Source organism: Cibotium barometz, chromosome 39 (assembly GCF_041138505.1).
Source record: "Cibotium barometz isolate CiBa-2024 chromosome 39, ASM4113850v1, whole genome shotgun sequence".
Taxonomy (NCBI): Eukaryota; Viridiplantae; Streptophyta; class Polypodiopsida; order Cyatheales; family Cibotiaceae; genus Cibotium; species Cibotium barometz.
Window position 1 is genome coordinate 40,782,727 of NC_141084.1, and position 62,777 is coordinate 40,845,503.

General features: G+C 44.8%; 1 protein-coding gene across 4 annotated transcripts; it reads right to left on the reverse strand.

Moving 5' to 3' along the window:
* Positions 1-16,087: 16,087 nt before the first annotated feature.
* On the reverse strand, positions 16,088-60,590 carry LOC147616093 (protein DETOXIFICATION 46, chloroplastic-like). Of its 4 annotated transcripts, none has more exons than XR_015262679.1 (15): positions 60,391-60,543; positions 59,156-60,238; positions 58,841-58,935; positions 57,624-57,732; positions 57,457-57,512; positions 41,258-41,313; positions 20,214-20,352; positions 19,972-20,106; positions 19,800-19,868; positions 19,581-19,691; positions 19,310-19,438; positions 18,992-19,069; positions 16,913-16,980; positions 16,743-16,805; positions 16,088-16,457 (listed from the first exon to the last, which is right to left on the reverse strand). XR_015262679.1 is itself a non-coding variant. In XM_086778731.1 (15 exons), exons 2-15 carry the CDS (start codon positions 59,913-59,915, stop codon positions 16,359-16,361), a joined length of 1,971 nt encoding a protein of 656 aa, XP_086634857.1. In that variant the 5' UTR covers positions 59,916-60,238; positions 60,391-60,545; the 3' UTR covers positions 16,088-16,358. The 4 variants fall into 4 exon arrangements, 2 of the variants coding, with proteins under 2 accessions (XP_086634857.1, XP_086634856.1); XM_086778731.1 differs by having other exon boundaries at positions 16,913-16,984; positions 60,391-60,545; XR_015262678.1 differs by having other exon boundaries at positions 59,156-60,590.
* Positions 60,591-62,777: the final 2,187 nt, after the last annotated feature.

Genomic DNA, 62,777 nt, shown 5'->3' on the forward strand with positions numbered 1-62,777 from the left:
CATAAAAGTACCTAGAATGAGTTTGAAAAGGAGGAGCACTATAACCCCCGCGATGTTCAGGTTGAGTACTTACTATCAATGCATGGTGGACATGTATCTCGCCAAGTATCCATCAGGAGGTATCTGGTCGTAGAACAATGAAATTTAGAAACTTCAAACTTTATACACTCATATCCATCATTACAATCCCAATCAAAAACATTGTAGATAAGATCATCTCAAAAAGAACACAATCCTCTAAAGGCATAAGGAACCACATTAGTAAATGTGAGACTATTCAAACACTGATCTACCAAAGAGCTTCAATTGTAGTGTTAATGCCTTACCTTTGGTTTTGGGTATGTCCTTCTTAAGAGGTGGGAAGGTTAGCAATTGTCGAGGAATTTGAGCAAGATAAGATGATTTAGGCATTGAAGTGCAAGAATCTATGCTCAAAGGAGACTCATGTAAAGTTGGATTTGTCGTAGATACACAAGTTGATGGTGGAATTGTGTAACAAGGAGAAATTGGGACAACTAATGATTCAATACATGTTTTGGGAAGTCAACACAAGGAGATTTGTAGGTGCTATCACAACCACCTATCCTATCTTGAAGAGGTTGTGTTGATTTCCTTTGCACCCACTGATATGGAAAACCAAGGGTGGCTTTTGGAATCTTATTGATACACTCTTTTACCTCTAGTAAACCATGGCATTTGGGAAGCCAAAGTGCTGTTGCACCCTCATAATAGCCTTGGGATCTTATTGATACACTCTTTTACCTCTAGTAAACCATGGCATTTGGGAAGCCAAAGTGCTGTTGCACCCTCATAATAGCCTTGTGCTTTAAAAACATGCTTTGGGACCCAATGAGTAACAATCTGAGGTTTAGGCTTGGAAAAGATGTGCTTTTTAGGAGGCTTACTAGGCTAGATGGTACAAGTTTGTATGCATCTTTGGGTAGCCAAATTGATAATTCCTTCTTGCCTGGCCTTCTTTGAGCAGTGACTAGAGTAGTTGGAACATGCCAGCCATGGCTCTCACTTGAGGACTCATCGATTATCCACATCATTTGTGTTGGAGCTTCAAGAGCAGATTTTGAAAGTGGGTTGTGTAAGGTAGAAACACCACCCTTTTGACATGATAAAGCTCGTGGAGTAGCAGATCCCAAGATGCAATCAGAATCAATTTGCAATTTGTATTGTCTATTCTTCCAATCTAATGAACAATTGGTAGCACTTAACCATCAACCGAGAACAGCCTCTACCACTGCCTTGGACTTACTTGCCACATAAAAGGGAACTGACATCTGTGATCCTGAATGGACATCATAATGACACATTTTCCCTCTATAGGGTTATCTTCACCTGAGAAGCTTCGTAAGTCAATAGGAATGTGCACAAGTGTTGGTTGTCCCCCAAGGCTATCCATGTGTCAAACGAGAGAACATTATAATCTGCGCACTAGAGTCAATTAAGGCAGAGACAAAGTAGGTAGTCTCATGAAGATGAAGACACACTTGAATATTGAAAGGATCGACATATTGTTCATCAGTAGCCAACTGTAAGGCCAACATAGAAGCCTTGCGACGCTCCTTGGCTTTTGCAACTCTAGCTTTAGCCTCTTCTTGAGCCTGACATTTAAGTAGGTCATGTGCTTCTTTCCATGTGTGTGCAGCATGTATTTGTTGAAGCATGGCTTCAATTAATGGTTCATTGTATTTCTTGAGACGACTTCCATTAATGAAGTTAGGCATTTGCTCACCTTCTAGTGTCTCTAAACGCACTGCACCACTTGGAGTAAGCTTATTAATCACAAACGGTCCTAGGCCACGTTTCTTGAGCTTTCTCTTATGCTTCTTAAGTGTGTACAAGAGCACAAGGTTCCCTTTTTTGAATCGGCCAGTTGTTACATTTCTATCATACCATTGTTTTTGTCTCCTCTTCTCGGCATACATCCCCATTACCGCCAATAAGCGGGTCTCATTAAGCTTTTCCAATTCATCAATGCATTGTGAAAGCTCATGACCAATCCAGTCCAATTGTTTAGCAACTCGTAGAGTAGGTACAAGAAATTCAATGGGAAGAATTGCATCTAGCCCAAAAGCAAGCTCAAATGAGGTTGTGCCCACAGATGTTTTATAGGCTGTCCTATATGCCCAAAGAACTGAGTGCAACTTTTGCTCCCAATCAGTCCTATGTCGCTCAACAATCTTTGTGAGTGCTGTGCAGAGAATCTTGTTAGTACTCTCAGCTTGTCCATTGGTCTGGGGATGATAGGGTGCAGAACGCTTGTGAATTACCATAAATTCTTGAAGCAAAAACTCTATGACCTCATTCACAAAGTGCACACCTTGATCACTAACGATTTCAATAGGTAAGCCATAGCGTGTAAACACGTACTCATACAAGAACTTGGCTGTGGTTCTACCATCATTTTTAACTGTAGCCTTTGTCTCTACCCATTTGGTCAAATAGTCAATTGCGACTATAATATATTCGGCATGCGTGTGACGAGCTGGAGGTTTAATGGGACCGACAAAATCAATACCCCATTTTGCAAAAGCACGCGTGCTTAACATAGGCCGCAATGGCATATTGTCCTTTGTGATGGGAGGTTTGGTCCTTTGACAATCGTCACAATGTTTTACATATTCTTCGGCATCCATTTGTAAGGTTGGCCACCAAAGCCCAGACCACCTAATCAACTTAGCTGTGGTGTTACCCGAAAAGTGTCCACCCCCAACACCTGCATGTGCATGAGTCAAGATTTTCAAGTAGTCAGCTTCACATACACACATGCGTAAGTTGCCATCCTTGCCCCTCTTGTAGAGTTGGCCCTCTATCAGCATATAGTTTGCCGCTTCAACTTCAATAGCATGCTTTCGATATTTAGAAATTTTTTGATCAGTATGACCATGCTGAAGATAGTCCACAATATACTTACTCCAACTTGGTGTAGTTGAAATTTGGAATAATGTGACATTATGAATTGGCTGTTGAATTTAACATGAAGCACAGTTACGAACAAATTTTTCAGCATCCGTATGCATGGTAGGCCACCATTGCCCATCCTGAGATATACGTCGCACAAAGTAGTAGCTGATGCATGGATTCCACCAATACCCGCATGTGCCCATTCCAAGATCTCCTCATATTGGTCAGGGTTAGGTATAAGCCGCAACACTCCATCATTACCCTGACGATATAATCTCCCTGAGATTAACTTGAATGGTCACCATAGATCCACATTAGGACCCGCTAGTTGTATCTGCCCACTTGTCAAAATTTCTAAGATGGATTCAGACCATTTAGGAGCTGTCTCTACAAGGAAAAGTGTTGAATCTAACATATCATCATCCACACCCACAGGAGCTTCGCCAGAGGTGATTCGAGACAAATGATCTGCCCTAAGATGAGTTGTTCCTTTTCGGACTGCCACTTCAAAATCAAACTCAAGAAGGATGACAAACCACCTCACAATCCTTCCAGTTGCACAAGGCTTATTCACCAAATATAGCAATGCTTGATGGTCCACAAAAAATATGAATTTGTTTGCCAAAAGGTAATGGCGAAAATTTTTCACTGCATATATCATGGACAAACCTTCTCTTTCTGTTGTGGTATAATTCTTCTCAGCATTGTTCAACTGTCGACTAGTATATGAGATTGGGAAATCCTTATTATGTTCTCCCGATTGAGCCAAAATACATCCAATTGCAAAGTTTGAAGCATCAATATGGACATGAAAGATTTGGTTCCAATCTGATGCCCGTAAGATGGGTGTAGTCACTAATGCTCGCTTCAACTTTTCAAAGGATTCCCCACACTCATCAATCCAATTAAACTTTACAAGAAGAGCATATAATGGTCTAGCTAGGACCGCGTACATGTAGATGAATCGACGATAATAGCCACAATGTCCCATGAATATTTGTACCCCTTTAGGGTTGATAGGCCGAGGTAATGAGACAATGACATCAATTTTATCCATATCTGTTGAAATCCCATTGCGAGAAACAATATGGCCCAAAATTTTTCCTTGTCTTACCATGAATTTGCACTTGTCAGAATTCAAGCATATACGATAAACTTGACACTTTTGAAACACAAGTCTGAGGTGTTCTATATAATCATCACGCTCTTGTGAGTGAACACATAAATCATCCATGAAGATCTCAAGAAATTGCCTAAGGTACTCCTCGAATACATGACTCATTAACCGCTGAAAGGTTGCTGGTGCATTTGTTAGACCAAATGGCATAACACGATAGGCAAAGATGCCATCTTCAGTAGCAAAGGCGGTCTTGTGTTGATCCTTTGGATCAATTGATACTTGATTGTAACCGGAGAATCCATCCAAGAAACTATATGCCTTTTTCCCTGCAACTCGTTCCAGAACATGATCCGTGATTGGAAGTGGGTAATGATCACGTACAATAGCTGCATTTACCTTCTTGAGGTTTACACATACTCGAAGTTTTCCATTTTTCTTGGGCACCACTACAATAGGGGAGACCCATTCAGTGTGTTCAATCTCATAGATAAATTCTGCCTCTAAGAGCTTGTCTATTTCTTCTTTTATCTTTCGTGCAAAATTCTCATTGTAAGTATAAGGACGTTGCTTGGAAGGCTTTGCATCCTCTCGCAATGGAATTGTATGCTGACATATGCTTGGATCAACTCCTTTGAGGTCTTTATAACTCCAAGCAAAAACATCGCGATACTCCTTTATTGTTTGAATTAATAACTTCTCCTCATCTAAGGACAAGTTTGTGGCAATCCACACATAGCGAGGCTCTTCTCTTGGCTTAGCGATATCAAATTTTTTTGCATCTTCTAGACCATCATATGAAACCCCTGACATGCTTGGCTTTTGTCGCATGGGCTATTGAACAATCTTCCGATCTTGAAGAGTGTACTGTGTGAAGTTGGGGGGAACATTGAGACCTTGTTCTTGTCCACTTGAGTCGTCACTCATTGAAGACCATGCGGTTTTGAGCTCTCCTTTGCAATCTTGCATCAGATTTTTTTGTTCAACCGTTATCTTTGCACTTCCGACATTCTCTTTTGAATCGGTTTTAGACTTGAGTTTTTGTTTTTGTTTCTTCGTTTTTTTGTAATTTTTGCTAACAGTTTTTAGCTTTTCTCCTGGTTGGAATCCATCTGATCATTTTACTTGGTCTTTGATACTATCTTGTGCTTGGACATAGTATAGATATCCATTCTTTCCTGAGAAGTGAGGTGGTGGTCGAGAGAGTTCATTCTTAAACTCCTCCTTTTCTTTTTGTAGTCTCTCACGTCATTCCCTCTCATCTTGTTTACGGATTCTCTTATGGCTCTTACAGCATTTACGTTTAGGTCGGCTTCGAGGGATCTCTACTTGAACCTCCCTTCCTCTCAAGAGTAGGCGTGTCTTTCCTAATTCTTCCTCAGGGATTATTACATTATTATCAAAATCAGAGTCCCATCCATCTTCCTTATCAGCATCATTAGCAGATTCGAGTGTTAAATCCTCCACTGAGACTTCCTCTACATGCAGTGCTATTGTGGATGCATCCCCATAGTACAAAACATCTAGAAGGTCACGTGGTTGTACCATTCATATAGGAATAATGTCATATCCATCTGAGTCACAAAATTGAATTGGCTTGGGTAAAGCACATGTCGATAATGTTACAAGGACATGACTCCATTCTAGTGGATCAATTAAGTGCTCAGGAAAGGGTTGTGGAATGTATGCCTCATCTGATACACTTCGATTACCCTTAAGTCTCTTAGTGTTGAAATCCCTACATGAGGCTCCACACATCCACAGATCTTCTTGCCCATCTGACAATGTAACTCTTGAGCCCTCAGATGAAGCAGAATCAAACTCATCTATTGGAGACCTTGTTACATCACGATATGAGTGATTCTTTAGATTGACCCTTGTGATGACAGAATCATATCGGAGGTACAAATAATTGTATCCCCAATCTTGAATCATTTGAAATTGTCGCATGAATGGTCTACCCAATATCACTTCATATTTTGGATGTTTTCCAAAATCCACTACTGCAAAGGTGTGCCCATATTCAATCCCACATGTGGTGACCAATATGTTCTCAAGCAGCCCAAGGGGATGTTCTAAGCTTCCATCTGCTAGCTGCAAGCGCATCCTGGTACTCCTAATAGCTGGTTTGCCCCACTTTTCCCAAATGGACCTTGTCACAATGCCCACTCCTGCACCACTATCGAGTATTGCAGTTGAAGCTACTTTTCGCACTTCTAATGGGAGGGTAGCATTTCCCTGATCGTCCTCACAAAATTTTCCTACTTTGTTGATAGGAACTGGCATAACATGCTTTGTCTCAGGGTGTATAGTACAATGATGGTGACCCTTTTGTAGCAATACCTGCTCTGACAAACATGTGGCAATATCATTCCACAACTCAGGTCGAAGCTTTATCAAATCGAGCAAAGGTAAGGTACAAGCCACTGGTGCTGACAAAATAGCTTGCACGATACCCATATCCATCTCCTTTGTCAACCTTCTATGCACGGAGGGTATCCTCAAGGTACATACATACATACATGCATGCATACATACATACATACATACATACATATATATATATATATTAGAAAAAGAAGAAAGAAAAAGAAAGAAAGTGAAAGTGAGAGAAAGAGAGAAAAGACGAGAAGAAGAGAAGAAGAGAGAGAGAGAGAGAGAGAGAGAGAGAGAAGATGCACGAAAATCTCCCTTGAGAAGAGAATCAATAAGAGAACATAATCGGGGAGAAGAGCCGCCAACAAAACCAAAGCCGACAAAAGCTCCCAAATCAACCAGGCTCGACGCTAAAATCAAATAAGGTAAAGATGCCCTAGAGGTCACATGCCATGATCGGCATTGTTCAGTAATCCAAAATGTCACCTTGAAGCCACGTGCAAGCTCTATCATGCTTTACTTCATTCCACCATCACCATGCTTTAACAAAACGGGTCAAGGAGTCACCATCAACTTTTTGAAAAGAGACTCAAGAAACTCTTATATCCATTCAGCTATGTCCCAGCAGAGCAAGAAGCCAAATATCGCTTGCAATTTACCAATGTACATGGATACTAAGTGTCCTAAATTTGTCCATTCTCATGGACAACCCAAACTCATTCACACCATCGGGGCCTCGCTACACATTAACACTCAATTTTCTATTATCTCAAACCATGTGTAAGTCGAAGAAAGCAAATAAATAAGTGTCAAATGAGAAAGAAGTGTGTTGGATTTTTCATCAACCTGAGCTTCTACATGGGCCCACCTTTTGCCCAACTCCACTTATAATATACACATGGGCTCTGCATCTTAGTAGTAGACACATCAGTAGGCACTGATACTTCAAGCACTTGCATGGTAGGAACAAGCTTGGCCCATGGTATAACCCATTTCTTGGACCTTCCTCAAATCAGTAGTAGGTACCTTTTGAAGCCTCTTCTTTAGCCCCACCACCCATCGATCCACATTGCCATCTACAGTGTTCGCTAACACCAAATCTCTTAAGCCACAGAGGTGGCCATGCTCCATCATAGCCATAGGCAAAGTTTTCTATCATGCCTCAGTAATCTAATAATCTTGACTCTATAAGAAAAGGGATGTCAAGAAAATTTCAAGGACAATAGAAAAGAGAGTCAAAAAAAGTAGTTGAGTTGGAGAAAATCTTCAAGTTGGAGGAATACACATATAGGGGCACACCTTCCGCCCATTGTCCATGCATGTCACCGATATATTTCACTACATACATTACATTTTTTTTTGGCATATCTTGCATCTCACGACACATAAAAACACACACCTACAACTAACCTTGTCAATGCCAACCCTTTCGCGGTGGTACATCTCTAGATGAGGGGACAATGGCTTGGCCCATGGTATAGACCCTCAACCTCACAAGTACCTCCAAACAGCTTCAATGCATTTTCAACTTCAATTCAACACAAACACTACCTCACCCTGGTTGGCGTATTTACCACAAAGAAGCCTAATGTCTAGGTATCATTGCTGTAAGCATGAGGTGAGAATGAAAATCATGAGAGCTGTCATTGCCATGGTTGCAGAGCAAAGGGTTGGTCTTTACCTCAGATGGATATAACGAATGTGTTCCTTCAAGGTGATTTGCAAAGACGTTTACATGATGTAGCACCTAGTTATGAGAGTGATGCACATTTAGATTTTGTGTCCAAGTTACACAAAGCCTTGTATGGATTAAAGCATGCACCCAGAGCATGGTCTTGTCTACTCTTATGTATGTGTGTTTCATCCTCTCTCCCGCACTCTTCTCATATTTTGAGATACACTTGTCCCTAATGGTACAACAAAGGATACATGTCTCGATTGTTGTAATAACTGCATAGTTGTGGTTGTTAAGTTGCTTGGTGGTTGTGGTTAGCTTAGATAATTCCAGCTTAGGATCAATACCAACAAATGTTTGAAATGTTGTGGTGTTTGACATGGTTTAACCACTTCCTGAGAGGGAGAAAATCTTGAGGTTCTTAGTCTTGGTCCCGCTCCCTCACTAGATCTTTGCCTAAAGATAGGACAATTTAGTGCCCTTTTCATGAAGTTTATGGCATTGTTTATTGAGCCAGTTGGTGACTCTCGGGCTCGGAGGACTGTGGTGGCAACTCTTGTTTCCATGTATCCCATTGTTCCTATGCTCATGTTTGTGTTTAGTTGGCTCATTTTGTCACAAAACTCCTTGCTAGAGGTGGATCCCCAAAGGAGTTTTGCCTTCTTAACAAGAGAGCACTTTTGGTCATCTGATAGGATGGAAGGCTAGATGGGTTTGATTAATGTGGTTTGATGCAGTATAGTTGTAGCTTCACTACCGACAGCAACCCAGCTCTACCTCTATCCGACTTCCCCTCTAGCTGGTGGGACGAGAAATACAAGGATTTCCCTATTACTCACAACCTCGTCCACCATCCTTCTGCTCTCCAATATTCTGCCAGCAGTGGTGAACCCCTGTCCCTCCCCTCTTGCCGAGAGCATGTCAGGGAAGTAAACCTCAGCAACTCTGATGACCCTCGACCCATTTTTCTAGCATCCTAGCTATGGGATCACCCGTCTCTCCATGAGCAAGCAATCTCATTCTCACTCTTACCAAGATGTGTTTGCATGGTCCTACAAAGCTTTGGAAGGCATCCCTGTAGATGTCGGAGTTCATACTATTCAACTCCAAGAAGGCGCACGACCCACCATCCGTGGCTATGCCTACAAATTGAATCCTAAATACGCTGAAGGTGTCAAAATTGAATTAGACAAGATGGAAGCCGCTTGCATCATTTCTCTAGTGGAGCACTCAGCTTGGCTATCCCCCATGGTCATCTCTCCTAAGAAGAAAACCAACAAAATCAGAGTCTGTGTAGATTTTTGGGCCCTCAACAAAGTCACCATCAAGGACGGCTTTCCTACTCCCTTCATCGATAGAGTCCTTGAGGATGTCACCCCACACACTCTACAATTTTATGGATGTTTTCAATGGCTACAACCAAGTATCCATCCACCCTGACGATATGGCCAAGATAGCTTCTGTGACTCCCTAGGGCACATACATGTACTACAAGATGCCTTTCGGACTCTACAGCGCCACGGCTACTTTCCAACGCATTGTCACCACTATCTTCAAAGAATATCTTCTAAGTTTCCTCCGAGTGTTCATGGATGACTTCTCTAACTTCAATGGCACACAAGTCTCTTCTCGCAATTGAACATCTCATGCAATTGGCAAAAATGCTAACACTCTTGGCTACGCCTCAACCCCAAAAGTGCCACTTTCTTGTCATGCTGCTTGGTCATGTCATCTCTGCATAAGTTCTTGCTCCTAACCTGATAACAAGATTGTGGCTATTCTCCATCTTTCACCTCCTATCAATCCAAAGGGTTCCTTAAGCTTGTGGGTCACACCGGCTATCATAGGCGCTTCATCCACATGTATGCTGACATAGCCCTTCCTCTCACCAAGCTCACTAGCCCCTCCACTCCCTTTATTTATCACCCTCAGTCTCCCATGCCTTTTCTTATCTCAGGCACCGTCTCATGGAAGCCCCCATTCTAGTATCTCCAGATTGGTCCCTCATCTTTCATGTTCACACAAATGCGAGCCTCACCACTATGGAGGCAGTTCTTACTCAACCGGACAAGGTGCACAATTTGGATCAGCCCATCTGACTTTAATCGACCAAGGCATTAGCGCACTCTCCATCTGCTCGCCACCATCATCAAGCTCTGCTTCCTCCTCTAGCAGCTATTTCTCCACCTTCGGACCATTGATGAACCCCTCCTCTGTGCCTATCTTCATCAATTCCCTAGCCTCTTCATCGGCTACATGACCCTTGATAGTCTTGCCCATGTTAGCACATTCATCCCCAGATTCTGCTCTTTTATGGTGCCCTTTTGGTCCATTTTGCATGGCCCTTGCTTGTGGGCTGGCCACCCCTTATTCTAGTATTTTTCTAATATTTTTCTAGGATTTTTCCCAGCTTTTCTGGCATTTTTCAACCGACCTGTCCAGTAGCTCCAGTCAGCCAGCTTACCTCTACTATAAATAGTGGGTGCTGGCCTCTCACTTTTTCATCTTGCCTTGTCTATCTTTTGCTCCCTCACTTATGAGACTACTTCTATCTCTTGCTTGGGACTATATTGCTTCAGTATATTCAGCATAGTTGCTCCATATCTCTCTCTCTCTTGCACTCTCTATTCAGCACACTCTAGTGCTCTTTTGCTTCCGCACTGTGCACTCTTTCATGGTATCAGAGCTCCCGATTTAGCAACATCCTTGCTACCCCAGATTTAGCATTGTTTTCAGCACGTCCTTCTCTGCGGCTTCCTTTGCTACGTTTTCTGGATTGAACCTGGTCACTTTGCCTCTGCGTTTTCTTCTCTCAGATCTACAGCTTTCTTTGCTGCATTTTTTGGACTGAACCTGCTGGTTGCTGCACCCTTCAGTTTGGCTTCATCAACACAACCTTTAGGTACTGTTTGTCCAATTTTCTTCTATTCCACGTGGAGTTTGGGACATAGGCGGCCTGTTTTCTTCAGGACAGCAGCTTCCTTTGCTGCGTTTCTCCTCTCTCGTGGGTTTGCTCCTTTGCAGAGGGGGTCTTTGGTGTTGCAGGCTTTGGTGGCACTCTTGGTACCTGTGGAGGACACTTCTTCTTCAGAGATTGTGCGTTTTTTTCTTGAGGAGAGCCCAAGTTACTGTCCTTGTTGATGCCTTTCCCTCTTGCACCCTCTTACAACATATTCCCAGGCCCTGTGTGCCTGCCTTTTCTCTCTTTATCAAATCCGCATTTTTTGCTTCCCTCTTCTAGTGACCTCAAGGTTGGAGGTACATTCAATAGAAGCTTCTGTGTTTTTTTTGCTACATGAGGATTCTCGAGTGCTGTCCAGCCTCTTAGGGCTGCGTTTCAGCGTTTTCTGGTTTGGAAAGTTTCCTCTTAGGGCTGCGTTTCAGCGTTTTCTGGTTTGGAAAGTTTTTATGAGGGTTGGTCCTATTGATTGGATCAATGATGACAACTTCAGATTTGGCTCACATACCACTCTCTTGTTATTTCCTTGATGAGGCAGACAAGTTGGATGGTGGTAACTTTCAGTCATGAAAGTTGCAAGTTACGTCTATTCTCAAGGAGTATGGTTTGATGGAGTTTCTCTCGTACAAGAATCGGTGCTTGCCAGACCTTGCCTCTGCGGAGGATGTGTGTCGGTGGAGGAAGACTAACGGACAGATCTAAGGCTTTCTCCTCCTGAATTGTCTGGATTCGGTTCTTTGACACTTCATCTATGCTCCTGATGATGCTTCTAATTTCTATGTGGCAGTTGCTTTGTGACCTATATGGTGATGCCAATGATCAGCACAAATGCTTTCTACTTCTGGGTGCACTACAGCCAGTGATCTTATGGATACTTCTTTTGGAGATGTTCCTGCAATGAAGGATAGTGGGCTAGTTTTGCTCACTGCATCTGAGGAGTTTGTTTCTCCTATTGCCCTGCCTTCTGTTTCTGTGCATACTTCTCCTTGCCAGGATGATAACTCTGGTAATGTTTTTGAGGAAGATAGTGGGCTATCTTTGCTCATAGCTTCTGAGGGGATTTTTCTCCTATTGCTTCGCCTCCGATTCTTTTCTTCGACACCCAATGACCAGGATGTATTGCTGGTCCCTTTGCCTTCTATGGAGGAGCCTGCTTCTACGCTGTGTTATGCTATTGAGGAGGCTACTACTACTTCAGTTACCACTACTGTGAATGTTCCTATTTCCCTTACTCTATGGTCAAGTGTGTCCGTGACCGTGCCTGGGACACAATGATACTTCCAGGGATTGAAGGATTGGGATTTGGATTTGGTTGGGCCTGTAGAGTCTCGACATCAGTTTTCAGAGGGGGCAGTTGAGTTCTTACTCTGTCAATGCCGGCCTTCGAGGAGGGTGCTATTATACAGCATTTGGCTACTCTTGGTACAGAGTTGGAGCAGATGGACTCTATTTCTTTTAAGGGTATTATCTTCTTGGAGCTACAGGCTTCTAGGGATTCTTATGACACTGTGTTTATATTTGGGTTTGGCACCGATATTTGGAGCAGCACGACGCAACCTATAGAAGAGCAGTGTACCTTGCAGCTTGTTCTGTTGCTATTGTAGCTAAGTTGATGTGGAGATTGCTTGTGGAGCTTTCCTGGTACCTATTGTTGCTGCTTTCTTTTGTCTTTGACAGAGGACGACTTTTTCGGCTTCTCGGAGTATGTTCAGCATCTGGTGCTGAGAGAGGGTGTTAGCACATTCATCCCCAGATTTTGCTCTTTTATGGTGCCCATTTGGTCCCTTTTGCATGGCCCTTGTTTGTGGGCTGGCCACTCCTTTTTCTAGTATTTTTCTAGGATTTTTCCCAGCTTTTCTGGCATTTTCCAATCGGCCTATCCCCAGTAACTCCAGTTGGCTAGCTTACCTCTACTATAAATGGTGGGTGTTGGCCTCTCACTTTTTTATCTTGCCTTGTTTATCTTTTACTCCCTCACTTATGAGACTACTTTTGTCTCTTGTTTGGGACTATATTGCTTCAGTATATTCAGCATAGTTGCTCCATATCTCTCTCTCTCTTGCACTCTCTATTCAACACACTCTAGTGCTCTTTTGCTTCCTCTATGTGCACTCTTTCAACTCACACCTTAAACTTTCCCTGTGTTCCTCAACACCAACACTAGTCTTGCTCAAGGAGGGTGTAGAGGTACAGCCCCACAACCACTTCTACACCCTCTACACCTGCTGCTTCGTCAGCACCCTCTGCCCGTCACTAGCGTCCCAAGGTGGTTCACGACACCCCTCAATGGCTTGCCCAACTCCCTACATGCGAGCGTCCTTTTCCTCTCATTGAGACCTCCTCCATGCCTTCGCTCCATCCCACCGTTCCTCCAAACCTCTCCTATGCTACAGCTCGTTCGCCTTTATGACTGCGCCACCCGTTGCCCCAGTACCTGTTGTAACCTCTCTGCCTTCGCCTTGCCATCCCTCTTCATCAACACCCCGCCCTTGGTCCACTGACCTGAGCCTCCTAATCCAAACAGCAGGTTCCCAAGAGCTAAGACGACTATCGAATTTAGTGCGGCTATTATCAACCTGGATCAAGGTTTTCTGAGGCTCACTCAAGCATACAATGGCAGCGTTCAGGCTCTCCACGACCTTCGTGAAAGTCTTCACCTCGCTCTTCTCGCCATCGACACCCCCGCGACCCTATCATCTCTGATCTCTGCTCAAAGATAGCCTCCATGAAAACTCAACATCACGACACGGCTGCTAGCATTGCCACCATCTCTGAGCTCCGCTCTCACATCACTACTTTAAAGATGCGACTTCAAGTCGTCGAGGCCACGGTTACCTAGGAAAGAACTGAAGCCGATCAACCTCGCCAATGGAACACTAGCTTAGCTGCACTCCTCATGCCTCTACATCCCCCTTCTTCAGCACCTTCTACCTTCTCTGCACCTACACCATCGTCTGCCAGTCATCACTCCACTCCTCTCCCTTGAATTCTCATCATCCGTTGTTTTATCCCAGTTGTACATACCCGCTTTCAAGTTTTCTATAGTTCAGTTTTCTTTTGTCGTTCACATATCAACATGTTTTGTGTCTGATTGCTCTCACTGAGAACTATGAGTTCTCTAGTGGTGGGCTACCTATAGCAGGCACCTTTGCCGCGGGAACAGCTCTAGATGACATGGCAAAAGTGGAGGTGACTCAGCCCGTGACTTGGACTTAGTGGATAGCTGGCCATGATGTTGACCTAGACTTGCAAATAGTCGACCATTGATAGCAACGCGCTTGGACTACCTATCTGACGGACTTCTACATGCGTCGAGCAAACATATATCATATCACATCACTTCATATCGGCATCATTGTACTGCAGTTGAGCACTTAGCTTACTAGCCACACCACTGTAGCTTTGGTTTTGGCTACCCTTGGTTTTCGCTTGGCCATCGGTCCAAGTGTTGTGGTACACAGACATTGAGCCCTCTAGTACTCCTTGGGATTATATAGTGATTGATCAATGGTTGGTTACCTTCATGTGTTGTGATACACTTACGTGTTGATGATTCTTTCCTGTTAGTAGGTCTTTCGATTATGTTTGTTCTTCAATCGTATTTGTTCAAGTGTGTCTCTGTTCCTGTACCCACTTGCTTGAGATAACCACTCACCTACTCTATGCACTTGTGTAGCCCTAGTCCAAGGCTAGACTCTCCTTCACATATTGTCACTAGAGAGAGGTCCATTAGAGTAGTGAACAACCTCTCAGACCGGCTAGTGGAATGGCTCCTCATCCATCGCCGTGTCCTCACTCCGTTGTCGCACCAAAATGCTACTTTGTGAATGGGATAAAGAAAAGGATCTCCACTTACATAGAGGCAAATCCAGATCCGTCTTTGCGATGGTTCTTTCGCAAAAGATGGAGGAGGAACTAGTAAAAGAAAAAAACTTACAAGCAAATTTATTTACGCAAGCATCCACATAACATGCATAAATCCAATAGCACACAGGCAAGCAAAAGTAAAGAAGAGAAGAGCTCATAAGTATTCTATTGCAAGGAAATAAATGTATGACTTGTAAAAAATGATTTATATCCAAGTGACAAGTTTTTACACAAGCATCCATCCAACATGGATGAATCCAATAGCACATAAGCAAGAGTAAAAAAGAGTAACGATCATATCATAAGTATTTTAATGCAAGAAAATGATTATGCATTGCTTATTGTAAAATATGACTTGTATACAAGTGACAAGTTTCCATATTAAGCTAATCAAACTTTAAAATGAACCAATCACACTAAGCAAATATGTACATGAAATCCTTAGACTTTTAGTATTTGATATTCAACACAAAAGATATGGCCACTTTATATAATCCGACACCGTCTTTACAAACGACAAGTTGGTTGGACGGGTGAAACTATGTTAACTTGCGAATTGGTTGGCAAAAGCCTATACATTTTTCTACTTCATATGGCTTAGCAAATTGCATAAAGGTTTGGACCCAACCTAAATTAAGATTAAAAACAAATGATTAAAACATACAAACACATATTCCATTTTATAAGTTTACTTCTCCAAATAGAAGACTTCTATTAAATAAAAGGAGACTTCTATTAAGTAAGACTAGAGTTTACAGAATAAAGGTCGGAAGCCAAAAATTAAAAATAAATAAAACCTTATCTCAAAATGTGAAGTGATAATTGCATATCAATTTGCCTTGCGTAGTTGACAAGTCGTTCGCCTTGACATTACTTATTGGCTATCCATTATTACATAAGATGCTTAATCTTATTCAACTTTAGTACTTTTCATAGCAATATCAAAATATCTTTTACGTTTTATAAGGAGAGCTTTAGTGTGTGCACACGAGCTTCAGAACATCTAACACTAAAAGATCAAAGTTGGGGTGTACTTAGCTCAAACTCCTACCACTAAAAAGATCGTTCTTGTTTAGATCAGAGCTAAGTACAAAACTCCTACCACTAAAAAGATCATTCTTGTTTAGATCAGCTGCAGGTGTAAAGACCATTTCCACATCGGGTTAAGCTGTCCACGTTTAAGGATCTAACAATGGAAACCATTGATCAACCTTGATAACATAGTCGAAACACTGATGCAATTATGAACCTTACAAGCACACGACTTAGGTATGGCTGTGCGTGGCATCATTTATAAATACAAGGCTGTTTGTGGCCTTCATGAGTGGCATGGTTTTCCTAAACCATGAAAACCATCCCAATCAAATAAGAATTTGCACATTTGTCGTGCACATAAGAAGAATATATATTTGCAAATCGAATCAAAATTTGCACCGAGCTGAGGCACATCAATCAAATTTTGCTTGCAAGGACCTCTTTTTGGTTTCTGGCTCTCTTAATACGCTCTTCGCAGACTTCAGACGAGCATACGAGGCAAGGAAGCGTGCCTGCAAACAAACCAATTTCACGGAGTAGACCTGATCACATTCTTTGTTTTTCCATTCTTTAATTAGCCCGTTTAGGGACCCTAGATTATACACAATCAAAATTCTTCAAGGGAGAGAGGGAGTAAGCGTATAGCTTTAGGGGATTGAGGGGATTGTACATGCAGGGATAGTGGTTAAGGTCCTAATTACAAACATGCAGGCCTTGAGTTCAAATCCCAGTTTGGGCAAATAAGCTTTTTAAAGAATATATATATATATATATAGAAAGAAAGAGAGTATACATACTGATTGAAAGCAAGCAAGAGTCCACCAAAAACCTTGAAGTCCAAAACCCAACTTTTTTAATGCCTGCATTAAATGTACATGCATGTGTGATCGACTAATGTATTGTAAGATCAACAGAAGATAATAAGCATTGAAATAACCTTTGTGTTCAAGATGGGAAGCCAACTTACTATCAGCAAAGCTGAACCACCAATGAAGCAAGACATCATACTCAAACTGAGAAACTTCAGGTCCCGACCTGCCTGCACAGTTAAATATTTTGACCCCATTTTTAGCATGCTAATTGTATTACAAAGATTATATCACAAAATTTAAGCAAAATTGAACCACATACAGCCAACTGAGTACTATCATGAGTTGTAAACAAGTGTTCAAAATCTGATTCATGTAACATCATCCCACACATTTCGAAAAGAAGACACAAGAACAGGTAGACACACATTGATTCCAACTGCAACAAAGGCTGAACTATTAGGAGACAATACCAGTGACTTTAAGTAGCCCTTATGAGATGAGGGCCCTATATCCTTATTTCCTAATAAGGAAGATGTAATTCACTCCCCTTCCTCACAGACTAAAAGCGCATGGTGGGCATATGTAGATGTTTGTTCCATAACATCATCTCTGTGCTAAAAAAACGATAGACGAAGTGACTTATTTCCAACCCAAGAGGAATAGATTCCTATCTTATCCCAGCCCATGAAGTGGTTCTCATTTCACCAGGCATGCTATGGTGAAAGTACAAACTACTTAAACCATGTAACTTGTAAGACAGCCAAAAAGTAGAGTACCGTGACATTCATGCCGTTCCCCTATGGCTTGTAAGCCCCCTTTCTTGGCCAAACTCAAGCTAATTGGTCGGGCATAACAATTGGAATCTGCAGCAAACTTATAAGACTAGATTTAATAAGCAAAAAGGGGGGCACTGTTCTACTGATGGACTTTCGGCTGCATGCTCTTCAACAAAGGTCTGTTATAATATTGCCCTATTCCACACACAAAGATGGGTAGATTCTATTATCGTTATGGTCCTAGGTCGACCTCCTTTTCTTCTGCAAAATTTGTAGCACTTCCTTGATAAAAGTGGCAGTGGCAATGGTCCTCCCCTCTTCCGAAAGAAATTTATGGACATCAACACATCCCTCAAGGGCATGAGGGAAGCATCCATGAATAGTAGCAAAAGCTGGGCATTCTAAAAATTGTGCTGCTCAATCTCCCACACCTTGCATGTCCTCTAGGCATCAGATCTACTGCCCCGTCTCACATCTCAAATGATAACACTTAATTGGATGGTAGCTACTGTGCAAATTGCAGTAGTGGGGTCTCTACAACCTCTTCCTGCAAAAAAGGGGAGTTTATGTGATGTGTTTAAGTGTTGTGCTGGTACCTTGATCCATTTTGTCTGTCCCATACGGTCAGACGCTACATAGATACACAGGTCTTTGGAGGGATTAGTGAGGAGTGGGGCATCCCATCTAGAAAACAACCGTTTGTTATTGTCATCAATCCCAAGTTCAAGAGCTTGATTTTTCTCCTCTGCAACTTTAGGCAACCTTGCTGAGGGGATATTGGAGCTTGACGAGGCATGAAACCAACCTTTGCTTTGTGTGTGTGGGAGAGAGAGAGAGAGAGGGTTTTACTGATGTGTGTGTGTGTGTGTGTGAGAGAGAGAGAAAGAAAGAAAGAAAGAAAGATTTTATTAACGTCTTCCAAAAGACCGAACTCGGCCTATGAGACAAATCGGAGTACCTGTATGGGGTATCCTCTGTCATCCCAACAAAATGAAAAAGTACTGAATAAAAAGCTGAATCTGGGTGTGCAGGGGATGGAGCTCTATTACTAGGAGAATGCAAAGCTATATGCATGGAGTATACAATCATGATATGCAACCTAGCTAGCTCCATCCTGTACCATACTGGGGGTATAAAATGGTATACATCAGTGAAGGGGGTGTCCACAGCTCCCTGAAGAACATGCCTGGGATTTGTCAGGCTACAACAACTAGATGCAGAACTTGTCTCACACTTTACATGAAAAGGCGCAACAGACTCTATTTGAGACTCACTCACCTTTCTTACTGCGGCAGGAACTGCTATCATTTACCACTCAGAACACGAATTATTCTAAAATCTTTAATCAGACTGAGAGAAGAATATCAGGCATGGCCTTAACTTCCTTCTAGCATTATAGATTCTTAATTTCTAACAGAAAAAGTTAAGGGCAAAGGAGAGATGAAAAAGAAACTTTACCAGCAGTGTCCCTTCAAGGGAGAGCAAAGGTGGTGTAATCACAAGAGCGCAAAGGAAAGGCACAGTGACTGCTCGCATCTGAAAGCAACAAATAAATCCCTAGTTAAATGCCAGATCCAAAAAGAGTCAACTTGCCACTGAAAGACATGCATCTAACACATTTGAAAGACTACTACATAATAATCTTTTCATAAACAAACTCTAGAATTCATGGGTCAGAAGTTTGCAAGGATACCCACACATGCCTCCTAGGTTCAATACCCTCTTGGTCCTCCAAACAAAGAAAAAAGATACCCAAAGTGGTAGCATCTTGCATACCTGACTGATCACAGCTATGTCGCTGGTGAAAACTTGAGGAAAGACCCAAGGGAAGCAGATGGCAAAGCACCCAAGGGAAACTCCACACAAAGCACCAATCAAGAGAAGTGATCGCAGTAGCATTTGTGCCTAAGATCACAGCACGACAACAGAATGATATGTTATTCCAATCGCAAACAACATTGTATGTATAGAAGGTAAGAGCAGTGTAATACACGAGACATCATCAATTGTTCAGCTTCTATTTGCACACAATGCTACCATATCACACCTTTTTCAAATTTGGATTCGGCCCTTGAATCAGGGCTGGCATAAATGATTGAGCAGTTTGACATAATGGTTCCCCGGATACAGTACACGTGGAATATATTCCTATCATTACCTGCAAAACACCTGATTCAGTCTGAAGTTTGGAAAAGGTGGAAATGCTTTCAAACCGATACAATTTGGACTAGAAGTGCAAATGAATGAAAAGAGCAGTAAAATTTACCTGATGGGCACCTAGAGTCACAGCTCCCAAGGACGTAGATAGGAATGTAATAAATGCATAAAACGATACCTGAATAGTCAGATCATTACCCACTCTGTCATGATTTGAAAATATTATTGGAATGATTTGATATAGGCAATGAAACTAGCAAGCGGATGACAAAAAAGCATACCTTTGAAAGCATTGTCAGGAGGACTGGAGCAGCTATCTCAATCATATGCATTATCTCCTTGGCTGATGGAACACTTACAGCAAGGCTGTAGCCTTTTCTATCAAGTGATCTTAGCATCATATAGACACCTATATACTGCAGTTCACACAGCAGACAATCTTCAGGGTTAGGAAAACAGCCTTCCAAGATCTGTAAGAGCATAAAATGCCAATAAACCCTGCTGCAAAGATGAAGTTGGATACCTGAGAAGCCATGGTTGCCCATGCAGCACCAGCAATACCATGCCCCAAACAAGTGCAAAGCACAACGTCACCAAATAAATTTACAAAACTTGCCACAGCCAGAACCTTCAATGGGCTCCATGAGTCCTGCATGCCAAGGCTGCAAAGCACAGCTGGCAATCAGCTTAGGAAAGAACCTTGGAGTAGGGTGTGAATAAATGAGGCACCACGATGACATGAAGAATGACATAATAATAGTAAGGGGAGGATGCTGGATGAGAGACTAAAGACACATTGAAAGTCTAGATATATGGTCGGCAACTTGCAAGCAAGTGTTCATGGGATTTCAAACAAAGATTGGGAGAGGGAAACAGGAACCTGAGGAACAGGTTCCGGAAAAATGCATAAAAGTACTGCATAAATGAAGGAGATAGCACAGGCGAAAGCATAATCAGTAAACATATGAGAGAGTGCGAAAGAGATTGAGAGAGTTGGACAAGATCACCTTTTATAACAGCAGTGAAGCTTTACAATAGCAATGGCCAGCAACTGAATGTTGAACTATGTGCAAAGGAAGTGGATGAATGAGTGAATAATGGGGGAACTCCTTATATAGTGCAAGAGAGAACTCGCCGATTGCCTCTAGGGCTGGCCTCTAGGGCTGGCCGACTGGCCCTGGACAAATAAATAGGTGAAAATCCAGTAAAACCCAGATAAATAGTAAAGCCCCAAAACACTGAGATGCACAATTCTAACAATAAATGCATAAATTTGAGACTTTGAATTGACCCATAAGGTTGTAGACACTGATTTTATTGTGTCACAAATCTGCCACGTTGACCAACATCTGTGTTGAGAATCAATGTGCTAAGGGTGCAACATTTGTGTAGCGAGGGGGAGCATGAACCTTAGAGCCCCGTCCTGCGTGAGACTAACAAAGTCCACAGCATGAGTGGAGCGCTATAAAAACCCTCCCCACGTATTGTAAAAAAGTTTTCCTGGTATTTTGCTTGATACTGCAGCCGAGTTCGACACTAGAGTTGCAGATGAGAGCATTGGAGATTCGATTGATGGAAGACCGTGCGGCAGCATCCAGTGTTGCTTCACAAGAAGATGCCAGCATGCGACGCGGGGAGCACGAAAGATTTCTTGCAACTTTAGACGCAAGAGCGACACCAACTTCTTCCTCAAGTCATCCTCCTGAGACTGGCAAGGTGTGAACATGCTGAGGAGCATTCGAAAGAAAGCTGATGGGATGGAGTGATGGTTGGGGCCCCTTTGCATTGTCAAATTCTGTTTTGTGGGGCTGATGGGTTGGTGGGTCTTACTGCTGGTAGCACTTTTCCAAAAGTAACATGGATGGCAATGCTATGCTACTGATTTGGAGATGAGATAGTGTAGGTAATAAGCCTTGCACATGATGTATGGACCTTGTAAGAAATGGGTGCAACTTGATGAGCAGGAAGACTTCATCTCCCACTGCCACCATGTCCTTAGTGATTAAGTGGTTCTTGCTGAGCAGGCACAGGATCCTACGCCAAACTTGCTGAGCAGGGCAGTGGGCATATACCAAGCATATTCCACCCACATCGACAGATTCTCTGACCTCTCGACAGATCATATACAGATCTGCTTAAAGGTGTCAAGACCAAAAGACAGCGGATCCGAATGACTCCATGAGCTTTGGAGGCATTCAAGAATCTCAAGGTGGATTTGTCAGAAGCTCCTTGTCTATCTCTTGCCTTGTTGAGCGAGCCGTTACAAGCAATCGCCGAGTCCCCTACTTGTCCAATCTCCACTTTCAAGTGATGTGATGAGACTCCGATATGGCTGAGTACAATCCTGATGGCATGTAACATGTGTTACATGCCATCAAAAGCTCCTTGTCCATCACTTGCCTTGTTGAGCGAGCCGTTACAAGCAATCGCTGAGTCCCCTACGTGTCCAATCTCCACTTTCAAGTGATGTGATGAGACTCCGATATGGCTGATTACAATCCTGATGGCATGTAACATGTGTTGGCAGGCTTCTGAATAAAACCATCCTGTGTGATCCTTATACAATGATCCCAGTAGACATGCATCTTCGTGGAAAGCTGCAGTGGATCTATCCATGTACGGGAGTCTCCAGTGTCACGAGGTCGGCACGGATAAGTCGGTTAATGTCCTGTGGATGAGGGGTAGTAGAGGAGCATCCAAACTGTAGTAGAAAAGGGGCACGCGATCCATATGAAGCCTGTATGAGAGGAACCACTGTGTAACCCTAACATACCCTAACAGGACCCGTCTCACTTAGTCACTTCGACAACTCCAAGGCTAGACCGAGGAGCCTATATCTGTCCAAGGTCTGTATGTGTTATATGTAAATCAGTGCATCAACTACCAAGGAAGCTACTCCAAACTCTGCAAGAAAAATGGGGTGGGGCAAGAAGGGCTTACTCCAAATCATCCAAGAAAACATCATGAGCTGCAATCTCTCTATCCTCTAATCATCCTCCCCAAGGCCTCTCAAAAGAAGGCCCGATACATCACAGCATGTGTCACAAGCGTGTCAAAGAGTCATCCCTTAGTGCTAGGGTCATGAAAGTGAGCCTAAATGCACTGCCACTCCGAATGAGCCAAAGTTGCATAACCCCTTGTCACGAGCCTGGGCTGCTGGGCACATAGTGAAGTTGGGACCAGAAAAAGTGACTCCCAAGTGTACATAGGATGGGACAATGTTTACATGATCCAATGCGCTGTCTTAAGACCACCGACACATGCCAGTAGGATTGCAATTAGGCAAGTCTGAGTTTCTTCATACCATCTGAAGACTGGAGATGGGAAGAGTAGAGGCTATTGTATGGGATGATAGGATATGTAGATTCTGCTCAGGTCGAGACAAAGGAGAACTATATCTGCAGGTGCTTGGTGTATTATGAGATATAGGGGAGATTCCACCCTCTTTCAAGGAGGGGTTTGGCCCACTAAGATAGATCATGGATTTCCCCAATCAGTGTTGCTTCGTAAACATAAAGAGTTACTCTTTATAGAGGGCAGGGCTCAGACCGTAGATACTTCACACCCACCTATTACCGACTTCTTAGGCCTCGCTACGTAAAAACATAAAGAGTTACTCTTTATAGAGGGCAGGGCTGAGACCGTGGATACTTCACACTCGCCTATTACCCACTTCTTACTTGTGACACATCCAGCAATGGCATCGTGTGCCACCAGTTACAGATGACTCACCCAGACAGACCACACAATCCACTCGTGCCCGCAATACTTGCACTTGAGTCTTGCATTGGTATGTAACCTTGCTTGCAGATTTCAAAATGTTCACATGCTCCCATTCCAAGCCTTTTGGTCTTCTCAAAGAACATTCAAAAAGGCCCAATTTTTACGCTTCAGCAATGAGCATTTTACAAAATTCAAATTACATAATACAACCATGTACAACAGTTTTTAAAAAGCTCCACTGTTTAGATATAGACCTTAGGGCCTGTTGGCGTTGGATTTCGTCGCCTTCCTCTCCTACGCTGCCACGTAGCAGCCATTATCCCACATGGTGGGTTCCGGTCTTCACCACCCTTCTATAAGGGGCATTCCTCCCCATGGTCTCCCTCATCCCCTACTTACAGTGGATAACTGGGATTTGGGGGTGGGGAGACCCTTAGACCAAGCTAGGCCTTCCGTCCATCCTCTTCCGCACTGTTGGTGATGCTTTTGGGCAGCTCTCCGCGTTTCTAATATGGTATCAAAGCATGTTCAGCTTTTGGGCTTCTGTTCGGCTTCGCTCCTGCTCGGCATCGTTTGGGCGTCTCATTATGGGGGGTGTTGGCGTTGGATTTCGTTGCCTTCCTCTCCTACGCTAGCCATTATCCCACATGGTGGGTTCTGGTCTTCACGGCCCTTCTTTAAGGGCATTCCGCCCCGTGGTCTCCCTCATCCCCCACTTATAGTGCATAACCGGGATTTGGGGGTGGGGAGACCCTTCGACCAGGCTGGCCTTCTGTCCATCCTCTTCCGCACTGCTGGTAGTGCTCCTGGGCAGCTCTCCGCGTTTTTGATAGGGCCTAGGCCTAGGTACTAGGTGGCCCTATACTCAGGCTTCTAAGTTCAGAACTTCAGCCTGCTGCCTAGTACAGGGCCAGCCATACTAGATGATAGGCTGCCATCACACGTACTGCATAGTACAATCATTCTACTATGTACGAAAATGTACATACAGCCTACAGCCTATAGGTAACACTGAACAGTCACCAGTGTGCAGCGGGCCAGCAGGCCCAGCGGTACAGTCATACAGTACAGTACCGAATCTTATGGAACAGGGTACAAATGGCAATGCGGTGTGTTTACCTGGAAGAGGCAAGGCAAGTGCGCTGGTGGTGGCAGTGGCAGTGGCGGTGGCTGGGTGCTTGGAACGAGGCACAAAACAACAAAAGGGCAAAAATGCCACGCGTAAAGAAAATCCCCCAAAAAATTTTGAAAAAAATAGGGCTACGCATGAAACCCACATTTCATACGCGTTTGTACCCAATGTTTGCAAACGTGTGCTTCATCAATCAAGCACGTTTGATTGGAACGATGCGAGTCGGAGTCCAGATCTCACAGATATGCCCCTCCACAACAGTGGACAGAAAGCATATATGAGATTATAGATGCAGCTCCAACATAGTATCTCTATGGGCCTTTGTATTATAGACACATGGCTACCTTGAACTCACTAATCACATGATCATTTCTTTGTATAGGTAGTGCGATACGCCTACGACCCATACTGTGCTGGCCGACCTGTTTTGCAGGGTTTTGGGAAGCTTGTGACATTAGTTAGTTCAGCCAATTGTTCACAAAGTTCTTGCCAACAATCTGTTTTGTGACTTCCAACCACCCACTTAAGGGCCCCCACCTTGCAGTGTATGTTCTTGTATTGCGAGACTATGATAGACAATGAAGCTTTGACCAATAATGGTCCTGCAGGTGCCTCCGGATTGAGCATTGGTCAAGTACTAAGCTTACTGGAAGCTTATGATAGACGATGATGCTTTGACCAATAATGGTCCTGCAAGTGCACTGATCTCTCTGTATTGAGCATTGGTCAAGTACTAAGCTTAATGGAGGCTATAATTGTGCTCACCGGTTGCCAGGTTAACTGTAAGGTCTTGCTACTGACAAAAGGCCTGCAGTGCCATCAAGTGTCTCTGTAACCCCTCTGTTGAATCTGACATAAGCACTACGTTGTCTGCATAAAGCAGAATGAGTACCAATGTATCACAAAGCGTGGAGCAGACCGGTCCGTAGATGAAGTCAGAGACCTCATCTATGTAGAGGCCAAAGAATGTTGGAGAGAATGGGCATCCCTATGATCCTAGTGATCACCTCCGCCATACCTTATTACCGACTCATGTAATGCCATGAGTCCCCATCATATAGTTCCAATCATTCTCGTATGATTGCTGAGGCAAACCTTTCCAAGCGTTGGAAACATATTCTCGTATGATATTTCCCTTTCATACTTTTCCCTTAAAAGCATTGTTGGGGATTTCATTTTTTTCCCTTAAAAGCATTGTTGGGGATTTCACCCAAATCTTTGTGTTTTTGCAACTCATTTATGTAACTCATTGGTGTTTACGTAAGTCCTTTATGTTCTCTAGTCCCCTAGAAATTGGAGTGATTTCTATGCATGAAGGCACCAAGGGTAGGCCGCGAAATGGTGTCCCCTCATAGGCTGAAGCAAACTTTTTCATACAAGGCGAACTTCCAAAGGCGTCTAAAAAGACATGCTTGGAGTACGGTATCAAAGGCCTTGCGGAAGTCCACAAAGCAGCAATAGACTTTCCGCCCCCTCGATCTCCTTATTGATTGAGCAGGGTTTACAGGTTCGGTTTAACCCTAATGGATGTTATGTAGAAGACTTCAAAGATAAGTGCAAGTTGGTTGCAAAAGGCAACAGAGTAGGCAGAATGTTTACATTGAATGTAAATATGCCTAAAGTGAGTGCTACAATGTTTGCAAATGGTTCAGGAGTTGTTGCAAATACATACATTTGGCACAAGAGAATTGGACATTCTCTTGTTGATGGAGCTTGGGATTCCCGCAATGAGTACACCTGGTGTGAAGAAGGCTATGAAAGCCATGAATGCAAAGTTATGAAGATCTGGAAGAGTCAAAATCATGTGCAGAGGTTGACTTATGATGGTTATGTGGCACATCACTATGCATAGATGACAAAAGTTGTGGTAGGTTGTAGAACCCACATGTTTTGATGAGGTGATTGGAAATGTGTGTTGGGAGAAAGCTATGAATGAGGAGATGGATGCATTGTATGGAAATGAGACTTGGGAGATTTGGTGCCATTTCCTGAAGGCAAGAAAGCTATTGGCTGTAAGTGGGTGTATAAGGTGAAACATAATAGTGATGGGAAAATATGATCTAGGGTAGAGTAGGTCCTCCGAAGACCTACCTGTCCCCTAGCTCTGTGCCCATGTCTCTCTGCAAAGGTGCTGACCTCTCTCTGCAACCCCTCGCCCCCCTCTGCGCCAGACCCCTCTGGCTCCCCTCCCGCCAGCAACCCCCTCTTTGCCAACCCCCCTCTACGCCAGCCCCCATCCCCCCCTCCCGCCAACAACCCCCTCTGCGCTAGCCCTCCCTCCCGCCCTCTCTCCTGCCAGCCCCCCTGCCCTCTCCCTCTCTCTCTCCACTCACCTCCATAGCGTACCCCCCTCCCCCCCCCCCCCCCCTTCACTATATTCACACCCTATAAGGGTTTCTGTTTACCTTCCAGTTCCAGTTTCATTTTCTAGGTGCCAGTAGTATCATCTTTATTTTTCATTTTCTGGTTTTTTATCCAGACATTGTATCAGATCCACCATGATGTAACTTTTTGGTCTCATAGGTCATTATGGCCTTTTGAAGACGTTAATATAACATTTCATTTCTCCCCCCGCTGCCCACCTCTCTCTCTCTCTCTCTCTCTCTCTCTCTCTCAGCCCAATCCAGGTTATGTTCGCCACCCTTCCCTCAACCACCCTTCTCTCTCTCTCTCTCTCTCTCTCTCTCTCTCTCTCTCTCAGCCCAATCCAGGTTATGGTCGCCACCCTTCCCTCAACCACCCTTCTCTCTCTCTCTCTCTCTCTCTCTCTCTCTCAGCCCAATCCAGGTTATGGTCGCCACCCTTCCCTCAACCACCCTTGCTCAGGCCTCCAAGGCAGCAACATAAGTGTTAGGGTTCTATCTCTCCGAGGTACATCGACATGGCCAAGGGTGCAAGCAAAGAGCAGATAGTCAAAATGGAGGATAAGCTGAACATCAATATCAAAGAAAACAAGAAGACGGCGGACTCCGCCATCAACAACATCATCAACCGACTTTCCAAAGTCGAGAAGGAGATCCAAAGTCGAGAAGGAGATGGAAGCTTTACAAAAAGAGAAGGAAGCTTCGAAAAGGGAGAAGGAGAGGGAGAAAGAGAAGGAAGGAGGGAAGAAAGAGAAAGAAGCATGGAAAGAGGAGAAAGAGGGATGGAAGAAGGAACAGGACACTATGAAGGAGGAAGTCGACATCCTCAAAGCGGAGGTGATCTCTCTACGGGACCAACCACCAAAGAAGGGCTCCAGATCGTCAACACCACCATTAAGGAGGAGCGGATGCGACATGCTCGTAGACTCAATGTGAGAGTCACGGGGATTCCCGAGGTAGCCGGCTCTACCCCCGGGGGAGATGGGCGGACACTATGCACACGACTTGGATACTCACATGAGGGACCCCCCCCCCCTCTCTTTGAAAGCTTGGAGGGCCGGGAAAGACATGACAAAGAAGAGAGCTCTCATTATACAGTTACGGATGTGGAGGCACGCACCATCTTCATGAGGAAGAGGGTCATACTACGAGGCTTAGAGGGAGCTCCTATTTTCTTGGATGATGATCTCACGAGGATGCAGCTAGAACATAGGAGAGCTTGCATGCCACGAGTCTTACACGCGAGGAGAGAAGGCAAGAAGGCCTTCTATCGAGATGGTTGGGTCATCATTGATGGGGGCCGGCCCATGGTTTAGCGGTTTGGGGCCTATGGGACACAGACCAAGCCACTGACAGAGATACACATGGCAGTATGGAACTGTAATGGTTCACTATGGGTGCAACCTGGTGTGAGGTGAAAAAAAGAAAGAAAGGCCACTGCCTCTATAGCCCTTCACCTCCCAAACTTGGAATACAACACACGAACGGAGGCACCACCAGACACCGACTGGAACACTTTCCACAATTCACCACCCAACCCACGCCAGACAGACAGCATAAAACAGGGGCACCATAGACCAAGATAAACACCCAACAATATATTTCCAGTCAACACTTCATACAAGCTTCTCTCGACACAAAAGCCTTACTCACACAACTTACAAACACTGACTCAGGCCTGGATTTACTGCCAAGGGAATTACACCATGGCCACACCACCTCTGGGATTCAACCTTGCGTCTAATGACCAAGCCATCCAGCCACGAACACACGAACCATCAACACTCTGACCCTGTCACTACCGAGGATACACCACATCCCCAATCACCACAAACCTCTCACCTGCCTGCTGTGCCAATCACACCAGAAAGAACCCGTCCACTTCTCTTCAGAAGGCGCCCCACCAGCTAACCCTCAACTCTCCGCAGCCCATCACTTCTGTGTGTGTCGCCAGCAACAGCTACCCAAACATCTCTCTCTCTCTCCTCTGTCTCTGTGCTGATCCTCTGTCACCTGCAGCTTATCTGCAGTGCCACTTCAAACCCTTCCTCTGCAATGCTACCGGCCCCACCAGCTCAGCAGCAATACCTGTCCTTCTCTTCTCTTCACTCGGCACCCCTCTGCTTTCTTCCGGCTTCACCTAGCGGCCCACACCTGCAGCAGCGCTATCTGCTCTTCATCCGAGAAGCGCCCAGCTCCTAAGGCGGCCACCCTCTCTAGCGCTTCCACTTGTCTTCGTCTGACTTCAGCACCCTTCCTCTTGCGCTGGCAGCCAGCAGGCCACCCACTTCAAGGCAGCCTCCCTGTGGTCTCTCACCACGTCACATCACCTCAAGAGTCACCAGCAGCTACTCTCAACGTCGGCTCTGTCCTCGCTACCCACACCAGCCATCAGCTTTTGACGCCCGCCAGCTTTTCACCAGCTTCAATTACAACCCACACGAACCCCTGGCGGACCCTTTGCGCCTGCAGCTACGCTTGTCTTGCCTGACGCCAGCACCCGTCTTCTCCTTTCGCCAGCAGCTACCTTTGACGCCCGTCACAGCTGCGCCCTCTGCTTCTCTATCGCCAGCCCGTCGCCAAGTCGAACAGCAGCTTCACCAACGTTGGCGGGCCCCTTGCGCTTCCACGCCGCGTTCACCACCACAAGGCAGTCTCCTCAGCATATGTTTGTGACTGCGCCCGAGAACCAAAACCAACACAAGGCGACGGCATCTTTTCTATCTCCCCGGCCGACTCCCATGCTTCGCCAGCTTCACCAACCTTCTGGACTCCTTCGCTGGCAGCTACTTGGCAATCAAACAAGCAACCATGTGGCCTTTCACATTGGCGGCCACGTGGATCATTATTTATTATTTTTTGTAAGGCCTAGAAAATGGCCATATCACTCTTTCGCTTTCCATTTCACACCAAATGCCCAAGGCAACACTAATCCTTTCTTTCCTAATTGCCCATGTCTCCACATACTCTTCAAATACAGCTTCGAGTGCCCATGGATACTTGGACACGCGTACACATATCAAGGTGGCCGAACAGCTAATATCATCTCCAGTGGACCTCTCACCGGACAGGCCTGCAACAAGCTCAAAACCAAACCGTCCACCCCGTACACCTGCCAACGCATTCAAAAGCCAAGTCTTCACACCTGCCATGCACACGTATATACACAGGCCCAAAATACCTCTCAGAAAAACGCCTGACATACTTTGCCAACCCCCCCATCTGCTAGAGCATTCATGCTCAGCAGCAAAAAGACAAATCCGCCAGGATCAAAAGGAAACATATGTAACTGACCATCCCATTCCCCAACATCCATGAAACACAATGGCTGTATCACTGCATACCAAACATCAACCATATAGGCCACCAAATCATCCACGTCCACTTCACCCACAACAAACCTCCTCGTCTTCAAAACCTGTGGAATTGCAGCATGCATCCCATTCATCAACACCTGTGAAGGCCAGGTTCCAACATTTTGACCTTTATCCACAGAAAAATCCACATCCTTTCCAACAACAGTGTCCACAAGCACTTCCAGCTCTTGTAATTCAGGCATCTCTTCACAACCATACAGCTCAACTGGTTCAGAATCCTTGTCATCCATGCACTTTGCCTTCAGCATTTCAGCAACCCGCAAAGAAGCCTTAGTTACACTCTCGACCATATCAGCATCCATCTCCATCTCTGGCTCCTGCTCATCAAGGCTAGCAACTTCCCATATATCATCCTCAAGCACAATACTTACATCACAACGCTCTTCATCAGCCAAAACTACATGCATACCTTCTTGAGTGTTGCCAACCCCCCTGGTATCATCGTCCAAAGACTCCCCAGCACTTAATGCATCAAATGGAAAAACATCCGTACCATTCATTGCAGGTACCATATCACCATCAAGCTGTCCAAGAAAATCCAAGATAATAGGATCTTCCTCCATGCTCTCCACATCCGCATCACAAACCATCTTCACTTCATCACAAGTCTCTACCCCATCCTCCTCCCTTGCAGAATCTGGCAAAGAATCTTCCTCAAAGCATTCTGTATCCAGCTCCTCTTCCTTCTTATCATCAGCCAATCCCAAGGCATCATCCTCTTTGCTTCCATGTGCATGCATGTCATCCAGATCCGAACGCAAATGATCTTCCATAGAGCCTTCCAAATCATTGTCATGTACAGCTATGACGTCCAAATAAGAATCCACTGGCAACTCCTCATCTGCAAAAGTCTCAAATCTTGACCTAGATTCCTCATCTTGCTTCTCATCCACCTTCACCTGCTTTAAAGACTTTGGAAAAAAATCAGACGGCACATAGAACATCCCCCTTTGCACCTGTATAGGCCTTTGAGACTCCTGTCTAATCAAACTTTGCATAGGACTCTTATCCACCTCAACCAAATTTACATGCATATCCCTTACAGACACAACACCTTCATACGGATAAATACCCATCTCCATCTGCTTCAAAACCTTGCCTTCCTTTTCCCTAGCAACCCTAACTGCATCATCAAATGACTTGGGATTCTTTTAAATGAGGTAGCAAACCATCAATAAACAAACTCTTCTTCAGAAACATACGAGGAACTTCCTGCTTCAATGCCATACACCACTTACCCCACAAACATGTAAATACCTTCACAAAATCATCCAGTGATTGCCCATGAACCTGCTTCAAGATGCTCAGCTCCTGCCAAAGCACACTAGAATCCTCCGCTTGCTGAAAGCGCTCCAAAAGGCCTTCTTTCAACCTGTCTAAGGTCAAAACACCATGTAGCTCACCTGCCGCCTCCTGTGCTTCAAAACCCTTAAACCAGCTTCGGGCATCTCCCTTCAAGAAAATCTTTATCAGCTTCAGAACCTGCTCTTCATCTGTCACATGGTTACTAATGCATGCCAACTCCATCTGCTCCAGGAGGACATGCCAAAGGAGGAGGAGACAGAAGCCTCGCCATACACTTGTCTGTCAGAGGAGATTATGCATTATTCTACACTAGGGGAGGTATTTCTTACGGGTGACTTCAATGCCCACACACAGAGCAGACAGTGTGAGGTGTATGACTATGATGACATGGAGATCCTCCACCTTGTGGATCCAAAGGAGATAGGGGCTAGTCAGGCATCAAAGGACACTGGACCAGACAGAGGACATTATGGGGACCACTTACTAGAGTTGGGAGCCAGCCTGCCAGGTATCAGGTGAAATTCTAAGAAGTGTTTTGAGTCTGTGTACATATGGAACGCGTGGTGTGTGAATAAGCTTTGCCCTGAATGCCCTGACAAATGTACAGACCGGGTGGTTTTGCAGTGAGCTGGTATACGTGTGTTTTTTTTTGGGAGCACATGCTGGAGATTTGGGAGTTTTATTTGCAAATGTGTGGTGTGCGGGTGGTTACCAAATGCAGGGCACCGACTCATTCGAAGGGAGGCCGGCTTTGGAACATGGGGTAATGATCGTATTTGGTGAGAAGTATGATGCTGATTATTCTGAGCTTGTGGGCAGCTCTCGTTTTGGAAAGTTGTGGAGGCGGCGTGATGACCTGAAGCATAAGGAAGGAAGAGCCATTGTAGTGTGTGGCCATTATTATTGAGCTTTTAAAATAAATAAAATATACTATACAATGTGGCCAATTTGAATAGGGTCCACGTGGAAGGTTTTGTAGCTGCCAGCGGGTTCCCTCTAGAAACTGGCGAGAAGATAAAGGTGGCGCCTTGCTGGAGTCGGCCGGGAGATAAAAAGAAGGCCCCCTCGGATCGTAGTTGGTGCTAGCGGGTATTGTTGCTGTAGAGAGACTGCCTTGAAGAGGCGCTGCAGCAGACGGGCGTGAAGAGTGGAGTGGTCGCTCTCTGGTGGTCGCCTCGACAGTGATTGTGCAGAGGCGAAGGAGCTGGCGAAGCTGCGTGTGTGAAGCACCGGGTGCTGAGGCGAGGAACAGAGAAGGTGGCGGCCGCCTTGTACAAGGGCTGGGGGATTCTGCAGACAGAGTCGGCTGGAGTGGCCCCCGTGTGATAAGGGTCGAGGGCTCTCGGTGGAGTACGCAGGCGCAAGGACAAAGCTGCAACGGCGGCTGGGAGAGGCCAGAGGTTCGAAAAGGCTGGAGCGCAGCCGGAGGTGAAGGTGCTTTTCGTTTTTGCGTGGCTAGGCGCAGCTATATACTGCCTGGCGAGTAAATTTTGCAGAGGCTGGTGCCACTAGGAGGAGAGCCGGCGAGCAGGTGGTTTTGACGTAGTTGGTGCTGGCGGTAGTTGGGGTTGACTGCAACTGCTGGTGACGAGATGAGGAGGAGCCCTGGGTAAGGTTGCTTGGGTAGCTGTGGCTGCTGAAGACAGTCGAAAGAGAGGCCGCCTCGTAGGAGTGGATCGCCGGGCGGGTACTGTTGCAGTAGAGCAGAACAGAGGCAAGGAGAGGTGGCAAAGGATAAGGCCGCTGGGGTGATTCTACAGAGGGCCAGACGAGAGGCTGGACGTCGGGCTGGTAAGGAAAAGCTGGATGCGCAAGGTTCATGAATTTTTAGCTGGCTGTGGCTGCAAGGACTGTGGTGCCAACATGTGAAGGTGCTGGAGCAGAGGAGGAAAGGATGGCTGTGGGTATGAGTGTGAGTTAAATTTTGGATGGCAACCTGTGTGGGCTCTTGTCTATGTGTTTAATGTGAAGGAGTGATTTTGTGGGTGGTTTGGGAAGGGTGCAGTGTGAAGAAAGAGTGCTGTGTTGGGGATTGTGGTGCCCCATTGTCTATGGTTTCGGCTGCAGAGGAGAGGATACGTTGAGCCGCCGAGCTCCGGCCTCGATGACCTGGCCATTCCCATAGGTTGAGAGTGAGTTGAGTGTAGTGAGACGTGTGTGATATCGTCTCTGGTGCCCCCATAGTGTTGTTGTATTCCAAAGTTGCGAGGTGGAAGGCTATAGAGGCCTGGTGTTTGTTTCTTTTTTTCACCTCACATCTTTTTGGTGCCCCCACACTGAGGAGGACCAAGCTTTTGCCTTTGAGGGTGTTGATTAGCAGGGAGTAGTTGTACTTGAAGCCACCTCCAGAGGGTGTATGCCCCATAGGAGCACGACTCGTCAGCTACTTTTTCTTGCAGTGTTGTGTTGGTTTTCGGGATGTTGATGTATCCTGAGTTTTATGGGCATAAAGATGAGGATGTGGGAGATTTTCTTGAGAGGTTCGAGGTTGCGTGCATTAGCAACCTTGTTGATAATGAAGAGCAGGTGTTGAAGCTTTTGAGGATCTTTTTGAAGAGTGATGCTAGAGATTGGCTCAAAGGTTTTGAAGCAAAGGAAGCTAAGGCTGTACCACCTAGTGTTTTGACATTAGACAGGTTGACAGAGGCTCTTTTGGAGCGGTTCCAGCGAGTTGAAGACTCGAGTGTGCTATGGCAGGAACTCAATGATTTGCGACAGGGACAAGGACAAGACGTGGATGATTTTTTGCATGTGTTCACAAGGTTGTGGGATCGATGGTGCTTTTCTTTACGAAGTGAGGTTCCCCCGATGTTTGTGAAGAAAGGATTGTTTGTAAGTGGTTTACTTCCTGTGTTGAAGCTCAAGGTCGAAGGGAAGAAACCCAAAACGTTTGAGGATGCTGTGCAGATTGCAAGGGACAAGGAGTGGAAGATGAACAAGATGGCAGCGCTCGGTATGCATTCAGAGGGTGTACATGAGGATCTCTTTAATGCTGGAAAGGATGCCAAATCTTTTTTGCTGGAAGGAATGCCTTCAAGGTTAAAGCAGGTGAATAAATGTATGCTTGATAAGCCGTCAAGGTTCTTTTCGTGGTTGAAAGGGTGTTCGAATGAGGATTCCATACAGGTTAAAAAGCCAAAGCAAAAGGAGTGCTTGACAGGTCTTGAAGAGAAGCCATTGTTCTTGGAAAGCGGGGTTGTTGAAGATGTTATTATGCCGAATGAAGAGATGGAGGTGCGCCAGTTTGTGTAGAGGAAGAGATGTCCTTGCAATCGAATGTCGATGCTGTTGTGGAAAGTGATTTGGAATGCTCTCTTAGTGACGACTTGATTGTAGCTGTGGATGTTGAACATATGTGTGGTGACACACCCATGTGGGAGGGTAAGCAAGTTCTTTTGGTTGATGGAAAAGATGTTTTTCCGAATGATATTTGTTTTGATGATTCTTCTATACAAACCATTGCCAAGGAGGACAGGGTAGAGAGCTTTTCACTTGAGGATGATGATGTGAATGCTTATATATGTGGACAAGATATGGACCATGAGCTGATTGTTTTGAAGAATGAAGAGGAGCAGGTCATTGTGGACTTCTTGGATGAGCATGTTTATGATTGTAAGGATGTGATTGATGTTGTGGATGTTTCCTTGTCTGATGAGCCAAGTGATATGGATCTTATGCATGAAGATGAAACCTGGATGAGCATAGACAAGAATGTTATGGATGATTGCTTTGATGTGACTTTGGACAGGAAAGATGATGCTCCCTTGTATGCTTTGGTTAGAGGATGGTGTTCACAAGTGGTCTTGAATTTGATGATGAGTGTTGCCATACAACAGGTTAGACAGATGAGTCTATGCATTGTGGGCTATCACTTATGTGATGCTTTGAAGCAGGAATCGACCAAAGTTTTGGATAAAGAGGACAGGATGTGTGATGAGGATGTTACAAAGGGGTTTTTAGCTGCTATGGGTGAGAATGGTGTGGTGATAAAGGAGAAGCTTTCAATGAAAAAGATGGATATATGATCAAAACAGGTACTCTTGGATGTTAAGGTTGAATGGTGGTCCATGCATTTTGGACATGGTTTGCATGCAGATGTTGAGGGTGCTTATCTTCTCAAGTGGTGGCAGTGTATTGATCAGTCCTTGTTCTTTCAAGAGCCTTTATGCTGGCATGGTGAATTTAAAAGGATGGTCTTTGACCCAAGTGGGTGGATGTGGTATGCTATGATGTTAAGTTGGGTGATACAACTTTGGCCGTTTGATCTAGGAATATGAATGCAAGTTCTTGTTTTCTGCTGAGCATGAATGCTCCAGCAGGCTGGGGGGTTGGCAAAGTATGTCAGGTGAAAATCTAAGAAGTGTTTTGAGTCTGTGTACATATGGAACGCGTGGTGTGTGAATAAGCTTTGTCTTGAATGCCCTGGCAAATGTACAGACCGGGTGGTTTTGCAGTGAGCTGGTATACGTGTGTTTTTTTTTGGGAGCACATGCTGGAGATTTGGGAGTTTTATTTGCAAATGTGTGGTGTGCGGGTGGTTACCAAATGCAGGGCACCGACTCATTCGGAAGGGAGGCCGGCTTTGGAACATGGGGTAATGATCATATTTGGTGAGAAGTATGATGCTGATGATTTTGAGCTTGTGGGCAGCTCTGGTTTTGGAAAGTTGTGGAGGCGGCGTGATGACCTGAAGCATAAGGAAGGAAGAGCCATTGTAGTGTGTGGCCATTATTATTGAGCTTTTAAAATAAATAAAATATACTATACAATGTGGCCAATTTGAATAGGGTCCACGTGGAAGGTTTTGTAGCTGCCAGCGGGTTCCCTCTAGAAACTGGCGAGAAGATAAAGGTGGCGCCTTGCTGGAGTCGGCCGGGAGATAAAAAGAAGGCCGCCTCGGATCGTAGTTGGTGCTGGTGGGTATTGTTGCTGCAGAGAGACTGCCTTGAAGAGGCGCTGCAGCAGACGGGCGTGAAGAGTGGAGTGGTCGCTCTCTGGTGGTCGCCTCGACAGTGATTGTGCAGAGGCGAAGGAGCTGGCGAAGCTGCGTGTGTGAAGCACCGGGTGCTGAGGCGAGGAACAGAGAAGGTGGCGGCCGCCTTGTACGAGGGCTGGGGGATTCTGCAGACAGAGTCGGCTGGAGTGGCCCCCGTGTGATAAGGGTCGAGGGCTCTCGGTGGAGTACGCAGGCGCAAGGACAAAGCTGCAGCGGCGGCTGGGAGAGGCCAGAGGTTCGAAAAGGCTGGAGCGCAGCCGGAGGTGAAGGTGCTTTTCGTTTTTGCGTGGCTAGGCGCAGCTATATACTGCCTGGCGAGTAAATTTTGCAGAGGCTGGTGCCACTAGGAGGAGAGCCGGCGAGCAGGTGGTTTTGACGTAGTTGGTGCTGGCGGTAGTTGGGGTTGACTGCAACTGCTGGTGACGAGATGAGAAGGAGCCCTGGGTAAGGTTGCTTGGGTAGCTGTGGCTGCTGAAGACAGTCGAAAGAGAGGCCGCCTCGTAGGAGTGGATCGCCGGGCGGGTACTGTTGCAGCAGAGCAGAACAGAGGCGAGGAGAGGTGGCAAAGGATAAGGCCGCTGGGGTGATTCTACAGAGGGCCAGACGAGAGGCTGGACGTCGGGCTGGTAAGGAAAAGCTGGATGCGCAAGGTTCATGAATTTTTAGCTGGCTGTGGCTGCAAGGACTGTGGTGCCAACATGTGAAGGTGCTGCAGCAGAGGAAAGGATGGCTGTGGGTACGAGTGTGAGTTAAATTTTGGATGGCAACCTGTGTGGGCTCTTGTCTATGTGTTTAATGTGAAGGAGTGATTTTGTGGGTGGTTTGGGAAGGGTGAAGTGTGAGGAAAGAGTGTGCTGTGTTGGGGATTGTGGTGGCCCATTGTCTATGGTTTCGGCTGCAGAGGAGAGGATACGTTGAGCCGCCGAGCTCCAGCCTCGATGACCTGGCCATTCCCATAGGTTGAGAGTGAGTTGAGTGTAGTGAGACGTGTGTGATATCGTCTCTGGTGCCCCCATAGTGTTGTTGTATTCCAAAGTTGCGAGGTGGAAGGCTATAGAGGCCTAGTGTTTGTTTCTTTTTTTCACCTCACACCAAGCATCGTCTCGTTATTTATAACGGGATGCTACAGTGGCCGGGATCAGGAGAGCTGACATGCTTCCCACATGGAGGTCATACACGGACCGGAGGCACGGTGGTAGACTACATTATGGGGTCTTTGGAGGCATCACAGCTTGTCACTTCATTCTCCATCCCACCTCGTCCTATTGGGACAGATCATACATACTTGGCATTTTCACTAGCCGGATCACCAGTATCACCAGCCCCCCACATACCGACGCCACACACTACCATCTTCTTCACACATGACATGGCAGACATATACACTGGCAGAGTAGAGGATAGGCTCCTACTCATGGATCCCCTGGCACCTATGTATACCATTACAGCCCAACTGGCATCACTCCTACACACGGCTGCATTACAGAGCTTCCCACATCGTGTCCACTCAGGAGAGCCTGCGAGATCTGGGACTATGCCCCAGAACACATGGTATGATGACGAGTGCAGAGCCCTATACTCACGGCTCCGCATACAGAGAGCCTTGGGAGCCATCACAGAGCAGGAGTCGAGGAGAGAGATGAGGAGACTTATTCATCGCAAAAGGCGGGCCTTCGCAGAGATACAGGAGCTAGAGATCTTCCATTTCTTCATGAGTAGAGATAGCCCTATCTCATGGCGGCACTTCAGAGAGCCCTGGACACCGACACCCATTGCAGACCCACAGACATGGCACACATATGCAGAGGGCCTATACCATGCCCCACAGCAGCCACCTATACCTCACAGGAGCCTCGACCTACCACAACTAGCTTCTTTACCCACTCGATGGTAAAGGAAGTTATCCGCCGCCTACCGCATGGACGGGCCGCCGACCATATGGGCCTACAGGGTGAGCATCTCATATATGCAGTAGATTCTTTGGCTCCTTTTCTTGCACACCTGTTTAACAGGGCACTAGCAGAGGGTTTGCCTGTGGAGTGGACGATGCACACCATTGTGCCGATCCACAAAACAGGGGATATGCTCGATCCGAGCAACTACAGGACGGTTATGGTTGGCCACGTGTTGGCCAAACTCTATGGTGCAGTGTTGGAGCAAGAGCTTAGCTTATATGCTAAGCGAGCAGGTTTACGCTCATCAGGGCAAGCAGGCTTCAGGAGAGCTTTCCTTACCTCCGCAAGGCATTTGACACGGTACCACAGGAGAGGCTCTTTCAACGCCTGCAGTTTCTTGGCATACCAGCAGATATGACATGGGGCATCTATGCATTATCTGAGCAGGTTTTTGGGCGAGTTAGATGCCCAGGAGGTATGTCCGAGACTATTGCTAGCACCACTGGTGTGAAGCAAGGATGCCCACTTTCCCCCACGCTATTTGGGTTATACATTGATGAGGTGGCTGACTTTTTTACACGGGGAGGCGGAGATGGAGTTGATCTAGCAGGTACCTCAGTACATATTGTGCTTTATGCTGATGATATTGTATTAGTGTCTGAGTTTTCAGGAGGTCTACAGCAACATCTACATGCACTCGATGATTTCTGCACACATAGGGGTCTTACTGTGAACCTTGGGAAAACCAAGGTTATGGTCTTTCATACATCGAGACAGGGCAGGAGTCAGCTGACATTCACTCTCGCAGGACGCCAGGTGGAGGTGGTGACATCATACGTGTACCTAGGGGTTACCTTCTCTGCAGCAGCCACGCGCTTCGCCATGGGTTCAGCAGCTAGAGCTAGATTGACACGGGGATATGCAGCATTGGCTATGCTAGAGAGACAATGCCACCAAGCGCATTTTCAAGAGCCCCGGACGAAGGGGTAGCTATTTGACACATTAGTCACACCGGCACTGATGTATGGAGCAGCGGTATGGGCGCCAGGCCTTGCTACCCATTGGTGGACACAAATAGAGAGACCACACGCCCTCATGATGGCACGCATGATACGCAGCAAACCGTCAGTATCTCATGACATTATCCGAGCAGAGTTTGTTGCGCCTCCTATGATGGTAGAGGCCATATTCCAGACACTATATGCCTGCTAGACAGATTTAGAGAGATGCCACAGGACAGATTGTCATACAAAGCTTTTGAGGCATCTAGACAACTGGCTGAGGCAGGAGACAGAGGATCATGGTATGCACAGGTCACACATTGGTTCTCACAGCATGGCCTAGACATGGATCACCTACCACCAGTATGACAGGGATGCACCACATATCCGTCTCTCTCATAGTGAGAGGAACAGAGTATTGAGACAGGACCTATGGCAGCTCTATACACGAGAGACATGGATATCACCTACACAGCCTCTTCCACCGAAGATGCTGTACTACAGAGATCACTTCATGAGTATCACTGATGATGGATTTATAGAGAGGCCTAGATACATGGAGGGCTTTTTACCACACGGCTCCCAAGTAGCTATTGGTCAGCTTAGAGTCTCATCACATCGATTGGAGATCGAGACTCGCAGAGCAGCACGGATCCCCCGAGAGGAGAGGGTATGCAGATTGTGCAGAGAGGAGGTGGAGAGTGAGGAGCATTATGTATGCAGATGCAGCACATATACAGCCATGAGAGAGAGAGATCCCATTTTATTCACAGAGCCACATTCCCTACGCCAGCTCCTTGAGGCAGCAGATCAGCGCATTCTGGGGAGATTCATTCTAGACATACAGCGTCACAGAGAGACATCATTACAGGCTCAGACAGCTCCAGAGGGGGGACGACAAACACAGATTACTACATTTTTTCAGAGATCCACCCCACTCCCAGCCCCTACACAGCAGGGAATTACTCTCCAGAGAGCAGAGACACTCAGAGCCCACAGGAGACAGAGGACACCTGGCTTTCGGACACCACGCCTATACCAGAGAGAGATGACAGAGATCAGAGATCAGTTTCACAAAGAGGGTGCGGAGCGACTGGCTCGCTTCAGAGCAGACCCAGGCATGTTCTTCAGGGAGCTGTGGACACCCCCTTCATTGATGTATATCATTTTAAACCCCCAGTATGGTACAGGATGGAGCTAGCTAGGTTGCATATCATGATTGTATACTCCATGCATATAGCTTTGCATTCTCCTAGTAGTAGAGCTCCATCCCCTCCCCCACTCATTGTACTTATTGCACACCCAGATTCAACTTTTTAGTTCAGTACTTTTTCATTTTGTTGGGATGACAGAGGATACCCCACACAGGTACACTGATTTGTCTCATAGGCCGAGTTTGGTCTTTTGGAAGACGTTAATAAAATCTTTCTTTCTTTCTTTCTTTCTTTCTGCAAAGGTGCTGACCTCATACTCCAACACTGTTCCGTAAAGTTGGGCCAATGTGCGGCTAATCATGATCGCGTCGTAGTCATTTGGATCTAATGGGTCGCCATTGTAGGGGTGGCCTCCCATTCATAAGTCATCCCCCCAAGTAAAAAAGAATTGCATGAAGGTTTCTCAAGAAAAAAAATCTCAAATGTAGGCATAACCTTGACTGTTTTTAAAGTTCTAAGAAACATCATCCTAAAGTTGTTACAAGTTCATCCTTCACATGCCTTGCCGTATGTACGAAAAAGAATCCTATTTTTATAGCACGGCACAGAGGGAAAATTTACCTTGCACTTTGTGCAACCATGCCAACTAAAACTGCAGGCCATGCAAGACCCCTAATCTGCAGAAAGAAACAGAAGTAGTATCCACAGGTGCATGAATAATTATCTTAAAACCAAACTGTAACGGACTGAATTGAAACTTAAGATGTTATGATTACAGAGTGCACGTAATTGTACAGTACAGAATAGTTGATTGTTAATGAACTCTTGGCTTATACTCTTGCTATTTTTTTTTTCCATTTTTTAACATAAAAGCATAGTTAAAATAATTACACGAAATAGGGTTATCTTTTGAGAATTTGAGCAAAAATTCACTTAAAGAATCCAAGACATGACTCTATTTGAGTACATCAATTCATGCTTATGGTCTCTGTCATCGAAAATTTTAGAATTAAAGCAGGCAAGGAATCCAATAGAGGCATGCGGGCAAACCTAGAGGTTTAGCCTAAATCAAATAAAGAGTTAGAGAGGAGGTTGAGTCTTCTCAAACCTTTAAATCTTAATCAGAACCCAGTCCATACAAGAGCACTAGATATAGTGTTAGAACTAGAACAAGTGAGGAGGCATGTGGGTAAACCTAGAGGTTAAGCCTAAATCAAATAAAGAGTTAGAGAGGAGATTGAGTCTTCTCAAACCTCTAAATCTTAATCAGAATCCAGTCCATAAAAGAGTGCTAGATATAGCGTTAGAACTAGAACAGGCAACATACATCAGAACATCCAGGTTTCACGTCCATCTAAAGGGCAAGCATCTAACCTATATCTTGGACTGTTTTTTCTTGGCTTTAATTTCACTTACATAAAGAAGCTGAGTTCTTGGACTTTTAACATGTTACTCTCCAAGAACTCTTCCTCATGCATCACCTTCCCATCAATAAAAAATGAGAAACTTTATCCCTTCCTTGTCAATCAGTTGGTTGGAATTCTGAACTTCTGGAGGATTGGATCATAACGACCAACCACCCGTTTCATGTCATGCTCTTCCCTCAGAGCCTCCACTAATCTCCCTGCTACAAGAGGAGAGGGCGTCTCTTCCACTTTTCCTATCTCATACTTGCCTTCCATCCCCGCCACCTCATCAACAATCAGATGAGTATCGAGCTGTCCCTCTTCATGCTCCCCAGACATGCCCTCCATACTGGACACTACATTTGCAATTAGGGGGGTATCAAGCTGCCCCTCCCCCTGAACCTCAGCCTTGACTGTGATCTACCCCACTTTGCTCACTCTTTTCCATATCTTCCCCTTATAATGGCTCTCCACAGAATCGTGATCCACTTGGAGCTCCCGACATCTGTGATTCCACCACCTCCTCTCCTTGGCTTTCCAATCGTGTACTTCTATCTTCTGCTTTCCCAACACAAACTCTTGCATAATGTTCGATCCTTTTGCAATGAAAACAGGCATTTGAAAAGAAGAGAACGTCCCCAATTGTTGCCGGAAGCATCTGTCCCACGTTCAAATCCACATATGTTGGCACTGTGCATTCCACCCACCATAACACACAAACCTTAATATTCTGCCCCATATTTAGCTCTTGTTGCTTTGGCACAAACAACACCCTACCCATAGCAGAGCCAATGTGCCACGTGCATCCCGAACTTGATACCACGTGGCACGTGGGCATATCAGTACAACAGTTGCAAGACTTAAGAGTGGTAAACTAGCCCCTTGTGAGCCCTCATCCAGAACGAGTCTGCCAAGGATCCATTGTAGAGCGTCATGGTCAAGTGTACAAGTCCCATACATGATCATGGTCACGTGTGCATGTCCCACACAAGAAGTCAGTGTGTGTCCCGCACATCTTTGTAACCCTCTGGAATGATGTAGAGGTGTACCGGGCATTTATTAGGCTTCCAGCTGGATGCACACGCACCAATCTAGGTTCAGGATAGCTTTGAAGAGCCTTGGGCATGGGCAGCCATGTGGGGCTTGCCCAAGAGCCAGCAAGGGCCAGCCAAGGGCTTAATGCCCAATCGGGCAACCCTAGGGCCATGCATATACTCGTAGTCGGCCAGCATAGAGGCTTGTCCATCCAGTCGTGGGAATAAACATACAGGCCAACCAGCATTTATGGGAGTTTTGGAATTATATTTGTCCAAGGGACCTGGCCGACTGCAGCATATGGAGAAGTATATATTCAGCCCTTCAATCCAGTCATAAATCATCTCATATTTCTGCAAAAGTGCCAAGGGTTCATGTCACCAGCCTGGACATTTCCACGTGTGAAAGAGGTCTGGTGAACTCAAAGACGTCTAAATATTTGGAAAGTACAAGCTTTGGGAATGGGGGATTATAATACAAAGGACCATACTCCCTAAATTTTGGGAGACTTGCTATTTTTGGCTCGACTTTGATGGAAATTATGTTCGCGTCATTACATCTGGAATCGAGCAAATACCAAGAGTTGCCAAAGTACCTATGGACTACTAGTTGGGATATTTTTAGAGGTAAAGATTATGGGAGAACCCATCTCTTAGATTGGGACATGTGGCAAGAAAGTGAATCAAAGTGAGACAAGTGGCCTTACACTTGTCAGAAAGTGGATCAAAGTGAGACAAGTGGCCTCACACTTGTCTCTTCAACTATTGTGTGGCTCTCCACTTGTCATTATAGCCTTCTCTTTGCATTTTAGCTCATGGGAGGCCCAAATCTATAAATTGGAGCCCTCTCTCTTCATTAAAAGAGGCTCTCTTACTCAACACTAGCCTCTACCACCGTTACAGGTTGCCCTAATGATGGCATGATGAGATATACCATGGACATTATTGTACCACTTTGGTCTCATAGGCCCATTGGGTCTTTAGTAGACACTTAATATATCTTTCTTTCTTTCTCTCTCTCTCTCAGGCTGCCCATGAAGTATACCGGCTATTGGGGACTGTTTTGGAGGCTTCCATCATGAAGAAATACTGAAGGCAAGGGTATTTAATCATTTATTATGATTTCTAGCCATTGTACTTGTTGCACCAGCCCTTGTACTTGTTGTAACTGATGTTCTAGCCATTGTACTGATTGTACCAGGCCTTGTACTTGCTGTACCAAGCCTTGTACTTGGTGTACATGCTATACCAACCTTTATAGCCATTGTTCTGGCTGTACCAGCCCTTGTACTTGCTGTACCAGCCACTGTACCTGCTGTGCCATCCACTATTCTGGCTATACCAGCCACTGTACCTGCTATACCGGCTGAATGGAGAGCTAAACCTGTTGTAACCAGCACTATTGCATACATACCCATGGTTTTTGGGGAAGAATCAGTACCCACACGGAGGTATATGGATTATATTATTGACTCAACATTTCTACAGCCTGTGATCCGGCTTGGTTGCCTCGTGTTGGGCTGTGTTATGGCATTTGTATATGGATAATCCAACATCTCCTGTGGGGAGAGTAAGGGCCGCAAAGCTTGTACATGATATTATTCTCCTTGGGTAGTAAAATACTCCAAGGGAGGGGGGGCATTCCGGCCTCTATGCGGTGTCACATGTGAAAGCTCCATTTTCAGCATTGATGGATATGTGTTAAGGCTGCGGCCATGTTTAAATGTTTTAATATGCATTGATGGTATCAACAAGTGTGTCAAAGGCCCCAGTCCCCCGGGCACCGCAAGTTACAGTTCAAGGGCCTATTGGACAGCCAGTAGGAGCCAAGGGCAAGGTGGAAGGTGAAGATCAAGGGCCATCTTCAGGCTGAGAGTTACCTCAGCCAAGTGAAGGTCTCCAGGGTCAGTTCCGTCCGGCTTATTTAAGTATAATCCTCATCTGTAAGCTTCCACATGTTACAGTGGTGTCAGAGCTTTGCCTTTTGGTGAAGAGATTCAGCCAAGAAAAATCGCTTGTGTATTTGGCTTAGAGACACCGGAAGCAATCCCCATTCCAGTGTGACTCCTATCCCTTGAAGGATAGGTTAACGCAACCGGACCAGTCTCCCACACACATAGTGGATGGATTGTTTGCGGTATGGAAGAACCTTGACCATTCCCACTGTGGCAACCTCCAACAATGAGAGAACACCAAATCTAGGAAGAGGCTGTCACTTCTACAACGGCATGAGGGAGCACTGCTCTTAGTGGGGACCATCTGACAATGATGTTCTGGAGTTTCATGCAACTCATGAAGCAACAGGGAGATCAATTGCTTGAGTAGAAAACTATGATCCAAGCCTTGGAGAAGCGATAACCTCTTCTTCCCCCATTCCTACCTCCCCACTCTCTAGTTTCTCCCTCTACTAACTCCAATGAGGGGTTAACGCAGCAAGCATGTTCTCCACTCAAGTTGCAAATGCGAGAGATGGAGATTCGGACAAAGGCAGACGGTGAAGCAACAACTCCTGCTGCTGAGCAAGAAGACCAAAGACAACATGTGGAACACGAACGATTCCTTGTAGCTCTGGATTAAAGGGTGGTACTAGCAACTCATCTTCATGAGAAGGTAAACTTCAATAAGTATAACAGTAACACTCGATCCCACCACTTTGTATTATTGGACTCATCTCCTTACTGTGATCCAGCCCCTAAAACATAGGAAACATTTCCTATATGGGTGCGAATTTGAGGTTTGCACTGATTAGGAGGCATTGTGCTGGCTTCAAATGATGCCACGTGCGTAATGGAGTGACCGACAATAGAGCTAGGACCACATCTTCCAAAAGTTCGATGGCATAGCCAAGTACCTTATAAGCAAGGCCAATGCATGTCTTGAAACAATATCACCAGCAACCAGTCGGCTGTCTTTTTTCCTGGTCGACCAGCATAGGTGGGTGGTATAAATACCACCCATGGTCCCCCACTCCTAATTTGTACCGGATCTTGTATATAGCAGAGTTTATACAGCTTCTCACTCTCTCTCTCTCTCCGACTTTTGTTCTCTACAACAATTGTCTCATATTTTCGATGTGCATTCCAACAAAACTCGACGTTGGAGAAGATAGAGAGGTAATTCCCTAGGCCCAGACGTGTTCAATTATGTGCAACATTATCCGATTTGTCAAAAGGTGAAAGCATCGTGGGAAGAAAGTAGGTTTGTTACAGCCATTACTAATGCCCAAAGGACCATTCCATGATACATCTATGGGTTTTGTGACGAATTTGCGGCCTAGTCTGGATAACCGTAACATGCAATGTGTGACACAAGATAGCAACCAATAGGCAAAGTCGAACAACCCAGAGGACACGTGGCATGGCAATGGCAATGATGACATGGCAATCTCGAGTACAAGTGGCCAACAGTAGTACTACAAGCCGACTAGGAGCATTGATGCATATATATATATATATATATATATATATGTATATATATATATATGTATGTATATATATATGTATGTATATATGTATGTATGTATATATGTATATATGTATATATATATATATATGTATATATGTATATATATATATATATGTATATATGTATATATATATATATATGTATATATGTATATATATATATATATATATATATATATACGAGGGTAGCCAAATCGTCATATTCATCCACTTTCCTCAACATTGTACTTCACACAACGTTTCTCTGTAGGCGAAGTGCTAGCCAAGAGTGAACAATTGACCACAGGGATCCAAAATTCACTGGAGACATTTGGAGGGTCTTGTTCTCTAGTTTGGGGACGAAGTTACAGTTCAATACTACCTTGCATCCCCAAACAGACGGCCAAAGCAAAAGCATGAACAAGACTACGATCACAATACTGTGGTGTTATTGTCAGGACCATCAAACTTTTTGGGAGGAGTTCTTGCCTTTGGTGAAGCATGCCATCAATCATACAATCTAAGCACCAAGAAGACTCCCTTTGAAGTGGTATAAGGTCGTCCGGTTATTAACCCGATGACCTGAGCTCTTGAAACTTCCACATGGAACTATGGTGCAATCCAGGTGGTTCAAGATTTAGACCAAATATTGCAGCTAGTTCGGAAAGAAATACAGAAGGCGCAAACAAAGCAAGTCCACGAGGCTGACAAACATCCTTGGGACAGTACCTTCACGGAAGGAGATTGGGTTTATTTGAAGATCATGAAGCAAAGACTCAAACAATTCAAGAAAGTAGCCATCTAGGGAGTAATGCGCAGCATTTTTGGTGATTTTTCCAGCATTTATTGCTGACTTTTCACAAGTCGTGGGACGTTGGTGCTGGTCGCTTGTTTATCTACGGGCCGACTGCTGTTGGGAAGTAGTATAAATAGTGGAGGCCATAATCCCATTCAATCATCTCATTATTCACCAAGAGCTCAAGCAAATCAAGGGCTAGACAAGCCAAGGGAGTTGCTACGCAAAGGGGTGGAGAACTGAAGGTCAAGGGCAGGGATTTCCCAGCCAAGAAAGGTCAAGAATTCTTATTTTCTTTTCAGATGTACATCATTCTAATAAAGCAAATACACCATCCGTGGTGGGGGCCCTACGGACGGTAATTGGGACCCAATACTGTGTCCTCTCCATCTCTCCCTCTCTCTCTCTATTTTTTGCACATCTCCTTTCAGTTTGTGCGTTAATTTCCGTCGCGAAAAGAGTGCTGAATTCTGAGTATCAAAGTTACCGATTCTTCTCCGAAGCTTCCGCATATTACAGTGGTATCAGAGCCTACTTCAAGTACAAAGATTCAGCAAAGAAACCAAAATATTTTCTCGCTCGTGTGGTTGGTTTTTAGACGCCGGTGGACTACCCCTTTCGTAGTGACTCCTGTCCCTCAAAGGACGGTTGGTTTTTAGCCTCTGGAAGCCTCCGGAAGTCTCCCACACAGATAGTGGATGGTCAGATTGCGTTCCGGAAAGGAATTGCATTTTCCTGCTATGGCGAGCTTCGACGACGAGAGAGACCAAGAACCATGGGACCAGAGTGTACCAGTCAGCCCAGCTAGGGCACCAGGCTTGAGTGTCACAGACATGTTCCAACAGATGATGCGAGCAATCGCAAAACAGACAGCCAAGTTGGATGAGCAGAAGGCACAGATCTTGGCTCTGGAGGAGCGTACCCGCTCTCCAGCATCGCGTTTTCCATCTCCTTCTCCCTCTCCTTCCGTATCCCAGATACCAGATCCTCAACACCACAGGGACCCTCTCGCGGGGTCACAGCCGCAGCCAAGCTCTTTGCTCGAGTTGCAGATGCGTGCATTGGAGATCCGACAACGAGAAGACGAAGCCATGCGACGCGTGGAACACAAGCGTTACCTCAGAGCCTTGGACGCCAGATTGACACCGACGGCGCCCTCGAATCATTTTCCCGAGAAAATGAACTTCAGTAAGTATGATGGTAAACTTGATCCCACAACTCTTTATTCATGGTTACATCAATTTGAAGCTTACTTTGCTGCAGTTAGGAAAACAGATACTGACAGACAGATCTTAGCCGGTTGGTACTTGGAAGGTGAGGCCATTCCTTGGTGGACTCAGTGGGCTCATGCCCACACCAGAGCAGGTATGGCAGCTTATGTGTGGGACGAGTTTGTCCGCGACCTTAAGCAGCGGTTTCTACCGCCCCACTACCTTGAGCGACTCGAAGACGAGTTCAAGGGAGCGCGTCAGAACCTACAACCAGTCCTTTAGTTTGCCAATAGAATTTCGACTTTATGTCTTCAATTAGGCTTATCTGATACGGACAAGAAAGGGCAGTTTTTGTATGGCCTGGACACACAAATCCAATGGAAGGTGCGTATGTTTAGGCCAGCCACCTTTGAAGACACACTCTCGCTTGCGCAGAGTGTAGAAATGAAACACAATGGTGGCAAGCCCAAGACTTTCCAGCCGGCTTCTCCCAGGGCTACCGCCTCGGGGGGCAAAAGCCAGAACCAGACGGGGTCTTCCCCAGGAAAGAGCCCGGGAGCCTCTGACTCCAAGAACTCGAACAATGCGTCTAAGCTTACTCCAGACTAGAAAGCGGAGGCAAGCAAGACAGGTGGCAAGTTAAGTGCTGAGGAACTTTCTCAGTACAAGGAGGGTAGATGTTTCTTTTGTCATACAAAAGGACATACTTCTCGGGATTGTCCTAAGAAGCCTCCAAAGCCCGCCGCCGCTGCCTCCACAGCTTCCGTGGTGAGCTCAGCTCCCACACAGACCCCAGCAGCTACCCCTAGTTCTTCAAACCCCGGTTCTTCAGTTGGAGCAATTATTAGCCGGGAGCTCGAAGATAAGCAGAAGGGCGCCCATGACCAGGAGTATGAGCGCAACGAATTGCTCAAGTCCTTTGGCTACATAGGTGGCCAGAAAGTCATTGTCTTGTTTGACAGCGGCAGCACGGAGGATGTGGTCACAGAACAGGCAACTAGGCGTGCCCGTTTCGAGCTGACTTCAGTGGATAAACACGTTGAGGGTTTTAGCACAGGTATGACAACGAGCGTCAAGTATGAAGCTCTAGGTGCTAAGTTAGTGATTCAGGGCATAGAGTTTGTGCGTGACTTTATGGTTGCCCCTCTTGTAGGAGCAAACATAATTTTAGGTATTCAGTGGTTTCACAAGTTTCTTCCTGATGTCAATTGGGACAAGCACACGTTCCAGATCAATCGAAAGGTGTCACACGCCCCGGTGACCATTAAGTGTGAGCCAAGAATTCGGAACTTTCCGCTCATAAGTCACTTGTTGTTGCAGGCTAAGCGAGCAGTCAAGAAAGGCGCACAGTGTGCGATGATTTACATCCAGACAGCCCAGACGGTTGCCAATGCTTCCGAGAAGTAATCGGTTCTCCATGAAAAGTTCCAGAAGATTTTTCTTCGGGACAGCCTCCCTCCCCAGCTCCCCCCATCTAGACCGGAGGACCACAGGATTGACCTCCTCCCAGGCTCGGAACCCCCGAGCAAGTTTCCGTATCGCCTTTCTAAGGCAATGGAATCGGAGTTGGACCGCCAACTCCAAGAATTGTTGCAATCTGCCTTCATCCGCCCCAGCGTGTCGCCATTTGCAGCACCGATCTTATTTGTCAAGAAAAAAGATGGGTCTTCCCATTTGTGTGTCGATTATCATGCACTCAACAAGCTGACTATCAAGAGCAGATTCCCGATGCCTCGAATTGACTACATCCTCGAGAGGCTGAATGGAGCAAAGGTGTTCTCAAAACTGGATTTAAAGAGTGGGTACCACCAGGTACGGATTGTGGAGGGGGACATCCCCAAGATAGCCTTCCGTACGGAACGAGCCCACTATGAATTCGTGGTCATGCCATTTGGCTTGACGAACGCCCCAACTACATTTAACCGCATGATGATGCGTGTTTTCCGGGATTTGATTGAAAAGTGTGTGTTCATATTTTTGGACGACATACTGGTATTTTCAGCTACGGTTTGAAGGTGCTTAACAGTTAGGGTTAGGGTTTGGAGGTACTGCAAAACAGAAAACGTGGGAAGCAGAGAGAGAGTGAACACGACTCTAGTATTCAGTATGATAAAGTGAAGTACAATAGCCACATAATGAAGTGACCTAAAAGATGTGTTCACATGTCCGGCCATAAAATGTGCCAGGTGGACCAAATCACTTATAAACTATTATAAGTGAAACTAAGCTAAACTGGAGGAAAAAACCTCCACTAACTGAAGTAAAAAGTGCCCCAGTAATGTATTGATGATCACTAGCACTCCTCTGGGTGCATACACAACATAAAACCCAACGAACCCCCCTGGAGTGATATGTGATCATTGTACATCATCCACCAAAAGGAAACAAATTCAAAGCAGTTCGGAATGCTTCGAATTTCGGACGTGGTAATGCCTTGGTGAAGATGTCTGCCACATTCTGATCTGTAGGACAGTAGATCAGACTGATATCACCTGCCTGGAGTCTCTCCCGAACAAAATGATAGTGAATCTCAATGTGTTTCGTGCGAGCATGAAACACAGGATTCCTGGCCACAGCAATGGCACTCTGACTATCAGTATAGATAGGTGTAGGCTCCTCCACTGAAATATCCATATCAGTCATGAGACGACGCAGCCAGACACACTCAACAGTAGTAGTGTAGGTTGCTCTGTACTCTGCCTCACAAGACGAAGTGGCCACTGTGGTCTGTTTCTTGCTTAGCCAAGAAATACATGAAGAGCCAAGAAAGAAACAATTTCCACTAGTGGAATGTCTGGTATCAAAATCACCAGCCCAATCTAAATCGCTGTAAGCATATAACTGCATGTCACCCCCCTCAGGATAAAGCAATCCAAGAGACAAGATACCCTGCAAATACCGGAATACACGCTTCACAGCTTGCCAATGTGACAATCGCGGGCTGTGCATGAATCTACTCATCTGAGATACGGCATACTGAATATCTGGCCGTGTAGTACACAAGTAAATAAGGCACCCAACAGCCTGAGCATATGTAAGGCATCAAAAGGAATACTGTCATCTTGTAGTGACAGTTTCATCCCAGCCTCCATAGGAGTGCTAATAGACTTGAAATCCTGAAATTTAAACTTCTCCAGAAGTTTAGCAACATATTGAGATTGCAACAACCCAATGCCTCTGTTATCCTGCACAAACTGTATGCCCAAATAGTAGTGTACGAGACTCAAATCAGACGTGTGTCAAATGTCTGTTGCAGTCTCTCTTTAAAAGCTGCAATTTTGTCATCATTTAATAAAAGATCATCTACATAAAGACTGATGACCAGCAGATCTTTCTCATCTTTCTGTACATACAAAGTGGCTTCTGATGGACTGTTCACAAATCCTTGAGTGAGTAGGAAAGCATCTATCTTTGCATACCAAGCTCATGGAGCTTGTTTCAAACCATACAAGGCCTTTTTCAGCCTGCATACTTTCCCTTCATGACCATGTTCTACAAAACCTATGGGATGATGTACATAAACTTCCTCCTCGAGGTCCCCACGATGTGCAGCCAATGCAATGACACACCTAAGTGTCGACATACGGGATGTAGGAGCAAATGTCTCCTCATAATCAATGCCCTTCTTCTGTGCATAGCCCTTTGCAACTAGACGGGCTTTGTACCTGTCAATGGATCCATCTGCATGTCTTTTCAACTTATAGACCCACTTAGTACCAATGGCTTTCTTGCCTTTGGGCAGATCAACCAAATCCCATGTTTGATTCCTTTTAATAGAACCAAGCTCATCTTGCATGGCTTTATTCCAATGCACATTGTCTCGTGCATCCACAAATGAATCAGGCTCATCATCATCCTGTAAACTGGCTACCATAACCATATTCAAATCCATGATGTGTGCATGCTCATTGGTCCTTGTCTCCCTACGAGTATGACCAGCAAGAGGACCCTCTAGATGGCTGTCCTGTAATGTCCTCAAATACCATCTAGGTACGTGTCTGACCTGTGGTGCCTGCTGCCCCATATTTGGCTCAACTTCTGGCTCAATTTGCTGCTGAATTTCTGCACCACCTTCATGATTGGCTGGCTATCCTGTACCCTCATGAGTTGGATCACCAACTGTGGAATGAAACTCCATAGGTAGTAGACCTGCAAACACATCATTTTCAACCTGATTTGCATCATAACCAGCCATGGATATTTCTGATTTTTCATCAAAAATGACATCCCGACTAGTGACTATCTTCTTGGATAGTGGGTCATATAACCGGTAGCCCTTGCTCTCACGGCTATACCCAACAAAAATGCATTTTGTGGCTTTATCATCCAACTTCCTCCTCAACTCTTTGGGTATGTGTGCATATGCAAGACACCCAAAAGTACGAAAATGTAATACCGAAGGCTTGCGGCCATGCCAAGCCTCAAAAGGAGTAATGGAAACCAATGCCTTTGTGGGACATCGATTCAAAATATGACAAGCACACATGACAGCTTCCACCCAAAAGATATGTGGTAGCTTCTTTGCCTTTAGCGTACATCTGGCCATCTCCATGAGTGACCGATTCTTCCTTTCTGCAACCCCATTCTGCTGTGGAGTATAAGGAGTAGTATACTGATGTTTGATACCTCTACTCTCAAGAAAGGAATTCAACATGTGTGACATATATTCCCCCCCTCGATCAGAACGGAGAGTCTTAACCTTGCATCCTGACTCTGTTTCAGCAAGTGCTGCAAAGGCCAAAAATGCATCATATACCTGTGATTTCTGTGTCAACGGATAGACCCAGCATATACGAGAGAAGTCATCAATAAATGTAACAAAATAGAAGCAACCTCCTAAAGACTTCGTCTGCATGGGACCACAAAGATCACTGTGTATAAGCTGCAATTTTGCAGTTGCTCGTAGAGCCTGATAACTACCGACTATGTGTCATGAAGTCATTCAGGGCAGCTCTTCTCCATGATGCCCATGACGCCATTACAAGTGGTCATAGGGGCATGAATTCAACTCTGGAGAAATTAGAACGGCAATACTATTGGCCAAAGATGAGGCGTGATGTGTTTACATATGTACAACGCTATGATATTTGTCAAAAGGTGAAAGCTCCTCGTGAAAAGAAGATAGGGTTGTTACAGCCCTTGCCAATTCCTGAGGGTCCTTTCCAAGACATTTCCATGGACTTTGTCACGAATCTGCCTCCCAATTCGAGTAAGCGTAATACGTAGTGCTTAACTATTGTTGATAGGTTTAGCAAATTTGTTATGCTTATTCCTTGCAAGGCCAATGTGAGCCACCGAGAATGTTGCCCAGTTGTTCATTCGGCATTGGTACCCGATTGGCGGGATTCCTAGAACCATAGTGTCAGACCGAGATGCCAAGTTTACCAGTCTTTTTTGGAGGGCATTGTTTGATAATTTTGGTACTAAGTTTAATTTTTCCAGTGCATTCCACCCACAGACGGATGGCCAGATAAAGATATATAACCAGTTGGCCTTTGATGTGCTGAAGTGTATGTCCACGATCAGCAAGGTAAGTGGGAATCGTATTTGCCTTTAGTTCAAGCTGTTTTGAATGATTCTTTTTCTTCAACTATTTGCAGGACTCCATATGAGGCAACATTTCGAAGACCTTTCCAGTCATTGTTAACCAAGACTTCGTCTTCAGTACCGGAGGCGAACAGAGTGACGGAGTCTTACCAGGAGATCTTAGAGTCAGTAAAAGACAGATTGGCTAAAGCACAAAAAGCCTACACTCGACAGGCCAATAAAGACCGAAGGGATATGAAGTTTTCAGAAGGAGATTGGGTTTATCTTCGGATAATGAAGCAAAGATTGAAGCAGGTGGGCAAGCGATGCCCAAAATTGTCTTTCAGGAGCTTCGGACCTTTTCCCATTCGAAAAAAGATTAATGAGGTGTCTATGCAGTTAAAGCTACCTCCGAGTTGGACTATGCACGATGTATTTCATGTTAGTTGGTTAAAGCCATATGCAGGTCCACCCCCTTCAAAGGTCAAAGACGAAGCGGAACCAGACATTGTGGATGAAGCAAAAGTTATGGTTCCAAAGCAGGTCCTTCTGCACCGTTTCAAGCATGGCTCCGACCGAAGACTACGACAGTTCCTCACGAAGTTTCAGGACCGAGGAACTCATGAAGCGGTATGGCTCAACAGAGAATTTTTCGAAGACTATCCGGCATCCATCTCAGTCGTCCAAGGTCAGGTGTGTCCTGCACATGAGTCCAAGGTCAGGTGTGCACTGTCCTGCACATGAAACAGTGCCAGTCCGCGCTGTGAGTCTCCCTCTAGAATAATGTCAGTGATTCTGTGTATCTGGTATGGTACCGGATGCCAGATCACTGAGTAGTTAGTGTTTAGAACAAGAGGCCAGCCCATAGGGCTACCCCGGATCTTAGTGTGGGCATGGGAATGGTGTAGAACCACCCCCATGAGGGCCAGGAAGGCCCAGGCTGAACCCACCAGCCATGGAGGTGCTGTAGGACAGCCCTAGGGCAAAGATAAGGCTATTTCCAGGAGTTTACAGCCTTTATATGGCTATAGGGCAACTATGGGGCAGCCCATACACGCTGTCCAGCCCTTGGATTGTGGGCAAAGGCTGTGCCCAGCATTCATGAAGCAGGCGCATGATGCCCAGCCATCTAGGGAGTAATGCGCAGCATTTTTGGTGATTTTTCCAACATTTATTGCTGACTTTTCACAAGTCGTGGGACTTTGGTGCTGGCCCCTGTTTATCTACTGGCCAACTGCTGCTGTTGGGAAGTAGTATAAATAGTGGAGGCCATAATCCCATTCAATCATCACATTATTCACCAAGAGCTCAAGCAAATCAAGGGCTAGACAAGCCAAGGGAGTTGCTACACAAAGGGGTGGAGAACTGAAGGTCAAGGGCAGGGATTTCCCAGCCAAGAAAGGTCAAGACTTCTGTATTTTCTTTTCAGATTTACATCATTCTAATAAAGCAAATACACCATCCGTGGTGGGGGCCCTACAGAGGGTAATTGGGACCCAATACTGTGTCCTCTCCATCTCTCCCTCTCTCTCTCTATTTTCTGCACATCTCCTTTCAGTTTGTGCGTTAATTTCCGTCGCGAAAAGAGTGCTGAATTCTGAGTATTGAAGTTACCGATTCTTCTCCGAAGCTTCCGCATATTACAGTACCACACAACCTCTAAACCACTGGCGACATATCACTCATACTCTCACCAACCATGCCATTAGCGTAAGTGCGGAAGCTATCACCCATACAAGTCATCAATGTATGCAACACTAGTTAAACTCGATATCTCAACAACCATAACAAAGGCCTTTTAAAAGGCTACAATGTGACTACAACATTCTCAGACCTAGAAGGTGCCTCCTAAATGAAAGTCCTCGCAGTAAATATGTATAGCTTGCGTGCTGGATGGTAGTTCGGAAGGTGTGCCCAACGGCTGATATGGTTGTTGACTTGATTGGGGCAATGACATGTTTGAAGGCGGGTCCGAAGTTGGGTTCGATGGTGGGTCTGATGGCGTGCTTGACGGCAAAAACAGCATGCTGACGGTTTGGAGCTAGGCACCAGCCAGCCGGCACACAGACTAAACGAACCAAAAATCGAGGGTTTGACATGCATTTGCTCAATCTATCCTACTGTCGCCATGCCGTGGACTCAAGTACAAAATCTAGACCAAAAACAGTAGTCCCCACCTCCATGGAGTCCCCAGCCTTGTAAATGGGTATACTCTTGTTGATGACCGACTAGGTTGTACACATGTAACGCGTTCGCTAAGCATGCCATCCTGGTCTTTAGACTATGAAGAACCATTAAGGTGTCTCTCACATTGGCTGTGGTAAGAATGGAAGAGAATGGAGCAAGGGATGTTAGTTAGGAACATCTAAGAGACTGTGATCGTTATTCATACCGAGTATGAGAAGCAAATACAAACATGAGTCTAAAGCCTCTCTATAAGAAATTTTGTGCAACAAAAGTTGCCTTCCAAGTTCCTCCTTTCCTTGTCCTTTTCTGGCTCCACCTTTTTCTCCCGCACTACCATATATGTCACTTAATGATGGAAAACTGTATTTTAAAATAGGCCTCCTAAACACCACAAGATGTACCTCCACACTTAAAACAGTGATGAATGTCGTCTTCTCCATATTGGGGACCTTCCCCACAAATCATGCATCATCCATTTTCACTTTCGAAGTTACATCTTCCTTACGTAATACTTGTAACCCTGTCACTCTCCCGTTAATCTGTATCCTGCTCAGGCCCCAATGTAGGATCCCTAATAGCAAGAAATCAGTGTTCCTGTCAACCTTTTCAATTGGTGTGCCCTAGCAAGTAGATTGTATCGTCAAACAGAAAAACAATGGTTGGCTCCTCCTAGGAGAAAGCTATGTGAACCAGATAATGGCCCAGATTTCTTCTCTTAATAGCCATGTTACAAATAACATGTGCTTAGAGAAGATTGATTGGCATTACTTCAGAAATTCTCCTTATTGGATTTATAAGGGATACTGTTGGATCTGAGAATGCACTAAACATCATATTTCACATGCAATAGGATAAAAACGTGCCTTGTAGGGTCAGTGCAGGAAAAATTAGGGACCGTTAAGGATCTTGTCCTTGGACACAATAATACCTCAAATTGGAGGGTTTTGCTTTTTGATGAAAACTTTTGGCAGCTTGAGTGCGTTGTGTGAGTTGCAAAAGCCATCTTGGGCGTTATGTTTATAATCCAGGATTTTATGAGAGTTCTTTTTGTGTTCTTTTTCATGCAAATGCTGTGGAACCATGCCGTTTACAATGCTTTCCAATACAGGACAAACATGAATTTTTGTTGCCAAAAAAAAAAAAAGGAAATACTAAACATGCAATGCAAAAGTTACTTCAAGGCCTCTGCTACTGATTAAAATAGATGATTACTGTACCTTCACATACGAACAAGCAGCAGGAGCTAAACCCGCATTTTGAGGTCCGACAAATCCTGAACACAAACCAACCAACAACTTAAAATAAATTTTGTAATAGCGTTGGCTCCATGCTCGTTCATTAAAGAGAGCTACAGTTGAACACGATCACTCGTGTTACAGTTTACCTTTGAGAAGTGGCTCAGCGAATGCTCCTGTGAGAAAAAACATTCCAATTCCACAAGCTAAAGCCACAAAAAGAAGCCTAGACAAATGATGTGCTGCTCTTTTCTCATCCTGCAAAACAGAGAAAGGGTTGCAACCACTCTTGAAAAATGGAAGCTACTGGGCTCCTTGTGCCTGTTGAAACCATGTTTTTAAGTTCTAAAGTGTTGAAAGTGAGCCCGAAAGATGTGCATCTGCTCTCCCATGTAAAACTGGTTCAATTTACACTCTTCCATGTAACACGTTACTTACATATTACTAGGACAATCTCTTTTCCTACGTCAACATCCTTGCAAGATAAGGGTGACATCTACGCTGAATGAACCTGTAACAACTTACTACATGCAGGGCTTAATAACTCCTCCAATGATCTTGACTCCACGAGAGTATATACCGATATAAGTTCAGGTTATTTCCCAAGCTTAACAAAAACCAAAGTTCCATCTTGACTCCACAAGAGTCTACTCACAGAGCTTCAAATATCATGCATATCACAGACTACATCACTACATATCATAGACTACAAGCTATGACATCCGACTCACATCATTAGCACCCAAGAGTAGGTGCAAGCTCATGCATAAAGATACGTCACCTAAGTAGACAAATCTACATAGAAAAACCATTGAACTGAGTTTCTATCACTTCTCTAGAGGTGAAGGGCAGAGGGCAGACTCAGCCATATTGAAGGTTGGCACTAAAGGACATGAACACACCCCACACACACACAGGACCTGGTAGGGCAAATTGCACCGCTTTGGATAGAAAAGATTAATATACACCCGCTAGCAAACAAATTGGACAAAGAGTGTTTGCAGCATAACAAGGGTAAGCCCAGTCCCTCAATAACAGTATGCAATGAAATTAAGGTTTGCTCAATACATTTCTTCCTGTGATTTTTGTGACTTTATAGCCTTACCTTATGGAGTGCTTTGAAAGAATGCTTATAGCAATGGAACCAGGCAAATAACTATGAACATATATCTATAAACAACAATGTCAAACACCAGCACACCATAGGACTACTCTGACATATGCAATGTGCAAAAGGATTCTAAAATTCACACATCATCAAAAAAACTAGCACACCAAGGAACCGTTTCGTTCTAGAGCATGCTAAACAAAGGGGGGATTGAATAAAACTATTAATCAAGTTGCAACACATAAACTCGCTTCTAACCTGTTTTGCAAGAGAAGTAGCGATCAGATTGGAAGTTGCAACAGAGAGAAACATGAACACGTAGCACAACTGGTCGCAGAACACAGTCCCTGGACCTGAAATTGCATGTGATAAACACATGCACTATTTAGATTTTAAACTGCTCTACTTAAGTCGTTAAGGTATGGCTGCAGAGTTACATATAAAGACATGCTCACCCTAGTAATTGCATTCTCGTAGATACATCACTAAATTGAATCCCTTGAAAATTTAGAAGCCTTCAATTGAGTTGACAGTCAGATACCTACAGCTACAAATTATATGTATGGAACACACCTAGAGCTGCAAGCTCAAGTGAACTGCTGTTGCCAACGACCGCTGTGTCGATTAGACTCATCATTGGCCCAGACAGCCAGATACCAAGGGCAGGGCCAGCAAACATGACAATATCCCCCATTTGTTGCAGGAGGCCCTTGCCTTCATCTCCGTTGAGGAACTGCAGGGCTTCCTCATTGGTGGCATTCTGTCCAGGTGACTCTTCAGCGATGGTGGTTCCACTTCCATGACTTTTCTTCCGTAGAAGGTGGACTCCGTTAGATGGCTTTTCTTCAGCAATGACAGCTTCTATGGTGACAGCAGAAGGGGGAGGCTCAGGGTGAGCTATGGCCTTGAGAAGCTTCTTCTCCACTTCTTCAAGAGATTGTACCACCGCGAGATCGCTTGGATCAATGGGGAGTCTTAGAGATGGCCGTGAAGAGGTGGCCGGGGCATCGGCGGCTGCAGGGTTGTCTGATCGGATGAACTCAACAGATGCAGAAGGAGAAGCCTCTGCTGCACCTGCTTCACAGCACCTCCATTGTAGCTTGCCGTGACGCTTTCTCTGCACAGGCCTGTTTCTGGATCTCGCTGATAGAAGTGGCAAGCTCAAACTTTGCCTTTTCAACAGAGTGGAAGGGCCCTCGCTCTGAAAAGACACATTTGCACCCAGACCACTGATGGAATCAACAACAAAGAGCCTGTGCCGTTTCTCAGAAAAGCTTCCTGTATGATAATGGATATGGACTCGGCCGACAAGCTGCTGGAAGGCACTTCCCATAACAGGCTATAGTGGAATTGCAGAAAATATTGGAAAGAGAAAGTATGCAGAAACAGGAGAAAGTGTGAAAGATTACCCCATCCTTGCCTGAAGAAATGCTCGTATGAGCAGAAAGAAACCTCTACCCTCTGATCCGAAACCCTAAACTTTCTAATACGAAACCCCAAAACTCTGACACGAAATCCTGAAAACGCAGAGCAGCTCACAAAAGTTCCTAGTTTCTACGGCAAACAAGGCAGGTTGTGCTTTGTGAAATAAAAAAGCCGCTTGTCGCTGAGAAGAAAGCCAAGCTTGGGCTGAAGGGGGGAGTCTGCTAAAAAACCCTGGAAAAACACGAAGAAAAAAGCAGAGAGCTCAAGACATATGGAAGTCTGTCTGATCAGTGCTGAGGTGAAAGCAAGAGGAAGAGGGAGCGGTTTGAAGCGATCAGTGCTGAGGTGAAAGCAAGAGGAAGAGGGAGCGGTTTGAAGCAAACCTGTGCATTGGCGCTAATGCACTGGCTTCGTCTGCAAGATTTTCTGTAGCAGTTTCCTCCACAGAAGGAGAAAGAAGAATTAAGAAGACGTACAAGAAGACGACTGTGGAGGAGACTGCGGCAGAAATGGTCCTGAAATCAGACACCAACAACACGAAAAATTGGCGAGCAAAATCAAAGGAGAAATAAAATAATTTGCACTTTTAAAAATAAAATAAATTGCCGCCTCACAATACAAAACATAAAATAAAATTTACTTGGAGATTTTTAAAAAAAGGTCACATATATTTCGGGGAACGCAAAATCAAACAAAAAAATATTAAAAATAAAGAGCAACTAACTCATTTCTTTCCAAGGATAAAAGCTACTGGTAGTTTTAAAAAGGTGAAAAGGATTAAAATCAAATAAAAAATAAAAATAAAAAGTAAATTGCATCAAACTGTTTTTCCAAGGCTAAATTTATATTATATAAAGCATCCTTACACATCAAAGCCTTTCATTAGTTTTAAACAGGTGATGAATATTTCGCATAATCAAATGAAAAGCAAAAAATTAAAAAAATGTATTTTAAAAAAAGGTAGGGGGCCGCAAAATCAATGGGAAAAATAAATAGAAATAAACATGAACCTTTCTCTATAAAATATTTCAAGAGCTTTTTTTTAACTACACCAAAGCACTAGCGTCCTTGTAGTTTATTTTTCACCTTTTTGAAATTACAAGTAATTACTACCCTCGACAACAGGCTGGCAAATTCACTTCTGATGTTAAAAAAAAATTATTATTATTTTAAAGGGGGCTTTTATATTAGAAAAAGAAGAAGAAAAATAATTTGAATATATACCTTGGAACCCCCAATCATTTCTACACTAGTTGTTGTGGGGCTTCTCTTCCAATCTGTGCTGTGAATGTACTTTGGTTTTGATACGTGTCAGACTCTTCAATGATGAAAGTCTTTTTCAGTACCAAAGTCTTTTTCAGTACCAACCACCTCCCTGACCACATGGCACATATGCAATGTGAGTCCCAATGCTCTATTTAATGTAATATCACCTTCAAATTTTAAAAAATACAAATTTATTCGTCGAAGGTGCCAATACTGGCAAAATTTGAGAGAATATAGTACTTTCAAAAATAAAAAAAACTTTTCATTGATAGTTTCTTAATTTTATGTATAAAGGTTTTCTAATTTTTAAGAAAATAGTTTTTTTCGAGCACTGCATGTGACATGTCTCTTGCATTTTGGACCAATAAAACTTTTCAAAATTGATGCGTGACCACATGGCACATATGTCATGTGATATGTCTCTTGCATTTTGGACCAATACAACTTTTCAAAATTACTTTACAATGACTCATCCTATAATGAGCCTAGAGAGATTATAAAGATTGAAGAATATATAATAGTCCTTGACTAATCAATTCAAGTTAACAAGTGATCATTTGTTTCTTCCTACACCAACGTGGAAAAACATGATGAAGACTCTAGTTTTTTATTTTGAAATTGCTACATTCGTAGCATGATAAATAATATATTTTAGAATCGTTGTACACTTGACTTCAACAACCTCTCAAAACCTATCAAAGACTCAAAGCTCCCCCAAAAGAGATCACTCTCCATGGAGGCCCACACCTAACATAAACTCCTCCTCGAGAACAAATGATCATTTTTAAGCCCATGGAGATTCATGAGTTTAGATCCTCGTGCCTTCATTGTGTATCTATACAAGATTAACCACAACCCCACCTCCCTCCACGTGGGCAAAGGAGGTGGGGCTAATTCAAAATAACCACTCCTCCTGCAAGCTTGAGGAGGAGCCAAATCTCACATCTTCCAATGCAATTTTGAATTTGAATCTAAGAAGATCTCATCTCACATCTTTCAATGAAATCTTTGTATACATGCTTACATACCTATAGATACACATACATACATAATATATATAAGTGTGTGTATCTATAGGTATGTAAGCATGTATATATAAATAGATTTATATGTATGTCGACACACACACATGTATGTTCATGCACACACACAACACACAAGCACCAGCACATGATACGTACACACACGCATACAAACACACATATACACACTCGCACGTATGGACACACGTGTAACATATAGAGATATGCACATATACGCACTCGCACGTATGGACACACGTGTAACATATAGAGCTATGCACACTTGTACACATACTCAAGCTTGCACACACACATAAACATATATATTATGTGCATGTGTAAGAGAGAGAATATACATACACACACACGTATATATATTATGTATGTATGTGTATCTATAGGTATGTAACATGTATATGTAAATAGATTTATATGTATATCGACGTACACACATGTATGTTCATGCATACACACACACATAA

Bases quoted from the DNA above. Each gene is read 5' to 3' on its own strand.
- LOC147616093 (XM_086778730.1), bottom strand. From the start codon at position 59,915: ATGGGAAGTGCCTTCCAGCAGCTTGTCGGCCGAGTCCATATCCATTAT. The intron at 20,107-20,213 runs GTATCCAACTTC...TGTGAACTGCAG, and splicing joins GGGCAACCATGGCTTCTCAG to TATATAGGTGTCTATATGAT. The intron at 19,869-19,971 runs GTATGCTTTTTT...CTGACTATTCAG, and splicing joins TCCTGACAATGCTTTCAAAG to GTATCGTTTTATGCATTTAT.